This window comes from Chenopodium quinoa, unplaced genomic scaffold (genome assembly GCF_001683475.1).
Source record: "Chenopodium quinoa cultivar QQ74 unplaced genomic scaffold, ASM168347v1, whole genome shotgun sequence".
NCBI lineage: Eukaryota > Viridiplantae > Streptophyta > Magnoliopsida > Caryophyllales > Amaranthaceae > Chenopodium > Chenopodium quinoa.
In genome coordinates this window covers 2,589,517-2,661,605 of record NW_018744301.1, presented here as the reverse complement: position 1 = coordinate 2,661,605, position 72,089 = coordinate 2,589,517, and the positions used below count along the sequence as shown (strand labels likewise).

The following is a 72,089-nucleotide window of genomic DNA, read 5'->3' as shown; positions in this document are numbered from 1 at the left end:
GTCAAGGTCTATTTTTCCACCGCTCGACATAGTGGCCATAAAGTGGGCTTGACATCCGAGAGATAGCACTCTCGGGCCATCCTCTGATCTCCCCTTAGGGACCCGACTGTTCCATTATCCCTCTCAAACTTGAGCAACATAAGAGATGGGATTATAACATCCTTCGAATTATTCAGGGTTGGTCGTCCCAAAATCATGTTGTAGGCCGAGAGTTCTTCTACTACCAGGAACCGGACTACCATGTGTCGTCCTTCCCCTTTTTCACCCAGGCGGATGGGTAAATCCACTCGTCCCACTGGGTGGACGACTCCTCCTCCAAACCCTACTAAAGGGTGGGATGCGGGATGTATGCAATCAGTCTGATATTTTAGTTTCGACAGACATTTGCTACTGATGAGATCTGAGGAGCTTCCGGTATCTATGAGGATTCGGCCAACTCTCTGGTTGGCCACTTTACATTCAATAACGATAGGGTCGTCATGCGGCCCTCTTACCCCTCCTAGATCTTCTTCAGTGATGACAATCTCAGGAAATGAATATTTGGAGGGCCGTTCTTGGTGAACGGAATTTACATCTAGCCGTCTGATATTGTCTTTGTTGCCCCTAATACTGGGGCTGCCTCCTGAGAAGCCGCCTGCAATGGTGTAGATGACTGCATCATCTGTATCGGAGTTGTCGGCCTGTTGATTCTTTTTGGCCGACTGCTTTTTCGAGGAAGTGTTCCCCGTAGATTTCTTGACATAAGTGTCAAGATCACCTTGCTCAGCCAGGCGGTCCAGATACCGCATGAGACTGATGCATTCATTGGGGTGATGACCAACATCTTCATGATAATCACAAAATTTTTCTTGGTTCCGGTTGTTTGCAGAACCCTTCATGGGGACCGGCTTCTCAATTGAGATCCGTCCCTTGATTTCCTTTAGGATAAATTGGCTATCCTTGTTAAACACATACTTTGGGGAGTATGGTTTGAATTCTTTTTTCTTCTTCTGGGCCGGCTGTTTAGAGGAATCAGCCACCCAGACCCCTTTTCTCTTCTCATCTTTGTTTGACGACTGTTTCTGTCGTCCTTCTCTTTTGTCGGACCTTCTCCCGTTTGACTGTTTTACCATACTACAAAGATCAGTCGCCTGTATATAGGCTTCCGCTTCAATCAAGGCCTCTTGAAGAGTAGCCACCCTCTTTTGGACCAAATCAAATTTGAAGGCCGACCCGTCTTTGAGACCTCTGAAAAAGTCAGTATAGGCTACTTTATCCGGTAACCCTTGAATCTGTATTCTCATCAGGTTAAATCGCCTGATGTAAGTACGAAGCCCCTCCTTCTCGCCCTGCTGAATTGTTCCTAAATCAAGGGTCGTCTTCTTCGCAGGGATTTTCATGGCGAAGTTGGAGGTGAATAAGTAAGCAAGCGTCTTGAAGTTATTTACACAACCAGTCGGCAGGTTGCCGAACCATTGTTGTGCGATTCCTTTGAGAGTCACTGGGAAACACTTGCACCAAGTGGGATCATCCAACCCTTGAAGGTACATCAGGTTGGTGAATGCCATCAGATGGTCTTCTGGGTTAGTAGTGCCGTCATAGGCGCCTACTAATACATTTTTCACTTTGGCCGGCTGAGCGGCTTCAGTAATTTCCTTGGAGAAGGCCGACGGCTATTCACCAAGACTAAGCAACCGTAGCTGCCAGTCCATAGGTTGGACATTTTTTGCTGCATGTCCACCAAACGGATGTGGCTGTAAAAAATACTGTTGTTGTGGTACAAACGGTAAGTTTGGTACTGCCTGGTCGCTATGAAAGCCGGACTGACGGGAGGTGCCGCCTGACTGACCCTCATGATACGACTGAGTATGCCTCATCGAGGTATTTCGCAGACTGTCTTGGAAGTTTGAAGTAGAGGCTGAATCTGACAATCGGTCACTCTTCTTCTGCTCTAGCAGTAGCCGAGCGTCTGTGTATGTTTTCCTCGACCCGTCCGCCTGAATATGACGAACAGATTTCCTATTTCCTGGAGTAGGAAAACGGTATTTTGTGAAATCAAGGGCAGGTGGCTCCCACTTCCTAGATTTAGGATGAGGGGTCGCCTCTCGCCCTTGAAGTGGCTTCCTCTTCCGTGAAGTGGAGGGTTTCTTAGCCGACTGCTCCTTGTCCAGAGCAGGCGGCTTCTTGTTGATCAACTCTTGAATTTCTCCCTTGAAGTCCCTCATGAAGGTCATAAGTTCGTTCCTTGTGATGGGAGCAGACCCATCAGTCGGCTGCTGCCGAAAAGGCGGTGCGCCTGCTGGCTCGCTTCCAGTTTTAAGACGTTCCCGTTCCCTCCTTTTGGTATGACGGGTAAGTCGGGCCCTTAGGGTCCCGTCTGAAGCTGTGTGAGCTTCAACTTCAAATTCATTCTCAGTATCGTGGTCTGACTGAACTTGAGGGTCGTCTAGGGGACGCCTCTCTTCAGGAGTCGGTACAGACGTGGATGCCATCTCAGAAGTACTCTCCCACAGATGGCGCCAAAATGTTTCGGGGTTTTCTGATGTCCTGCGGGAGAGTTACAATTCTGAGACTGGATCCGGACGCCTGTACCTGCAAAACAACGGAGACTCCTTGTGGTGGGAGCTCCGCCTCCAACGGTCAAGTTAGTACTTGATTAAGAAGTAATTAATGCGGAAATTAAAGTGATTGAGTCTCTCTAGGTGAGAGTGTTTAATGTGTGTAATCTCCGTCCTCCCCCTTAATGAGGATTAAGGGAGGTATTTATAACCTCGGGAAACGTGCCAATCTAGGTTTAGGTTAACCTTGGGCTGATTGGGCTTCCCTCGGAAGTTGGGCCTAGGTGACCGGCTTCTCCATTAGGCATGGAGTATGCCACGTGTTATGACATAATAAGTCCAAGGTGGACGAATAAGCGTGTGCCACGTGGCAAGCCCTGAGAGGTCCAACTGGGGGACACTTGGCAGGACCTGATTGGCCCACGTGGCGCATTCCGATTGGTGGGAGCAAAATCCCCTAATCAATTATTACTACTACTACTACTACTACTACTACTACTACTACTACTACTACTACTACTACTACTACTACTACTACTACTACTACTAGTACTACTATGGATCATTAAAGATTATGTCATAAATACAAGTGTTAATTTTATAAAAGGGTTATAATAATAAGTTGTTCATGCACAACTAGTCAAAGTCGATAGTCTAAGTTCTTGTGTCTGTGGGTTGAAAAGTATTTGATTAGAACTATTGGTTTGTTATAGGAGGAATTTCGGGTTCAATATTAGTAGTTTTGTACTTGTGTGCAAGGATCAAGGTATGTACACGTGGCTAGATCTTTTAAAGTAATTTTATATGCAACGTGTTTTACATGTTAAGTTATTTCGAACCATGTTTAAATAATTGTGAAATATATTTCGGTGAAGCATGTTTTAATCGTTTAATCTCAAATATTAAAATATTTTATATGGTTGATTATAAACTTGTATTGATATTCAAAAAGGGAGTTTTATTGTTTTAATTTATCCCGAGTATGGGATATTGGAAATTTTATTTAATTTAACAGGATTTATTCCTTGGATTTTTGGATTTTCAACTCCCACTATGCGGAGTAAGTTGAAGACTATGGACTTTGTATGACCTAGTCTTTCCCATTAATAGCACTATGTAAAGGAGTTACTAGCTTGGGGGGTGTGCACACTTAGATGGGAAAATGATTTATGAAAATATGGATTGATCCATCCTATTCGGAATTTTCTTTGGAAAGTTGGTTATTTCATAAATTGGTTCTTTTGACAAGTTTCTATACATGAATTCCTATTCAGGAGTGGTTTGGATAAATTATGATTTATTAAATTTAAATCTCTTCGAAAGCATGTTTTAATTAATTAAATTGATTTGACCTGTCTAGCATTTGTATGTACTTAGCATTTTGGCTAATACGTATTTTTTTTGTTTTGGCTTGGCCCTACTTATCATTTTAATAAGTAGTTAGGTGATGGCAATCGGACGACATGAACTATATGCTGCATTGGGAATGATGGGCGGTGATCACCTAGTTTAATTTAGTAGACATAGTATTAGTGGTGTAGCTACTTTGAAAGTATATCAAACTATTATTATTACTATTATTATTAATAAAAGATAAGTACTGTTTTTCACTGCAAAACTCTGTTAAGACTTACGTAATCACGTGGCGGTAATACCCCATGTTACTCCCTAAAGTTGGATTAGCATTGTTAAATATTAGAGAGTAGCTTGGGGGTGTTACAAAGTGGTATCAGTTTTCAGGTCTTAAAAAGATAAAAATTGGAATATAAAACTGATGGGTAGACCTAAAAGGGGCATATAGGATAGAGTTTCGCATTTGTTTTCTGAAAGTATATATTAAGTATATATTTAAGTAAAAACTACTTTACACTTTAATATGAAGAAAGATTAATAGTAGGGATTATTGGATTGGCAATGAGCTCTGGCTAGGCAGGACTTAAGCTCCACAATCACCTTTACCACCTCGGGTAAACTCTTAAAACGACCTCACAAGTCACCAGAGCCGTACGGATGCATGCTAGGCTCACTCTAAAAAAAGAAGAGCACAAAAGAGAGTAAAAATATGGCTATAGCTTGTTTTCGAAGAAAAAGAAAAAAAACGAAGGTGCTAGGGACTCACAATGCCGCGCCAACCCCTGATCGAGACGTGATGGTTTGGGTCCCACTTATGGATCCTAGGGTCCTAGTTGGGAGGAGCCTCAAAAACCACATCTTCCTGGCGACGTAGATTAGCTCCGACGCGTCGCTCTCGAACCTCCTCACGAGGACGGGTCACTCTCTTTCGAGGGCGAACCGCCTCGTCAGGCATAAGATCTCCTATAACCTCTTCAGCATCGAAAAATGGAGGTGATTCCATGCTATGAATGGATAAAGTTTCTTTATAAATGTACATGTTTTGGACCCATTTTGACAGCGTAACGACTACCGAAAGGGCAAAACACAAAAATTGAATGCCACCCATACTAGAGGGCTACGATACTTGTAGTTAAACTCAGTAAATGGGGGCTTCTAACACCCATAAAAGCCATCCTATACCAATTTCAACTAAGCATTGAAGAGATTATGTTCCAAAATCTCAAAGAATCAACTATACCTAGGCGAATAATAGTATCAATAATGCAATTATCGTCTACCAAACAATCTTGAAGTTCGAACATGGAAAAAATAAGCTAAGTGTACACATCGCGCCAATTTTCGGATTCAAAATTTTCAAAACATTACTTATGAAGATATAATTAGTTCTAATACTATAATTACTTTATAATCAACAAGTATAGCCAAAATGAGAAAGCAAAATAACAAGAATCAAACCAAATTAGAATAAAAGTGCAAAAAATGTAATCAAACGAAGAAATGCTCATACAAGGTTCAATACTTCACCATTTTTCATTAAATTTGTTACAAAACACTCCTTAAACATAGCATAATAACATGGAACAAACAATTTCAAGAATAATGGTCTGAATAAAAAACTCCCAAATTCAAAAATTGGGGTTTAATGGTTCAAAAACACCCAAATTCAGCCAAGAACAAACGAATTTAAACAAAAAACTTACATTAGATAATGGCAAATGTGAATTAAGGGTGAGATCTACTTCCTTTAGCTTCGAAAATTGCAAAATCCGAGCTTCTTAGAGAGAGATAGGAACGAAAATGGAGAAGGAAGAAGAAGAAAAGTACGAAATGAAAATCGCGCTCAGCGATTTCTTTTTGCTGAATTAAATGTCATGCGCAATTGAAATACTTGCGCGTGACAGACCAGCACATCTCAGAAAAATGCGCACGCCTGGCAGCGCGACTCACTGAGTTGCGCGCGGATACTTGTCACTGAAATGACCGGTATCCAGATTTTGATCTGTTTGATTATTTTTCAACTGTTTTTGCTCATTATTAAACGTAATGGTGTGCACATTATCAAAATCTTTTTAAATTTCTTTGCATTTTGTAGTTTGTTTTCTTCTTTTGTAGTTTTTTTCATCATTGTGCATGCACACCGTGCTTTGTGCCTTCCCCTAAACATACATTTTGAACGTTTTTCGTAAAAGTGTCTTAAGACGATCCGTAGTGGTGCTTTACGTAAAAGCTCCCATAGACAGGTTTGTCATTTTACTGTACTAATGTTATAAATGTCCGGATTTTCTTCTTTTTTCACGTCCACAGCAAAAAGGAAGGCGTCGTCATGCAATTTAAAATTGCAAGGCGTTATCATACAGTGAAAAATTGTATGGCTTAGGTGTTGCATAAAATTTAACTTCTTCCCCAGCTTTGCGAAATCTACCTCTCGGAACTAAAAGGTAGAGCATCACTTTACTTTAGGCGTTAGCTCATGAGTCGACAGGCACGCCGAACTATTCAGGAACATACACTTCTTGATTGGAAGCAAATGCGGTAGTTAGTGCGCTTACTAGCTTACCGGAAAGTTAGGGTGTCGTCCACCCCCTATATAAAGAGCGACGAGATGATGTCGCACCTATGTAGTCACGTGCCCCCAACCTAAGACACGCTTACTCATATTATGGACAAAACTACTGAGAGAGTTGCCGATTTTCTTCTTCCTCATTGGATTTGGATATATGCCTCCAGTCCTGAGACATGTATTTCTATCTTGTGGACATCGAGTATTATGTTTTGACAAGAAAATTGTCAAGAACTCTATTTTGGCTGCGAAAGCCAAAATGTTTAGGCTGCAAAAGCCGGAAGGTTGCGAAAGCCGAAACATTCTTTTTATCTTCTTTTCAAATTGTTAAAATTAGGCTAAAGTTTCAATGACGTATCGAGGGACTTTAGACCAACGATGACATGATTGGGAGGACATCATCCCCTTTTATTCCTTTTTAAACCAATCTCTTCTCATGACATGATATCACCCACAACAGCTTTACTTGTAAAAGCGTTCTACAATTGCAATGGATCAATTTAGATTCTTTTTAAGACTAGAAAATACTTTTTCCAGCCATAATAGCTACTTGTTTCAAACACTTAGCGAATCAACATCGTTTCGACATCCTCAACATTTCTGAAAGATTCTCTACTCTTTGACAATTTCACAAAATAAGTCTCAGATTTATTTCCTTGACTACTTTGATCTTCGTCTATTCTAGACTCGATCAAAGTTGGGGCTAATTGTAGACATCTACTTTTGGCCTCCTGTCCCGAAAGGAAGTGCAATGATGATATATAAACCCATTTTTGTGTTGGATCAAAGTAAAGAATACTTATGTATGACTGGCTAAACCGCAAAGACACAAAAATACTAGCCTAACCCAAAAACAAATACAAACAAGGTCCAAGTAACTAAACCTGATCATAATTATGCTTAAGCCCGTACTTAAGACCAATAATGTTGGATTTAGAGGCGCCTAAATTAAATTTAATGCTGCTGCAGAAAAAGCCGCGCGCATCTCAGTGAGTCGCGCTGGTAAGGCGGGCACAACTAATTCAGTTGCGCGTAACACCCAGCGCAACTGCTAGAGATGCGCTCGCGGGAGATTCCGAATTTCATAAAAATTTAAAATTGAATCTTACCATAATGTCGCGCGCAAGATATTCAATTGCGGTACCTATAGCAACACAACTAAATCTCTTGCCCTAGGATGCCGCGCGTGACACCTGCTGTAGCAGAATGCTTAAACCCTAATTACACCCATTCCCTATAAGTAGGGGCTTAATATGAGGCTTAAGAACACAAAAATTAGCCTAAAATCCTGGCAAAAACTCTTGTGATCTTGTGCTACCAAACCCTCTTGCCCTAAACACTCACCCCTCTTAATCTTTGTTACTACGGTGGAGGTTCCATAAGTGTTCTAAACGGAGATCTAGCAAAGAGAAGTTGTAAATTCCCGAGCACTTAGATAAATCACATCTACTTTTCTTGTTTAAAAGAACTTTAATCAATAAAATAGTGTTGTTTGACCACTTGTAGACACCCATTTGTGTCTCCCCAAAACCAGACCCGGTGATGAATACCTTTCACGTCAAATCAGAATCGAATGAATTGAAATTATGGAAAGTCTAGTGTTGCGGTTAGTTTTTATTAAAATTCTCTCTTTGTTTTCGAAAACCTATTTTATGAAAATAGCTAATCTAGTTTAGTTTGGTCCATGACAAGGGTCCAATAATAGTGTAGTTGGATAGGGCTGAAAAAGAGCTTTCCAATAATATATTATAAGCCTAATTCCGATGAATAATGAGGAAGTTATGGCCAAATTACTAAACTGGGCTCGGTTTGATTTTTATATGCGGCCCAATGATCTAGAGGAGGGCCTATTATGAATTATCATTCCTAATACAATTAGGATTGATTATAGTCTTCTAGAATCTTCTAGAAGGTTCTTTTGAATCCTAATGTGATTAGCATTGATAATTGAATTTTATGAGTTTTATTTGGAATAAAAGAAATGTTTTAAAAGAAATTACGATTTTACCCCTCGTATAGACTTTTACGCTTAATTTTATCAACAAATAGAAAACGTGTGGGAAAATTGCCTGCAGCGCCGCACACCAGGCTGCATGTCACGCTGCGACAAGCCCTGTCGCACGGCGACAGAGGATGTTACGGAGCCAGCGTCGTGTTTTATTCCTCTTAAAACTCCGATTCTTTTTTATCATATTCCAGATTATTTTCATTATAAATAGCCTCCTTAAACCTCCATTTTGAAGGACCAACTCTCATCAAGAAACTCTTGATACTCTCTCTCTCTTTCTAAACCAACCCTTTTACAAACAAAATTCCGCATTCACAAGATCTAGACATACCTAGCCCAATTCGAAGTTGCCTTCGCCCTAGACGTGAAAGGTTTGGTATTTATGAGGTGTTGGTCCTAAATCTCAATTTCAATTCTTTAATTTAATTGTTTGATTTTATATTTTCCTTGAAGTTACTAACGTGTGTATTTTATTATTAGAAAGAGGTACGAGGCATCCAAGTAAGTGCTTTTAATTGCTTAATTAATACTTTGATTCCTAGTATCATGTTTAGGATGTTTTCCCTAGTATCATGTTAGGATGCTTTTCTTAGTATGATGTTTAGGGTAAATGATATAATGTCAATTATGATTTATTTGATGCCTTTTATTTTATTTCTTGATATTATGTGAGTATCGTGTTAGGGTTAAAGCTTTGATATTTAATGTTTAGTGACATGCTAGGGTTTGTTATTAATCTTGTTGGTATCTTGCCCAGGATCTTGCTATTCTGCTTTAACATGATTATGATTATGATTATTATTGATGATTTATTATGTTACTTGATTTATATTATTGTTATTGCTTGATCACACCTTTTATATATGTTTAAAGGGAATTTATACTTGTAATCACGCTTAATAAGATAATTAATAATCTTGTTTAGGGTTAATTTGATTATAAATTAAGTGATTGCCAATAATAGATTTATTTGTGCATTAATATTCAACCAACATAGATTAAACATGTTTAGGGTAAACCTATTAATTGCATGTTATTTTTAGGGCAGGTTCTTTCTCTTTTTGATTGGATTTGTACCTTCATCCTCAAACTTCCAGTTTTGGTTCCAGACCTATTGGAGTTAACGATCTCTTGGATCGTTAAGGGGTGTAACCTTCACCCTGTAAACGGTTTACAAGTTCCTAAAACTTGTTGGCGACTCTTTTGCTCTAGTTTCCTTCCCTTTGGACACCACCATGCTTAAGTGTATGATCACAGTGGGGTTCAAGTTTGGGGTAATGCTTGAAATATTCCCTACAGTTTCTGGCGACTCCACTAGGGATGATTTCTATTTTTATTCCTGAAATTTATTTCGGCAGTGATTTAAAATGAGTGGATGAGACTCGAAAAATTCTAAGTATTTCATGTGCGTTATTTTGATTAACATTATTGTCATATGCATAAAATAGGTTCTCATTGGAAAGACCATCCGTAATGAGTAAAAAACATAGGATTTTTACACGTAGGAAATTTGAGGAAAATCTTTCACAACTAGAATCGAAATAATGCTGCGAAAAACTGAAAAATTTAAGAATACAGAAAGTTGCTGAGTCATGTAGGAACTGACGTCTAGAAAACAGAGCTCGTCGCCAAAGATAAGGCTCTGTTGCCAGGCGACAAGGCTCTTATCGCGGCGACAGTCCCTGTGGTTGGCGCTGCGTTCTTCTAATATCGAGCCAGAAATATGCGTTCTTATTTCGACCAGTTCTAGCACTATTGGCTCGATTCTACTTCCTGATTGAGTTTTTCTCACTTTTCTGAAACCCGTATGTGTTCTACATATGGACATAACCCTTTGGGAATTCATGCTCCATCTACCTGATTGAACACTCTAAGAATGTTGAATTTACCAAACCATGGAAGCGAGTTTAACTCGCGGGGTCCCATCCACTCGCGCCAACCCTTAAAGGTAAGGCTTCTACGCGGTGCATTCGGACTCATAACCATGGACCCTCTTTGACTAGCCCATATCATGAACTTTAGAGAACTAGAGCCATGGTTAGGTTGCAAACTCATTGTATCATATTGTGCCTACTTGACTATTTATACATTATTTTTTGTGCATACTGTTGAAGCTTAAAGATTTTGATGATGAGGAACTTAAACTAAAGCAAACTCATCTAATAAAGGTTTTTAAGTGTTTTATTAGTTTAGGTGAAGTTGATCGTGGTGATGGAAGAAGTAACTGGAACTAAGAAGACATGAGGAGACCTTTATACAAAAAGTTAAACAGAAAAGAAGAAGAGTTCTCTAACAAGAACTAAGTTATCTAACAAGAATTGAGTTCCCTAACAGAAACTTGAAGTCAGCAAGCTAAGGTCCCCTAAGGAACTTAGTCTGCGTGGAGCCCAAGTAACCTACCAGTGCAGAAGTGCGGCGCTGCAATTTAATTTAGCTAAGGTTTTTATCTTCTATATTATTGTTAATATGTTAAGTAGGTTAATGCATTAGATTTATTAGAAGCGTGACAAGTTTGCTTGGTAAATAAATTAATAAGGAAAATATAAAAGATAGATTTTAGAAAAGATTTTCTAAAAGGTTTTATTTCTTAAAATTGTTTTGTTAAAAGATATGATTCTTTTTAACAATATCTTTCTATCTTATTTTTCCGGAAAAAGATTTTATTCAAATATGATTTTCATAAAACCGTGTTTTAAAGATAAGTTAAGTTAACTAGTTTATCTTTTACAAAACTTACTTGCTATACAAGTCCTACTTGTATAAATAGTAGAGATCGAAATGGTTTAAGGTTTTTGCGAGTTTATGCGTGGAGAAATCACTGAGCATTAATTGAGTAAGTTTACCAAGCTTCTAACTTGTCATATTAGTTTCGAATTTCATGCATAGCTTTCCTATTATATAATAGGTGTCTTTCATTTGTATTGGTTGGGTTATTTGGGTGAGTTTGTTATCTTTTTACATCGCATACAGGTTGTGTAAGCTTCTAGTGTGGAGCTGAGAGTTTTGTACTTTGGGAGTACGAGTGAATCTAAGTGTGTTACTTAGATTGGGTAGGATAGGGTCCTATCGAGTAGCAAGTGTGGAACTTCTGAATAAAGGTATGTGTTTAATAGGTTGTAACTTGGTGTTTGCCTTATTATAGTGAAGTGGTTTGTGTTTGAAATCCCTAAGGTAGGGTCGAGGTTTTACTTCCAGTTGGGCCTTGGAAGGTTTCCTCGTAAAATCTGTGTCCTTGCAAGTTCCTATATGCATTGTTTTATTATTCCGCAAAGTAGCTATTAGGAACTCAATACAATTCACCTTCCCTCTTGTATTAATCATCTCAACTAACAATTGGTATCAGAGCAAGGTTCTCACGTGTAAGTAGATAACTTTGCTGAGTAAGTTCCTGGAGAGATGAATTACAAGGAGAAAATTGAAGAAGGGTATTCCACCCAACGTCCACCCATGTTCAACGGTAAGTTTTACACCTACTAGAAGAACAGAATGGAGCTTCATCAAGGCTGAAAATTACCAGGTTTGGCGTGTTATTGAATCTAGTGATTTTGAAATAACCTCAACCAATGAAAAGAACGAGGTAGCTCCTAAACTTATATCTGATTATGATAAAGAAGATTATCATAAACTTGAATTAAATGCTTTAGCTATAAAGTATTTACATTGTGGACTTGGACCTCATGAACATAATCGTATCATGGGATGCAAGTCTGCTAAACAGATTTGGGATCTACTAGAGGTAACTCATGAAGGTACTAATGAGGTAAAACGTTCTAAGATTGACTTATTGATGTCTAGATATGAAAGGTTTGAAATGAAATCTAAGGAATCTATAGAGGAAATATTTCCTAGGTTCAATGATATTATTAATGAATTAAATTCCCTTGGCAGACACATTCCTATTGATGAACAGGCAAGGAAAATCTTAAGGAGCCTACCACAAGATGAACGCTGGAGGTCCAAGGTTACTTCCATGCAGGAAGCTAAAGAATTCACCAAGTTCAACATGGAACAGCTAGCTGGATCATTGATGACTCATGAACTTCACCTGAGTTCCAACAATGAGAGTTCCAAGAACAAGAGTCTTGATCTTAAGGCTCAAGACTCAAAGGAATCAGAAGTTGATGAGGAAGAAATGGCAATTCTAGTAAGAATATTTAAAAGGATGATGAACAACAAGAAGTTTGATAGGAACAAGAAGTACACAAGTTTCAGGAACACAACTTGTTTCAAGTGTGGGTGTAAAGATCATTTCATTAAGGACTGTCCAGTACCAGATGGTGATAAAGGAAAGACAAAAGGCAAGGAGCAATCCAAGGAGTCAAGGTTCTATAAACCTTACTTCACCAAATACAATGTGAAGAAAGCTATGCTAGCTGCCTGGGGAGATTCAGATTTAGAGGAAGAAGAGGACCAACCATTAGAGGAAACTGCCCATCTGTGTTTAATGGCAAAAATAGATGAAAAAGCAAAACTAAAGGAGCTAGAATCTAAGATATGGTTTTCTCAAAAAGACCTAAGACATTTTTCTAAAGAAAACTTGATAAATGCTGTTTTGGAAATACAAGAAGACTTGAAAGAATTACAAAAAGCAAAACAGCAAAGTGATGAAGCTTTGGTAAATTTTAAAGAAAATAGTGAGTGGGTTGATAATATGAAATTTGATATTCAATACAGGTTCTTTAGTCTGTTTGATGACAATTTGAAAGAATTTGTAGACAGGTTGAAACATGATAATATAAGGTTAATGATCCTAATTCTGAAGTTCCTCCACTTACTCAATATCCGAATTTTGAAGAACTAAAATCTGATTTGGAAGATCTAAGATCGAATAAGGCACGACTTGAGGGGAAACTTGAGAAATCTAGGCAAAAAACCTATAGAGTACAGAGTTCCAGATTGGATCACCAAAGCTCAAACCAAAAGAACTGGAGGTTTGGGTTTCAAAAAGAAGTTCCAAAAGGAAAAGAAGTATGTTGACCTGCCTAGTAGTATTGTTTGGTACAGGACATAAACAGGTTAAGTGTCCTAAGAAAGAAAAGAGTACACAGAAAAAATGAACAACATGTAGAATAGATCTGGATCAAGAAGAATGAACCTGCTGCTGTTACACATGAACCCAAGGAAACTGGGGTTCCTGACACTAACGTATGATTTCTCTTGCAGGTTCCAGTGATGGGGAACAACACTTGGTACCTCGACAGTGGTTGTTCTAAGCACTTGACTGGAGACAAATCTAGATTTCTCTCACTGGATGCCTACTATGGGGGAACTGTGACCTTTGGTGATAACATGAAAGGAGATATAGTTTCTATTGGCAAGGTAGGAATGTCAAGTTCCCATGCTATTGATAATGTATTTTTGGTCGAGGATCTCAAACACAACTTGTTAAGTATTTCACAATTTTGTGACAAAGGTAACTCTGTAAGCTTTACTTCTAATAAATGCAGAATCATTCACAATGACAGTGGGAACATTATTTTAGAAGGAACTTGTAAAGGGAACACATATCTTGTTGATCTTAACGAGGTTCCTAACAGCTGTTTAACAAGTCTCAGTATTATTGAGGATGATCCTCTATTATGGCACAAGAGATTTGGCCATGCAAGCTTTACTTTACTTGATAAACTTAGATCTAAGGAACTAGTGGAAGGACTTCCTTGCATTAAGTTCCTGTATGAAAAAGTGTGTGATGCTTGTGTTAGAGGGATAAACTCGAATTTCTTTCAAGTCCAAGAAAATTGTAAGTACCAAAAGACCTTTGGTACTTATTCATATGGATCTACGTGGTCCTATGAGGATCCAAAGTAAGTGGTAAAGGATATGCAATGGTTATTGTTGATGACTTTTTAAGGTTTACTTGGGTTTTCTTTCTTGTAGCAAAGATGTGATATTTGATGAATTTGTAGCCTTTGTAAAGAAAGAACAGAGAAGAACAGGTAATCCACTAATTCACCTTAGATCAGATCATGGAACTGAATTTGAAAACTCAAAATTTGATGAGTTTTGCACTGAGCATGGAATGTATCACAACTTCTCTTCCCCAAGAACTCCACAACAGAATGGAGTTGTTGAAAGCTAGAATAGAATCCTTGAAGACATGGCCAGAACAATGCTAATCTCAAGTAGACTGCCTAGGAACTTCTAGGCAGAAGCAGTGAATACAGCATGCTATATTCTTAATAGAGTATCTGTTAGAGCCATCACCAACAAAACTCCTTATGAGCTAATCAAAGGGAGAAAGCCTAATATTTCTTATTTTAGATCTTTTGGATGTAGATGCTTTGTTCATAACAATGGTAAAAGGAACTTGGGAAAGTTTGATGAACATAGTGATGAGGCAGTATTCTTAGGATATGCCTCAAATAGTAAAGCCTATAGAGTTTATAATAAGAGAACAATGTGTGTTGAGGAATCTGTACTGAACAGTTAAATGATGTACAGGATTATGATGATGATTTTGAAATTGGACTTGTGCGCAAGCCAGATCCAGATGAGGAATCAACATCATTGCAGAAGCAGCAAGTTGAAAATGTAGAAGAAATTAATCCAGAAGCAAATACAGAATCTGAAATGGAGAATGCACCAGGAAATCCAACTCAAGAACAAAATCTAGATCAGGTTGAGGAATATCATGTTGAAGTTCCAACTAAGACTCAAGACCAAGTTCTTACAGAAGAACCAGTCAACAATAATCAGGAAAGGTTGTATCCAGTCAAGGACTTCTACACCAAAACAATGGAAATATCAGAAATCACATCCTGTGGATACAATCATGACTGATATTACAAAAGGAACTCAGACTAGATATCAACTTAGAAACTTCTGTGCATTCTATGCATTCCTTTCTTTTATGGAACCTAAGAACTATGTTGAAGCTTAAACTGACGCAGACTGGATTAATGCTATGCAAGCTGAATTAAATGAGTTTGAAAGAAATAAAGTTTGGCATTTGGAACCTTGACCCAAGGATAAGAAGACTATAGGTCTAAAGTGGGTGTTTAGGAACAAGCTAGATGAGCATGGTATTATTGTCAGGAACAAAGCAAGACTTGTGGTTCAAGGTTTCATTCAACAAGAAGGAATAGGCTATGAAGAAACATTTTCACCAGTGGCCAAGTTAGAGGCTATTCGTTTACTTATTGCTTTTGCTGCTTATATGGGATTCACGTCGTTCCAAATGGATATTAATTGTGTATTTCTAAATGGATTATCAAATGAAGAAGTCTATGTGGAACAACCTCCTGGATTTGAAAATCTAGAGTTCCCAAACCATGTCTATAAGCTTCACAAAGCTCTTTATGGGTTGAAGCAAGCTCCTAGAGCATGGTATGAAAGATTATCTAAGTTCCTACTGCAAAATGGTTTTAAACGTGGTAAAATAGATAAAACTTTGTTTTTAAAATCAAATGGAACTGACATATTAGTTGTATAAATTTATGTTGATGATATTTTATTTGGTGCAACTAATGAATCTTTGTGCAAGTATTTTGCTGACCTTATGAGTGGAGAATTTGAAATGAGCATGATGGGAGAATAAAACTTCTTCCTCGGATTGCAAATCAAGCAAACTGAATAAGGAACCATCATGATCCATCAACAAAAATATCTCAAGGAACTGATCAAGAAGTACAAGCTAGATAATGCTAAGACTAATAACACTCCAATGGGTATAGCAACCAGATTGGATGAAGATCCAACTGGAACTTGTGTTTATCAATCTATGTATAGAGGTATGATAGGTTCTTTACTTTATCTAACAGCTAGAAGACCTGACATATCTTTAGTGTAGGTTTGTGTGCCAGGTTCCAAGCAAACCCAAAGGAGTCTCACTTGAAAGCAGTAAAGAGAATCCTTAGATACCTGAAAGGAACTGATGATTTGAGCCTCTTCTATCCTAGAAGTGACTTCTTTGATTTAAATGGCTTTACCGATGCTGACTATGTAGGTGATTTGGTCAATAGAAAAAGCACTTCAGTTATGGTACAATTTTTAGGACCTTGTTTAGTTTCTTGGGGTTCCAAGAAGCAAAACACAGTTGCAATTTCTATAGCTGAGGCTGAGTACGTGGCAGCAGCAGTATGTTGTTCACAAGTACTTTGGATAAAGCAACATGTTAGAGATTTTTGTATTATTTTTGAATGTGTGCCTATTTACTGTTATAATACTAGTGCTATATGTATTTCTAAGGATCCAGTTCAACACTCAAAGGTAAAACATATCCACATTAGGCATCAATTTTTAAAAGATAATGTAGAGCAATGTAATATTAAGTTAGAATTTTGTCATACTGAAAATCAAATTGCAGATATTCTAACCAAGCCCTTGAGCAGATAAATATTTGAGAAATTGAGATTGGAACTTGGGATGATCAAGCTGAATTTATTGCTTCTGAAGTTCCAAGATATGGAAAAGTCAAAAATAATGTAAATGTAGCAAAAAGAGCATATCATTTAGCACAATCTTGGTGTGCTAAACATAGCTGAAGTGTCATCGTTGTTAATTACTAGAGGTAAGTTCATTAAAACTCTTAACTGTGTAAGTTACTAATTATATACATTGCACATGTGTAGAAAGCGTGTTCCAATTGTGTGGTTTTATTTTCAGAAAGTTTTTTTGAAATTAAATGAATTTGGAAAGAAAAGGATTTTGGCAAATTCATCCTGTTAATTTAAAATTTGAAAAATTAATTGAATATGTTCAATTAATGACTGAAAAGTGAAATACCCTTAATTTCCTTCACACCGATTCATGTACTATAAAAGGAATCTTCACCCACCTTTACATCATCACTGTCAAATCAAAATTACCCACTATGAAAAACCTTCTACAAACTTCTACCCCTTCAAGACATAACCATGGTTATCATCACTTCAATTAGCTCCTCCGAAAGCTCTCACAACCTCCAAAACCAGGAACAAGAAGAAGTGTCAACTCTACCCTTAGTGTCCTACAAAGAACCACAAGCCAAACCCGATCTATCCTCTCCATCTCAAAACCCTAAACCTTCAGAAATAGAGGAATTCACTTCTGACTCAGTTCTTTAAAAGTTGAAAGAGTGGAAGGAGATGACAGAGAAGAGAAAGACGGTTGAGGAACATATTCAAGAAGTTGAGGATTTTGCTGAAAGTTTAAAGGACTCGGAGGGAGAAAATTCTGAGAAGGAAGAAGATGAAGAGATCATTGATCAAGCTGAGCTTGAATCGCTAGCAGGAAGGTATGTTGTAGGTAATCGCATTGATTTGACTTGGTGTAGAAAAGCTAGGTTCCTATAATTTCTTGATTTAATTAAGTTCCAAGGTTAGGAATATTTGTTGTATAAAGCCTCTGATAACTACATGTACCCAACTGCTATGACTGAGTTTTGTCAGAATTTTGAAGTAAAATTGGGAGTTATATCTAGTGAAATTGATGGGGTAAAAATTGAGTTCAATGTTGAAACCCTAGGCAAAATTCTGAAAAAACATATTGCTGGATATGAGACCTACATCAAAGGGAAGGCCTGTGTAAAAGCTGGAAAGTATTTGAGTGGTGACATAGTTAAAGCCATTGGAGGAAAAAGGGGGAAGAACATTATGAGTTACAATGACTTAAGCCCATTCAACAATCTGTTGTTCAATTTAGTAGAGAAAACCATTCTGCCTCGAACATCAAAGAAAGGGGAAGCATGTTTAATGGACATGGCTGTGATTTTTTGTCTATCGAAAAAAATATAGATAAATTTTCCCTCGCTCATGTTTCAGCACTTGGCACACTGTGTTCCAAGTAAAACTAAGGTCGGATATGGAGCCATTCTGTCCACAGTATTTGAAAGTTTTGGAATAGTTCTAAAGGGATAGTATGGAGGTTTGGAGGAGAAACCAGAAAATGTGATAAATGAGGAAACTTTGCTAGGAATTAGCTTGGAGGTGGTGAATGGGAAGATTCAGAAACTGGAGAAGGGTAAAGAGAAGAAAGAAACATGAAAAAGAAAAGAAAAGGAAGAGGCTGGGAAGCCTGTGAGGAAGAGCAGAAGACTGTCTACAAGCTCTGCTCCTCAAACCAGTATGGAGAAGCCAGTTAAGCTGGATACTAGTGACAGGGATCTGGATGGACAGGTTACCAAGGTAACTGTCAGGTTAGTGTTGGATGAAAAGGAAGTGAAAGAATCTGCTGAGAAGATTCAGAGGTTAGAAAAATTTGTGCAACAGCAAGACTAGCTTATGAAGGATCAAAAAATGGAGTTTCAGCAGCAGATTAAGAGTCTTGAGGAAATATTTGACTCTTTTGCTGCTAAACAAAAGGAAGATAGCAGACAAAATATGGAGTTCCCGAAGAATTAACTCTACGACCTTATTCACCAACATTATTATTAGCATAGCCTATTTCACTTTGAAGCTATGAACAATTTCAATTTTTGTTTTAGTTTTTGAACAATTAATTTTGGCTGTAATATTTTTAAATTGTTCAGCAGGATGTTAAATCTTTTGGTTTTTAAATGAATAGTTGGAACTTGGCCTATACTTATGTGTATTTGTACGTTTTGAACACTTATGCAGGAAAGTGGAACTTACTTAAGGGAAGTTAGCAGCCCTGCCTTCAGTTTCCCACACTCGCTGAATTGCTTGTGGGGCTATGGCTAGATGGTTAATAAACTTGAAAAAGCAGGACTTTTTGATAATGCCAAAAGGGGGAAAAGAAGGAGCAAACTTGGAAGCGAAAGTTGTTCTGGGTTACAGTTGATAATGTATCAGAAATTTCTTCTGATATGATGCTAAGTAGCTTAGTTTATTTCTTAGTTTTATTTATGTTTTGTTTTATTCATTTTTACTTTCTTGTTTTCGTATTTTTATTATTTGTGTGTTTATCTTTTTCTCAATAAATCAAAAATACAAAAATACGCCCTTCTATTTTGTTTAACATTTCTCAAGAGTTTGCTTAAGTTTGTCATCATCAAAAAGGGGGAAATTGTTGAAGCTTAAAGGTTTTGATGATGAGGAACTTAAACTAAAGCAAACTCATCTAATAAAGGTTTTCAAGTGTTTGATTAGTTTAGGTAAAGTTGATCGTGGTGATGGAAGAAGTAACTGGAACTAAGAAGACATGAGGAGATCTTTATACAAAAAGTTAAACAGAAAAGAAGAAGAGTTCTCTAACAAGAACTAATTTCTCTAACAAGAACTGAGTTCCCTAATAGGAACATTCCCTAACAGGAACTTGAAGTCAGCAAGCTAAGGTCCCTGAAGGAACTTAGTCTGCGTGGAGCCCAAGTAACCTACCTGTACAGAAGCGCGGCGTAGCAATTTAATTTAGCTAAGGTTTTTATCTTCTAGATTATTGTTAACATGTTAAGTAGGTTACTGCACGAGATTTATTAGAAGTGTGGCAAGTTTGCTTGGTAAATAAATTAATAAGGAAAATATAAAAGATAGATTTTAGAAAAAAATTTCTAAAAGGTTTTATTTCTTAAAATCGGTTTGTTAAAAGATACGATTCTTTTTAACAATATCTTTCTACCTTATTTTTCCGGAAAAGATTTTCTTCAAATATGGTTTTCATAAAACCGTGTTTTAAATATAAGTTAAGTTAACTTATTTATCTTTTAGAAAACCTACTTGCTATACAAGTCCTACTTGTATAAATAGTAGAGATCGAAATGGTTTAAGGTTTTTGCGAGTTAACGCGTGGAGAAATCAGTGAGCATTAATTGAGTAAGTTTACCAAGCTTCTAACTTGTCATATTAGTTTCGGATTTCGTGCATAGATTGCCTATCATATACTAGGTGTCTTTCATTTGTATTGGTTGAGTTATTTGGGTGAGTTTGTTATCTTTTCACATCGCATACAGGTTGTGTAAGCTTCTAGTGTGGAGATGAGAGTTTTGTACTTTGGCTGTACGAGTGAATCTAAGTGTGGTACTTAGATTGGGTAGGATAGGGTCCTATCGAGTAGCAAGTGGTTGTAACTTGGTGTTTGCCCTATTATAGTGAAGTGGTTTGTGTTTGAAATCCCTAAGGTAGGGTCGATGTTTTACTTCCAGTTGGGCCCTGGAAGGTTTCCTCGTAAAATCTGTGCGTCCTTGCAAGTTCCTATATGCATTGTTTCATTATTCCTTAAAAGTTGCTATTAGGAACTCGAAACAATTCACCCCCTCTTGTATTAATCGTCTCAACTAACACATACTCTATGTGTTTTTCCTAACCATTTGTTTGACTTTTGTTTAAGCCTAAATAAACTAATTAATGACTAAAATGACTTTTCCTTAATTAATTAATAAAGTTTAATAAATTAATTAAAACTGACTTAGTACAACTTTAGGCCTATCCCGTCGAGTTAAAATACTGAAAGTAGTCCCAGATTAATGTTCCAGTAATGGCGCAAAGCGCCAAGCTGTTGTACAACGCTGAGCGACAACTCTATCGTCTGGCGCTGCACTGCAGTGTGCGGCGACAATCCTGTTGCTTTGGCGACAGTTCAGAATTTTGCTCGAGTCGTCACGACAAGTCTAATCAAGCATTTTATTAATCAGTTAGTTATTTTGTTAATGGTAGTAACCTTGTTTAGTTCTTAATTGAGTCCAAGCACTTAGTCCCATGGTCTTACACAAGAGTCAAAGCATGTCACTTACACTCACAAATAAAATACACACTAACATGTATATACACTTTGACTATGTCTAGAGAGTCTTGTATGCGCATGTTTTCCGTCATTTTTTTAGGGGGTAAGTCGGATATTTAATCCTCCAATTAAATCACTTGTTTGAACCCATATTCCCAAAAAAATACACCCTATTTTCGCTTTTTTATAAACCCGTAAAGTCAAAGTCAATTTGAGTTAAGTCATAAAAATAAGTAAAATGGTTTAATTTGCAGCGCATAGTCAATAAACGAAGAGTGTTTAATTAGAGACAACCTTTTCGTTCAAGTACAACTTTTGACAAACCAATCGGTCGGAAAAGAAAAGCTAAGAAGATAATGGCAAGTCAAGAAGAAGTCAATGAGCTCAAGAAACAAATGGCTGGTGTTACCGAGTTGCTATAGACCTTAACCCTCCAAATTAATGACCCTGTGAAGCAACAACAAATGGAGCTCATGCAAGAGAGCTTGAGCAAGATATCTAATGACTACAGGTTTCAGGGCATTAGCTCACAAGTGGTCTCGGTGGAAAAGTAGCTTCTTCCGCAAAAGTTAAATGCCAACGACATCCCAAAGTTTAAGGCAACTGATAACCCTTATTTTCATTTAAGAGCCTTTGAAACTATAATGAATATTAAGGGGATTGATTAAAAAAGTATTTCATTCTTTATTTTCTCTATTTCTTGAAACCGTTTGCCAACAATGGTTCTTTTCCCTTGACAAAGAGAAAGCCTCTACTTGGGAATCAATTGTAAACACTTTCATTGATAGGTATAAATGCAATATTCAAGTGGAAACGTATCATAGAGAACTTGAAATACTTAAGAAAAAAAATAATGAAGGTTTCATTTATTTAATTTCTTCAACAAATGGAGATAAACCTTTGCTAGGATGAATGAAGTACCAAGTGAAAAAGAATCTGTGAGGATGTTCATTAAGAACCTCCAAGAAAAGGACTCCAAACATCTTAAATACCAAAACAACTTTCATACTTTCAAGGTCGTCTATGACATTGGGATTAACATTGAAGACGATCTTGCTAAACAAAAAGTTGCTAACAGTAACTCCAACAGTGGCAGGAAAGGCAAGAAGAACAACAATCCTTCTTCTTCCAAAACCACCCACTCAAATAATGTTAGTACCTTTTATTTGAGCAAAGTCCTTTCTATTAACAACCAAGGACAAAAGAAACCATTTAGGAGGAACTTTACTCCTATTGGTATGAGTTATGACACCGCATTTGATCGACTGAATGCAAAAGGTCTTATAACTCCTATTGGACCATTCGGGGATCCACCTGTTGAAAAGAGAACAGCTAACTAGAACCCCAACGCACATTTCTAGTATCACCAAAGTAGGGGCCATCTTACTTAGAATTGTTGGAAGCTTAAGGAAGCTATCCAAGACTTGATTGACAACAATAAGCTTCCATTTCCCCATACAAGAAAGAAGCCAAGTATTAACAATGCACCTTTCTCTGACTCTTTAGCTATCTCTGATGAGGAAAACCATGTTGATCCATCATCCCTCATCAAACCTGTTGAAGAAATTCATGCTATCGAAGAAGAGGAGGTAACCTTTTTTGATGCCATGGATGATTTTCCTTATGAACAAGAACCTGCAACTAATTGAATTAGCAAAGAAACAAGAAACAAGAAGAGTAGTAAGCCCTACACTCCAATTGGGACTTATGTTCAAAATGCTCTCCAAGAGTGGTAAAGTCTAACCTCTCAAACCGAGACCATTTGAGTCACTAAAGAGGACAGACAAGTTCTACTGCCCATACCATCAATTAGAGGAACATACTATTGAGAACTGTTTTAAATTCAAAGATTTAATTCAGAATATGATCGATAACAAGAAGCTAGTTCAAATCACACAAGAACAAGATATTAGCTTCAATGGGGTTTGGGACAGCGATGATGAAGACGTCTATCTTAAGGATATGGAAGAACCTCCACTTTTATTTATATATCCAATAAGTTATTTTTGGGATGAAGAAGGTTCACCCATAGACGTCCTCACAAGATCTAGGAGAATGCAACCTCCCATCTCTACACAACCTATTCCTACTGTGCAACAAGTTCCCATACCAATTATATTGGACAACAACGTTTTCAAACAATTCAAGAACACTAAGGTCGAAATGAACGTAGTGAAACTTCTAGCTATATCTCAAGAACATAGGCTAGCGGTAATGAACGCCTTGGATAAGATAGTGATAGATTCCGAAACCACTCCTGAGGGGTTGGCTAACTTCCTTACAAGTGATCTCCCTAGTCATATCAATCTAATCACCTTTTTCTGACAAAGATTTACCTCTAGAAGGTGACAAGCATTACAAAGCTTTAAATCTCACAGCAGTCTGCAAGAGGATGAATGTCCCAATGACTCTTGTAGATAATGGATCGGCAATCAATGTCTGTCCACTCAGAACTGCGAGAATGCTAGGCATAAGGATGAAGACTTAACCCCGTCAACGCAAGGAATAAGAGCCTAGGACAATACTCATCGCCAAACTCTTAGAAAAATCACTATGAATGTAACGGCGGGAGCAATAGAACATGCCACTACCTTCCAAATGGTAGATATTAAGGCTTCCTTCAACCTATTGTTAGGACGCCCTTGGCTTCATGACCTCAAGGCCGTCCCTTCATCTCTTCACCAACAAGTAAAGGCTATAGTTGCAGGGATCTCTATTATAATCGATGCTTCACCGATGAGGATCAAAGCCGTCGAAAATCCAATTATTAATGTGGATCATGACGAGAATGATGAAGACTTGTGGGGTTTTAATAAAGAGGTATTCTTAATCGAGGAGGATGAAAGGACCCCTCTTTGTCACGACCCCCACTCTAATATGACGGTAAATTCTATTCTCAAGAGACAGGGACACTTTCGGGAATGACTCTAGGAAAGAAAAAGGAGATAGAAAAACAAATAAAATTACCTGGCCTCCCTAAGTTAGATACTTTTGGACTTGGTTTCGAGCCGACCCGGGAATATCGTAAGCGAGCCCAGGAAAGGTCTATAGCGCGTAGGAACGCTCGCACCCAAAAGAAAGTAATCCCAATGGACCAATATCTTCTTACTCTCAATGGACAGTTCATAAGAGAAGAAGAAGACTATCCATGCTATGAATTTCCCGAACCTTTCGTTGTAAATGGCATAAGGAAGCCTGGGTTCGAAATCTTTCTGGATTGTCACTTTCTAGATGAGATCCTAACTCCTATTAACAAGGAGAAAGCACCCCCATGCTTTGACTTTAATGTCATGGGACTACTCTTCGGGCGTGAAAAGGATGAGCAAAAATATAAAGAGGATAATTCCTCGCTCATTCAAACGATCCTACAAAGCGAGAATTTTGACCCTTCGAAGCTCATCACTCCAGCGGAGGGTTTAGTGCAAGGATGGCGTAAGACAGTCAAGGTGACTACTCCGAGTGGTAGAAAAATATCAATAACAACAAGGCAAGGACTAATGTTTGAAGAGTCGTCAGAGTCAGAGTCTTTTCCTTTAGAGTCTCCTAAGTCCTTAGCTGTAGCACCTCTTTCTTCTTCTCCTTCCTCTATGTTAGCATCTACTCCTAGGATAGTTAAGAGTCAAGTTCCTGAGGACATTTCTCTATTCAATGTAATGGTTTCAGAATTTAATAATATGTCTTATTCCTCTTACTCCTCGTGTTTTTCATTAACCCAAGATGACGAGCATTGCTTAACTAACTATGAAAATGACAAAGAAATTATTAAAGTAATGGAAACACTTGAAAAGAAAACACCGGTTATTGAGGATACTGAAACGGTTGATATCTCAAATGATTCAACCATTAAAAGAGAAGTTAAAATCGGATTAACGCTTAATGAAGAAGAGAGAACCGGTTTAATTAATCTACTCAAAGAATTTATCAATGTATTTGCTTGGTCATATGAAGATATGTCAGGCATTAATAGAGAAATAGCTCAACACACTATACCACTAATTTAGGAATGAAACCTGTAAAACAAAAGCTGCGTCGAATGAAACCCGACGTAGCTCTTAAAATAAAAGAAGAAGTTCAAAAGCAAATAACTACAAGTTTTATCAGGGTATCCAAATACCCGAATGGGTAGCAAATGTGGTCCTAGTTCCGAAGACGTATGGAAGGGTAAGAATGTGTGTCGACTATTGAGATTTAAATAAGGCAAGTCCAAAGGACGACTTCCCTTCACCACACATCGATATCTTAGTAGATAATACAGCAAATCATGCGCTTCTCTCATTTATGGATGGATACGCGGGGTAGAACCAGATTCTCATGGCAGAAGAAGACATGGAGAAAATGACGTTCATAACACCTTGGGGTACTTACTGTTACACGATAATGTCATTCGGGTTGAAATACGCGGGTGCTACTTACCAAAGAGCAACAATTGCCCTACTCCATGATATGATGCACAAAGAGGTTGAAGTATATGTGGATGATATATTGTGAAGTCAAAAGATCGCCCAGGACATCAAGTAGCCTTAAGAAAATTCTTCGAAAGGCTAAGAAAATATAACATGAGGTTGAATCCATCCAAGTGTGCTTTTGGAGTCAACTCTGGCAAGATCTTGGGGTACGTCATAAGGTCTAGAGGAATAGAGATAGACCCAACCAAGATTAAGGCGATCATGTCAATGCCACCGCCCAAAACCAAGAAAAAAATTTGAGGATTTATTGGCCGGTTGCAATACATAAGTAGGTTCATATCGAAGCTAACAACGATATGCAAACCAATATTCAAGAAGCTCAAAAAGAACGTGCCAGTAATATGGGATGACGAATGTCAAAAAGCCTTTGAAAAGATCAAAGCCTATCTCACAAATCCTCTCGTATTAGCACCCGCGCTTCTAGGGATCCCACATAGGTTGTACTTAACAGTCACCAAGGAGACAATGGGGGCTATTCTTACACAAGAAGTAGAAGGTAAAGAAAATGCAATCTACTATCTAAGCAAGAAAATGCTCGAGTATGAAGTACGCTACACAACGCTTGAGAAATTGTGCCTCGCATTGGTGTGGGCCACAACCAAGCTAAGACATTATATGCTCGTGCATACAGTCTTTGTAGTTCTCAAATGGATCTACTTAAGTATCTATTCGAAAAGTCTACACTCAATGGGCTTATATCAAGATGAATAGTCAATTTAGCCCAATTCGATGTAAGATTCATGCCTTAAAAGGCTATCAAAGGATTTGTGGTCTCGGACTTCCTAGTGGATTTCCCAATAGATGATTTGACGCCAGTTCTTGACAACGAATTTCTAGATGAAGACTTGATGGTTACAGATGATACTTTGACTTTATACTTTGATGGAGCCTCAAACCAAAAAGGATGTGGCGTTGGAGTACTATTAGTATCACCTAAAGAAGAGCACGTTCCAATCTCCATAAAGTTATATTTTGACGTTACTTACAACGCTGTTGAATACGAAGCATGTGTGGTAGGCCTCGAAACAGCTTTGGCATTGGGAGTGAAGAAATTACGAATATTCGGAGAGTCTTCCCTGATCATCAACAAAATATCTAAAATATGGAAAATGAGGAGTGAAAGTCTAGCCCCTTACCAAACCTATCTGGAAACTCTCACCAACTAGTTGGAAAAGGTAGAATACACCTATCTACCTAGAGAGGAAAACCAATTTACAGATGCCTTGGCAAGACTAGCCTCAATTGTTAGGATTCTTATGGAAATTGAGCAAATGCCTCTAACCATAGAAAAAAGGCATAAACCAGCTTACATTCAAGCTATAGAAGATGATGAAGTGATCAAAGATGAAGAAGAAGAAGAAGAAGAAGAAGAAGAAGAAGAAGAAGAAGAAGAAGAAGAAGAAGAAGAAGAAGAAGAAGAAGAGGAACCATGGTATACAGATATACTCAATTACGTCACCAAAGGAGAATATCCTCCTCATGTTGACAAAAGAGAAAAACTAACATTAAGACTCTTGGCTTCCCAATATGTACTCATAGACAACGAGTTACACAAAAGTGTACCTAAGGGTCGAGCTCTCTTATGTGTAGGGAAAAAGGATGCCCAAAGAGCTATGAGGATATTCCACGAAGGCATTTGTGGAACCCATGTTAATGGCAAAATGCTAGTCCAAAAGATAATGCGAGAAGGATATTATTGGACCACCATGAATAGGGATTGTTATCAATATGTAAAAAGATACCCTTAGTGCCAAATTTAAGCTAACTTACAACATGTTCCTCTATCTCTACTCTACACCTATACTTCACCATGGCCATTCTCTACAAGGGGAATTGATATTATTGGTAAAATCATTCCTCACGGGACAGGAGGTCACGAATACATCCTAGTAGCAATTGATTACTTCACAAAGTGGGTTGAAGCACAATCATATGCTAAACTCACTGTAAAACATGTAGCACTCTTTATCGAAAGAAATATTATTTGTCGATATGGAGTCCCACATGAGATGATAATTGATAATGGAACTCACTTTCAAGAAGAGTGTGAAGAATCGTTACAAAAATATGGTATTCAACATCATCACTCTTCCCCTTATAGACCTCAAGCAAATGGAGCAGTTGAGGCGGCTAATAAAAATCTAAAGACTATTATTGAGAAAATGAAAGAAAACTACAAGGATTGGCTTGACAAACTCCATTTCGCACTTTGGGGTTATCGCACGTTAATTCGCACATCAATAGGAAATACGTCTTTCTCCTTGGTTTATGGAATGGATGTCGTACAACCTGCAGAGCTAAAGATACCATCTCTACACATCACACTAGAAAGAAAACTCGATGAATTCAAATGGACTAGAGCCAGATATGAATAATTAATTATACTCGATGAAAAACGACTAGAAGCTCAACATCATACCCAATGCTATCAAACCCGTACGGCTAGACACTTTAATAAGAAGGTCAAGACAAGAAACATCAAAGTAGGAGACTTGGTGTTAAAAGCATTAAGGAAAAATATTTTGGGTCCGAGGGGCAAATTTAGGCCTAATTGGTCTGGACCATATATTGTGTCAAAACCATTCCATCCGAAGGTGCAGCAAAACTAACTGATATGGATGGCAATGAATTCTCAAATATGATGAACCTTGACCAACTTAAAAAGTACTACCCATAAATACTTGAGTAGGAACCTTAAGAGAGCTACGTTTGACCTGATTCCTTAGGAAAGGATACGTAGACAACCCTTTACAAGGTGCGGCCACTTTAATTTTCGCAAACCTCGCATCTCAATGTCAATAAAAACTCAATGCAATAGCAGCGCCACAGAAAGGAGTCTGTTGCCGGACAATAGACTACAGTGCAAAGCGGCAAAGCTTATCGCCCGACGACAGGCAGCAAAGTCTGGCGACAGGCGCAAAACAGCGGCGCTGATTTTTTGCGAATATCTGAGAAAATTTCGGTGTATTTCGAAAAAGTTTTGACTTCCGTACTCGAGAAAATTTCTAGAAAATAAAATAAGTTGTTTTCATTGCTTTAATAAATTAAATTTAAGAGTTAATTAAAAAAGCTGAAATTGCATTAATAAAATAAAGTAAAAAATTACATTATTGATGGAATTTAAATAAATTCTTAATAAAATAAATTGACATAAATTTAAAGTAGTCTAATAAATTGGAAATTAAACAATGCTTCAATCTTTCTTCTCTTTCTTTGCCCTCTTCCAATTTTTATCTGCATTCTCTTCATCATCCATGACTTTAGCTAATCGGCATCCTTTAGAGGACGTACATTCAATTTTAGAGTAAATGATTTCTCTCTTAGCTAGGACCCTATGATTCTTTTCTACCCAAACCTTCTTTTATGAAGTGTCAGCTTTTCTTTTCTCTTTATCCTTTGTAGTGTCTTCCTTTTTAGGTATCACAGGTGTTTTAAATTCAACTTTTTCACCCATGCGTTTCTTAACAGGAATCACTTTGTCAACTAGATGGTTCTTCACATTGGTTCTACTCTGATTTTTCTTCATGCCCTTTGTAGGCTTATTAAGAAGCCATCTCTTCATATCATTGAGCAATAAAGGAGGAAACTTTTGGGTAATCACTTCCCATAAAGGCCTAGCACTCCAATATGTGTCAAATTTCTATACTTCTTGTGAAACAGGGAATTCATAGGGACAATGGAGATCCCCAGAAGAAATTGTTTGAAGTAGACCGTACTGCCTTTTTACCCTACAGGGATAATAAAAAGTCATCTTGGTTAAACTTGGAAGACGACAGAAGGGTTGCTTGTTGACACCAACCATCTTCTCAATTTTCCAATATGGGACGACCCACTTGATAGCAAAGCTGCAAGAGGCAAAAAATTTATCCCACTCATGGAGACCCATCTTAGAGAAACGCTTCTTTCGCCTCACAAAACAATTTGGAGTGTATTTTTCAATGTTGTCAGGAGGACTAATTAATTCTAGTCTCTCTATTAGCCATATCTGCAAAAAATTCAATGCAAATAATTAGTATTACTATACAAAAATATGTTTTTGATTTCTGTAATTAAAAATATTAATTTTCTACTTGTAATAAAATAGGAGAGCCCCGAAAAGGTGTTGTTGAAGCATAAAGGTTTTGATGATGAGGAACTTAAACTAAAGCAAACTCAACTAATAAAGGTTTTCAAGTGTTTGATTAGTTTAGGTGAAGTTGATCATGGTGATGAAAGAAGTAGCTGGAACTAAGAAGACATGAAAAGATCTTTATTGAAGGAGTTAAACAAATCAGAAGAAGAGTTCTCTAACAAGAACTGAGTTCCCTAACAGGAACATTACCTAACAGGAACTTGAAGACAACAAGCTTAAGTTCTTTGGTGGAACTTAATAAGCTTGGAGCCCAAGTAACCTACCTGAACAAAAGCGCGACACATCAATTATATTTAGTTAAGGTTTTTATCTTCTAGATTATTGTTAATATGATAAGTAGGTTATTGCACGAAATTTATTAGAAGCGTGACAAGTTGGCTTGGTAAATAAAATGGAAAATATAAAAGATAGATTTTAAGAAAAGATTTTCTAAAAAGATTATTTTCTTTAAATCAGTTTGTTAAAAAGATAAATCTTTTTAACAAATATCTTTTTAATTTTATTTTCCGAAAAAGATTTTATTCCACTTGATTTGCATAAAACCGTGTTGAAGGATAAGTTAAATTAACTTATTTATCTTTTAGAAAACTTACTTTCTATACGAGTGATATTTGTATAAATAGTAGAGAACACTACTAGAAAAAAATTACTTTGCTGCTATTAATTTGCTGCATTTTATGCATTTCGCTGTAAATTAAAGTGGGTTTTACACATAGGTACTATGAATATTATTAATAAGTAGGGGTTTTCTAGTAAAACGGTGCAAATCAATTATCCTACATTTACCCTATCCCCTCTATTCCTTAGCCACCCAATTCATTCATTACACTCTTCATCTTCTCTCACTTACCTCACCGGTGGATTGCTCACCAATCTCACCAGAGATTCTACTTTGTCACTCACTCTCATCGACACTTCTAGTTTCTCCCTCAATCACCCTAGTACCCACTCATCACCTACTCACCCTTGTCGGCGTTCGGGTCTAGGTTCAACCAAAAGTCTCACCGTTCCACCGATCTAACGGCTAACCTATGTGCTCACCACCGCCTTCACTCGCCGACTATCACTGTCAAAGCTAAGGTAATTAATTGTATATTTTATTTCCTTAATTATGAATGAAATAGAGAGTCGTAATTTTTTGAGGAATTCCCTTCCGAGATGTGATTTGGGTATTACTGCTTGTGATGATTGAGGAGGTGAAAGTTGATTTGAATTTGTGAAGAATTTGATTTCAGCATGTTTGAAATTCTAGTGGGTTAACTTAGCTTGATGAATACGACTGCTTTAGTGTGCTCAAGTTTCGAAATGATAATCGATTTTTCCAATTTTTAAATAGATTTTTGAATTTTATGCCATTCATATGTAATCGTATTATGTTTCAATTTAACATTTAGCAATTTTCCTGGTTTGTCAATTCTTTGTCATGCACCCATTTAATTGTGTCCTGCTTGGCATTTTTGGAGGTTGATTGTTCACTTGTAGAAATAATAATATGATACTTTGTTGTGCTGATTATCTCATTTTTTTCTGGTAACTAAATCGAAAGGTCATAGAGTACTTATTACCTCTGTTATTATGGTTCCTAGTTCAAGTAAGATGAATTGACGAAGCTAATTGTTACTGGAATTATGTTGTGCCTGGATTGATGAAGATATGCGATATTATAGTTGTCACCCATTTTTTTCATGTTATAAAATTATAACATTATTTTATGCTTCTTTGTAGTGAATTGATTTTCTTTAATTTGAAAGTTATTTGGGGTGTGTGTTATCTAATTGTGAATTTTTTGCTGTAGCGATTAAATAGGCTTATTTTGGTGGTGAATTAGTATTTGTTTTGCCGAGATTTTTATGCTTTAATTTTAATTTGGGTTGGGTTTGTTGCAGATAAGATAAAATGGGTTTATGTTAGTGGGAGGAGAGATGGAGGACAAAGAATGTGTTTGAGAGAGTGAAATAAGGAGTATTTGAGAGCATTAGACTTGTGGGATGGGAGGGTAAAGGAAAGCTCATTGATGTAATAATATAATGTGCTGCTCAAACTTGTTGCATATGATAACTTTAAGTTTTTGTTTTAATTTAGAATATTTGCTAATTATATGTAGGATAAAAGATATAAATTTTGAAGTGATAGTGTAAAACAATGATCTCATAGAAGTTTTCCTTTAGTAGCATGCGGAATCCTCCACTTAAGGGCTACTGGACATCAATGAAAGGAGTTGCTTCAGTCTTCTATCTCAAAGCTGCTGCTGCTGTTGCTTTTGCTGTTTTAGTTGCTGCTGCTCGTGTTGTTGCTGCTGCTACTCCTGTTGTTGTTGTTGCTGCTGCTACTACTTGTGCTGTTTCTGCTGCTGCTACTGCTACTCGTGCTATTGCTGCCTACTTAACGCTATTTATGTTGATGCCTTAGCCGTTGCTGCCCAATCGACACCATTATTGTTGTTGCCTTCTATACTTCTTTGGTTATTAAATCTCAGAGTTCATAATATTGTCTGTTGTGGCTGTGCTCCTGCTGTATTATGTTAAGCTTCTGTAATTTCTAATGCTGTCCAATTGTAATTTTTATTTTTATGATGAAAGTGTACTTTTACAGGCTATTATTAATGGAAATATAATTTTTTTTATACAATTGCAAATAAGATTTCAGTTTTTTTTTCTTTTCTAGTAGTTGAATATCAGATTGACAGAATGACAGCAGGTTTGATAAATAAAAACCCAGCTATTTTAATTGTAAAAAAATATTCATTAGCAGGGGTTAATGGAATTAACCGCTGCAAAATCAATGAATTGATTTGCTGCAGTTGTTAACCGCAACAAATTATTCAATTGATTTGCTGCCCTGGCGTTTGCTGCCACTCTAAAAACGCAGAAAATAAATCATTTTCACCTGTCGCAAATAAATTTTTGCTGAGTCTAGTGAGGATCTTGTGAAAATAAAGGTCCGTGTCTAATAGGTTGTAACTTGGTGTTTGCCCTATTATAGTGAAGTTTGTGTGTTTGAAATCCCTAAGGCAGGGTCGAGGTTTTACTTCCAGTTGGGCCCTGAAAGGTTTCCTCGTAATATCAATGTGTTCTAGCAAGTTCCTATATGCTATGTTTATTAATCCGCAAAAAGTAGTCATTAGGAACTTAATACAATTCACCCCCCCCTCTTGTATTAATCTTCTCAACTAACAATTGGTATCAGAGCAAGGTTCTCACGTATAAGCAGATAATTTTCCGAGTAAGTTCCTGGAGAAATGAATTACAAGGAGAAACTTGAAGAAGGGTATTCCACCCAACGTCCACCCATGTTCAATGGTAAGTTTTACACCTACTGGAAGAACAGGATGGAGATCTTTATCAAGGCTGAAAATTACTAGGTTTGGCGTGTTATTGAAACTGGTGATTTTGAAATAACTGCAACCAATGATAAGAACGAGGTAGATACTAAACTTATTTCTGATTATGATAAGGAAGATTATCAGAAACTTGAATTTAATGCTTTAGCTATAAAGTATTTGCACTGTGGACTTGGACCTCATGAACATAATCGTATCATGGAATGCAAGTCTGCTAAACAGATTTAGGATCTACTAGAGGTAACTCATGAAGGTACTAATGAGGTAAAACGTTCTAAGATTGATTTGTTAATGTCTAGATATGAAAGGTTTGAAATGCAATCAAAGGAATCTATAGAGGAAATGTTTACTAGGTTCAATGATATTATTAATGAATTGAATTCCCTTGGCAGACACATTCCTATTGATGAACAGGCAAGGAAAATCTTAAGGAGCCTACCACAAGATGAGCGATGGAGATCCAAGGTTACTGCCATGCAAGAAGCCAAGGACTTCACGAAGTTTAACATGGAACAACTAGCTGGATCATTGATGACTCATGAACTTCACCTGAGTTCCAATACTGAAAGTTCCAAGAACAAGAGTCTTGCTCTTAAGGCTCAAGACTTAGAGGAATCGGAAGCTGATGAGGATGAAATGGCAATGCTAGTTAGAAAGTTCAAAAGGATGATGAACTACAAGAAGTCTGATAGGAACAAGAAGTATGAAAGTTCCAGAAACACAACTTGTTTCAAATGTGGGTCTAAAGATCACTTCATCAAATATTGTCCACTACCAGATGGTGAGAAAGGAAAGACAAAGGTCAAGGGGCAATCCAAAGATTCAAGAGTCTATAAGCCTTACTTCACCAAGGACAATGTGAAGAAAGCCATGCTAGCTGCTTGGGGAGTTTCGGATTCAGAAGAAGAGGAAGATCAACCGTTAGAGGAAACTGCGCATCTATGCTTGATGGCAAAAACTGATGAAAAAGAAAAAATGAAGGAACTAGAATCTGACGTATGGTTTTCTAAAAAAGAACTTAGACATTTCTCTAAAGAAAACTTAATATTTGTTGTTTTAGAAATTCCAGAAGAATTGAAAGAATTGCATAGAGCTAAACAGCAAAGTGATGAAGCTTTGGTAACTTTGAAAGAAAACAATGAGTGGGTTCATAATATGTAATTTGATATTCAATATAGATTCTTTAGTCTGTTTGATGATAATAATTATTTGAAAGAAACTATAGACAGGTTGAAACATGATAACATAATGTTAAATGTGGAACTATCCTTGATGAAACTATGTCTTGATACTCCTGATTCTTAAGTTCCTCCACTTGTTCAATATCCGAATTTTGAAAAACTAAAATCTAATTTGGAAGATATAAAAGCGGATAAGGCAAGACTTGAGGGGGAACTTGAGAAAGCCAGGAAAGGTAAACAACCTGTAGGATACATATTTCCAGATTGGATCACCAAAGCTCAAACTAAAAGAACAAAAGGTTTGGGTTTCAAAAAGAAGTTCCAAAAGGAAAAGAAGTATGTTGACCTACCTAGTAGTATTGTTTGTTATTTTTGTGGCAATACTGGACACAAACAGGTTAAGTGTCCTAAGAAAGAAAAGAATACACAGAAAAATGAAAAACATGTAAAACAGATTTGGATCAAGAAGAATTATGAACCTGCTGCTATTACACAGGAACCCAAGGAAACCTGGGTTCCTGAAACTAACATTTGATTTCTCATGCAGTTTCCAGTGAGGGGGAACAACACTTGGTACCTCTATAGTGGTTTTTCTAAGCACATGACTGGAGATAAATCTAGATTTTTCTCAGTGGATGCCTACTATGGGGGAACTGTGACCTTTGGTGATAACATGACAGGAGATATAGTTGCTATTGGCAAAGTAGGAAGGTCAAGTTCCCATGCAATTGATAATGTATTTTTGTTCGAGGGCCTCAAGAACAACTTGTTAAGTATTTCACAATTTTGTGACAAAGGTAACTCTATAAGCTTTACTTCCAATAAGTGCAGAATCATTCACAATGACACCGGGAACATTATTTTAGAAGGAACTCGTAAAGGGAACACATATGTTGTGGATCTTAACAAGGTTCCTAATAGAAGTTTAACTTGTCTTAGTGTCATTGAGGATGATCCTCTATTATGGCACAAGAGATTTGGCCATGCAAGCTTTACATTACTTGATAAATTGAGATCTAAGGAACTAGTGGAAGGACTTCCTTGCATTAAGTTCTTGTATGACAAAGTGTGTGATGCTTGTGTTAGAGGAAAACAGACTCGAGTTTCTTTTAAGTCCAAGAAAATGGTAAGTACCAAAAGACCTTTGGAACTTATTCATATGGATCTATGTGGTCCTATGAGAATCCAAAGCAGAAGTGGTAAGAGATATGTTATGGTCATTGTTGATGACTTTTCAAGGTTTACTTTGGTTTTCTTTCTTGTTAGTAAAGATGAAATATTTGATGTATTTGTAGCCTTTGTAAAGAAAGAACAGAGAAGAACAGGTAATCCATAGATTCACCTCAGATCGGACCATGAAACTGAATTTGAAAACTCAAAGTTCAATGAATTTTGCACTGAGCATGGAATAGATCATAAATTCTCTGCCCCAAGAACTCCACAACAAAATGGTGGTGGAACGCAAGAACATAAGCCTTGAAGACATGGCTAGAACAATGCTGATCTCAAGTGGTCTGCCTAGGAACTTCTGGGCAGAAGCAGTGAATACAACATGCTATATTCTTAATAGAGTATCAGTTAGAGCCACCACCAACAAAACTCCTTATGAGCTAATTAAAGGGAGAAAGCCTAATATTTCTTACTTTAGATCTTTTGGTTGTAAATTCTTTGTTCATAACAATGGTAAAAGGAACTTAGGAAAGTTTGATGAACGTAATGATGAGGCAATATTCTTAAGATATGCCTCTAATAGTAAAGCATATAGATTTTATAATAAAAGGACAATGTGTGTTGAGAAATCTGTACATATCATATTTGATGAAACTGAACAATTGAATGATGTAAAGGATTGTCATGATGATTTTGAAATTGGACTTGTACGCAAGACAGACCAAAAAGAAGAGTCAACATCATTGCAGAAGCAGCAAGTTGAAATTGTTGAGCAAACGAATCCTGAAGCAAATGAAGATCAAGAAATTGAGAATGCACCAGGAACTCCTCCTCAAGAACAAAATCAAAATCAGAATGAGGAAGACCCTGTTGAAGTTCCAACTGAGACTCAAGAACGAGTTCCTACAGAAGAACCAGTCAACAACGATTAGGAAAGATTATATCCAGTAAAGGACTTTACACCTAAGCGATGGAAATATCATAAGTCACATCCTATAGATACAATTATGAGTGATATCTCAAATGGAACCTAAGAACTATGTTGAAGCTTTAACTGACGCAGACTGGATTAATGCTATGCAAGCTGAACTAAATGAGTTTGAAAGAAATAAAGTCTGACATCTGGAACCTAGACCCAAGAATAAGAAGACTATAGGTTTAAAGTGGGTGTTCAGAAATAAGCTAGATGAGCATGAGATTATTGTCAGAAACAAAGCAAGACTTGTTGTACAAGGTTTCAATCAACAAGAAGGAATAGACCATGAAGAAACATTTGCTCTAGTAGCCAGGTTAGAGGCTATTCGTTTACTTATTGCTTTTGCTACTTATATGGGATTCACGTTGGTCTAGATGGATGTTAAATGTGCATTTTAAAATGGATTTCTAAATGAAGAGGTCTATGTGGAACAACCTCCTGGATTTGAAATTCAGAAGTTCCCAAACCATGTCTATAAGCTTGACAAAGCTCTTTATGGGTTGAAGCAAGCTCCTACAGCATGGTATGAAAGGTTATCAAAGTTCCTTTTGAAAAATGATTTTAAACGAGGCAAAATTGATAAAACCTTGTTTTTGAAATCAAATGGAACTGATATCCTAGGAGTACAAATTCATGTTGATGATATTTTATTTGGTGCAACTAATGTATCTTTACGCAAGTATTTTGCTGACCTTATGAGTGGAGAGTTTGAAATGAGCATGATGGGAGAATTAAATTTCTTCCTCTGGATTGCAAATCAAGAAATCTGAAAAAGAAATCATGATCCATTAACAAAAGTATATCAAGGAATTGTTCAAGAAATACAATCTTGAAAATGCTAAGACCAATAATACTCCAATGGGTAATACAACCAGATTGGATCCTTACTTTACCTAACAGCTAGTAGACCTGACATATCTTTTAGTGTAGGTTTCTGTGCCAGGTTCCAACCAAACCCAAAGGAGTCTCACCTGAAAGCAGTAAAGAGAATCCTTAGATACTTTAAAGGAATTGATGACTTGTGTCTCTTCTATCCTAGAAGTGACTCATTTGATTTAAATGGCTTTACTGATGCTGACTATGCAGGTGATTTGGTTAATAGGAAAAGCACTTCAGGTATGGTACGGTTTTAAGGAACTTATTTAGTTTCTTGGGGTTCCAAGAAGCAAAACACAGTTGCATTATCTACAGCTGAAGCTGAGTAAGTGGCAGCCGCAACATGTTGTTCACAGGTACTCTGGATAAAGCAATAGGTTAGAGATTTTGGTTTTATTTTTAAATGTGTGCCTATTTACTATGATAACACAAGTGCTATATGTATTTCTAAAGATCCAGTTCAGCACTCTAAGGTAAAACACATCCACATTAGGCATCACTTTCTAAAAGATAATGTGGAGCAAGGGAATATTAAATTGGAATTTTGTAATGCAGAAAATCAACTTGCAGATATTTTGACCAAACCCTTGAACAGAGAAAGATTTGAGAAATTGAGACTGGAACTTGGAATGATCAAGTTGAATTGATTGCTTCTGAAGTTCCAAGATATGGCAAAGTCAAAAATATTGGAAATAGAGCAAAAAGAGCATTTAGCACAATTATGGTGTGCTAAACATAGCTGAAGTGTCACCGTTGTTAATTACCTTACCGTTGTTAATTACTAAAGGTAAGTTCATTAAATTGCTCAACTATGTAAGTTTTTAAATATGTACATTACTGTACGGAATAATTTCAAGCCTTAAAAATCCCACTAGCTCGAACCCCACTGTGATCATACACTAAAGTACGGTGGCGTCCAAAAGGGAAGAAGATAGAGCAAAAGAGTCGCCAACAAGTTTTTAAGGAACTTGTAAACCGTTCACGAGGTAAAGGTTACACCCCTTAACGATCCAAGAGATCGCCAAATCCATAAGGTCATGAACCAAATAAGGGTTCGGGGATGAAGGTACAAATCCAACCTAAAAGAGATTGAACCTGCCCTAATAATAGGCCTCTACTTTATTCTGCTCGTATTCATGTGCGCTTTCTGACTAACATACAATCAATAGGATTAACCCTAAACCTGTTTAATCTATGTTGGTTGAATTTAATGCACAAATAAACTATTATTGACGATCACTTGAATTATAATCATATTAACCCTAATAAGATTATTAATTATCTTATTAAGCGTGATTGCAAATACCAATTCCCTTTAACCTGCAATAAAAGGTGATCGAGCAATAACAATATATAATATGTGTCAAGCAACATAATAAATAATCATGATAATTAATAATAATAATCATAAATATTAGGGAGAATATAGGAAGCATCATACTTTTAATCATACTTGATATTAAAGATACCCTAGACATGATACTAGGAATATCATAATAACAATATAAACATGATGTCTACATCATAAAATCAATAAATCAATAAAGTAATTACTTAGATGCCTCATACCTCTTTCTAATTACAAAATACACACGTTAGTAACTTCAAGGAAAATAATAATCAAAACAATTAAATTAAAATAATTGAAAGAGAGATTTGGGACCAAACCCTCAGAAATTAAAACCTTTCACGTCTAGGGCGAAGGAAACTTCGAATATGGCTAGGTGTATCAAGATCTTGTGAATGCGGAATTTTGTATTAAAAAGCAAAGTAGAAAAGAATACTAAAGAATCAATGTTATTAAAAATTGATGAACGAAAGATGATGAATGAAGAGAATTGATGAGAATTGATTAATAAATGTAGATAGTTGGTGTATTCGTGTTGACAATCCGTCCATGAAAACGGAGTTTTGATACGATATTTATAGAGAATATCAGCCAAAAAAAAAATAATTTATCAATACAGAGTCTGTAGACCACAAAACCACCTTGGCGCCAGCCCTGGCTCATTGGCGCCAGGACCAGTGGCTAGCGCCAGGCGCCAATGGCTGGCGTCTGGCGCCAATCCTGGTTCTAGGCGCCAAGGCCTGGGGTTGGACGCCAAACCGGCTTTTAACGCGTTTTCGAAATTCTGATAAAATTCCCGTACTGGAAGATAAAATAATATAATTTCAGTCGAAAATGCTATTTGATCTAATTAAAACTCTAAAGAATCCTAATTGAATTAAGAATGATAAGAACCTTCTAGAATGTTCTAGAAGACCAAAACCATTCCTAATTACATTAGGAATGATAAATCATATTAGGCCCTCCCCTAGATCATTGGGCCGTACTTAAAACTCAAACCGGGCCCAGTTTAGTAAATTGGCCATAACTTCCTCAATATTCAACGGAATTGGGCTTATAATATATCGTTAGAAAGGTCTTTGCAAGCCCCATCCAACTAAACCACTATTGGAACCATATCATGGACCAACCAAACTGGATTGGCTGTTTTCATAAAATAAAGTTTTCAAAAACAGAGAGAAGAGAAAAGAAAATAAAAGAAAATAAAACTTTCCGCAACGCTAAACCTTTCCACACTTTCGTTTCTTTCGATTATGATTCGACGTGAAAGGTACTCATCACTGGGTTTGGTTTTGGGGAGACACAAATGGGTGTCTACAGAAGCCCCCACTTTGACCGAGTTTGGAGAAACGCAAGTTTCGAAAAATGAAAGTCAAAGTAACGATAGGGACGGAGAATGATTCAGAACGTTCTGCGATCCTAAATCAATCTTGTAACGCCGATACCTGCAAAAATAGCATTAGTTAAACAGATAAAAGAGTTAAGAAACGCGTATCTTGCACCGTCGAGCAAACGTCTCTGAAAGTAACCGATCTGTTTTGATGACCTCCTGCAAGCTAGAGAATGTCATCCCGCTTGAAAACCGCTACGCCTTGTAAATGCTACAAATTAGAAGATTGCTTCGCCTGAAACTACCTTCTCCGTAATGATAATATTCCACGTCCAAGGGAATATCATCGAAAATTATTTCTCTTGAAATAATTCTCATCCGCATTATGATCACGTTCCATGCCTCAGGATCTATGATCGAAGATAATTTCGCCCGAAATTACCTTCAGTTGTTTGTGACAACTTTCCGCAAGCTAGGGAATGATGCCGAAGACATCTTCTCTTGAAGTCATCCTCATTTGATGCGATAATCTCCCAAAGGAAAATACCGAAGATCCACGCCCGTCGATCTTTAAAAGTTCGCCTGAACTTTGCTTATTTTGCTATGCCTGTACGTCGGCGCTCTTTGCTCTTGAACTTGTATGTCGGTGCCTTTTGCTAATGAACCTGTATGTCGGTGCCTTTTGCTAATGAACCTGTATGTCGGTGCCTTTTGCTAATGAGCTAATGCTTAGGCGCTTTAAGCTTAGTGAGACGATCTTTTCATTAGGTCGATCACTTTATGTAATCAAGCCGATTACGTAATCATGTCAAGTTGCTTAGAGGGGCTAACTGGCGTACCAAGGAACCCGAAATATATTGCAGAAGACTAGCACAACCCCAACAGGTGGCTGGCTGCTTTGGCGTCGCTGAAAATCAATCAGCGCCAGTTTTATGGCATTAGCGCCATGCGCTGAAATTGGCGTCTGGCGCCAAGCAAAAAATGTGACGTCAATGCCTAGGGACTGGCGCCAGCACGGGAATCACTTTAAATTCCCGTTTTCAGTTCATTTCGTGCTCTGGTTTGTTGCGAACACTGCTCGAAAGAAGTCGGAACATCAATTGATCGTTGCTCATTCGTTTCTCAACCGAATTCGCTCAAATTTGTTGCAAATCAAAGCTCTTTTCATCCATATTCCCGATCTATGTAAGTTTCCTTCCAACTCACACCGGTTTTTATGAATTTTTGGCATATTCATTCACGAATTTCATGAGAATTCGAAACTTATAATGCTCAATTTGCTTTGTTTATCAAGTTTTATGCCATGAAATTGCTTGTTTATGTTTGTATATTGCTTTGGGAGTAATTTGAGACTTGTTTGACTCAATTTGTCGAAGAAATGAGCAATCCGCCATTGTTGGACCTCCTAAGGTCGTGAAAAACAATGTGGCTCGTTCTTGATGTTTTTGCTAGCAATTCTTGTTCAATTTGTCACAATAAACACTATAGTGTTGCAAGAAATTGTTTGATTGCTTGAAAAAATGCTGTCATGCTCAATTTGAAGTTGTGCTCTGTTTTAGTACTATGTACTCTGTTTTTGCGAACATAGTATCATGCGGCTGTTCCGAAACACTACACCTTCCACTTTGCTTGGTTAGTTCCCAGAGTGGGATGAGCAGACCTTGTTCTTTGCCTCTGTCCACCACATTTCTGAGAGGGTGAGACGGGGAACCGAGCCTGGAAGGACACGACATCACGGCTCTGGCTGCGATGGCCTAGGCGATTTGTATAGGATGCATATCACCAGAGATCGAGAGACGAGACTCCTATGGGAGTCTTGCGGATTGGTTGCCCTGTTTTAGACCTCCGAGGCTATGGTTGCCTCAAGTGGGGGTCACCACGTAGTACGCGCTCTGGTGGAGTTCTTTTGGGACACCACCAACACCTTTCATTTTCTATGGGGTGAGATGATGGTCACTCCTACAGACTTTAGTCTCATCACAGGACTGGAGTTCTCTTCTGTGCCGCTGCCATTTGACGGCGATATCGACGTCTTTTCTCCAGAGGTCGAGGAACTACTTGGGCCGATTACTGTCCGGGCTCGAGTTGAGGTCGAGACGACTCAGTTTAGTGCTAGAGGGATTCGCCGCTCGACGCTGGCAGCAGCTCTTGATGACGATGCGACCACCCGAGAGCAGCGGGTGCGCATCTTTGTGCTGATGTTGTTGTCAGGGACATTCTCCCCTAATAGGGGTAGTAGGGCGTTGCTTTACTATCTCCCTGCTGTTCGCGATCTCCGGCGGATCGAGACTTATGACTGGGCCAGCTTGGCCTATACTGACTTCGTTCGCGCACTGAGGGACTCGTGTCGCCACCGGTCTCTTAGGACAAATGTCGCTTTGTCTGCTTTCTGGAAAGTTGTAGAGGTAAACATTATTCCCTATAAAGTTTAGCCCTATATGTTTAGGCAGCATTTACTCACGCTTTAGGTTTTTTGTAGATCTGGTTCTATGAGTACTTTCCTTCCATTGCGCCGGCGAGACCATCGCCGAGGGGGTATCCAGTGAGCGCCTCTTGGGGCGGCCACCATGTGGACCTGTCTACTGCACGTGTCCGGAGTCGGATCATCTCGGTACGATTTTTGGTGCTTATCTTGCTCTCCTGTGACGTTTTATACATGTTCTTACCCGAGTGGTATTTTTATAGGGACCTGAGGTAGTATACCGGCCATGGGGTGGTTGGACAGTCCCTGGATTAGCTGCACAGTACTCTGCTGAGCGCCGTTACTTTCTGGGGACCTACGGAGCGGTTGCGTACTTAGGAGAGAGAGTTGCTAGACAACACTCTTTCGATGCCTTTGTCGTTCCTGCTCCTCCACCACGCCACATGTTCGACGAGAGAGAGTTGTCGAGCATGGCTGAGGAGCCTGGTTCTCTTTGGCGGTCCCATGTGATCCTTGGGCGGGGTTATGCCGAGGAGCTGCTTCCTTTGTTAGCTCCAGCCCCCGTGTCGGCCGAGGATGTGAGGGTAAGATTCTTAACTTTTTGTTTTTCACTGAGTAGCCCCCAAGTAACACCTTACTGATTTCTTTTCTGTTTTATCATGATGGTCCCACTGAGTTTGTGCCACCTCGTATGTCCATCCACTACCAGGGGATGTACGGGCCGATCGAGGAGATGATTTCTCCGGCTCCTGAGGGCGAGCGCTTCGTGGAGCGGTCGATTCCTCGTCACCAGACCAGGGTAAGTCTAGCTCTAATTCAGAATCTTGTATTCAGTTATCGTGCATTTTTACTGACTTAACTTTCCTTGACAGTTCTCACGCGAGGTGGTTTCGGCTATGGCACGATGCATTGATGCCTTCCGGAGCCAACTCGCCCGGATGAGGAACGCGGCTACCTGTCGTCGAGACGACGTTGTCCGAGAGGTACCTTTTCTTTACTTATTGTTTCTGCACTATGCTTCAGTTTTCACCTTGTTTCTGATTTATTTCTTTTGCAGGGTCAGCCGATTGCTTCTCACACCCGTACGAGGCCTGAGGGGCGAAGAGAGCCGGCGAGGTCTAGCTCGAGACGTCGTTTCACTTCGTCAGGAGGTAGAGGTGGTCGTTCCGAGGCTGCTCGAACCGACGTTGCTGAGGGCGTAGGGTCTTCTTCTGAGGAAGTTCCTGTTGCACCGTTAGGAGAGGCTACCTCGGCTTTCAGAGGTGGTGGGATGTACGAGGTTGGCTCGTCATCGCAGCAGCCTCCGCGGTCTCAGCCTCAGGTTGGCCTTGGCTGTAGCGGTCCTGTTTTGAGTTTCCCTCCTCCTACGGAGACTGGAACTGGTGCTGAAGCTGGTGGAGAGGTGACTCCTCAGATGGCGCAGTTTTATGGCATGATGGGCCTACATCCTCCGGCGCCGTAGTTTATTTCTGTATATGTATTTTATTTTGACTTTTTGTAGAACTTTGCCTTTGACTTGTTATTTAGACACTCTATTCTGTAAATCTATTATTATGTATTATTATTATGTTAGTGTATGTTAGTGTGTGCAAAGGTGATAGCAATTTTGCGCAAAAATTCCGTCATTTTTATTATTGATGGAGGGTATTATCCGACTCTCTCCCCCAAAAGGAAAAAATAAAAAGGGAAAATAAAACGGAGAGAAAGGCTGATTTTTGAATTTTAATATAAAATAAAAAAAGAATAAAAAATTAACTAAACATAATTGCTATATTTAAAAGGATAGAAAGATATTTAGAAGAAATTAAAACGGGGCCATAAAGTCATTAACCGACTCCGAGTTAATATCAAAACGCAAACTGAGCACGCGCGGCTGTCCTGCTGACTTGGCGTCAGCTGGCGCCAGGCGCTATTGTTAGCGTGTGACGCCAAGAGCCGTTGTGTGGCGCCAATTTCGGGTGTGTGACGCCAATTGACGCTGACTACGTATTCCTCGCAATTTGTGCATAAATAGCCCCTGCTCAGCCGATTATTCACATTATTCCAGCGAATAAATTATTCTTCTCTTTAGAAAAAAAAATAATCATGTCTCTAGCCACTAAAACCTTCACCCAATATTCTCATGAATGGTGTCGATCTCTCAATGATAGAGAAAGAAAAGAATTGGATTTTTTTCACTTGGGGGGAATATATGGCATTAAAGGGGTAGATCTAGACATAGACTTCATTCATATCGCTTTAGAATATTGGAACATTGACACACATTGTTTTAGAATAGGGTATGATGAAATTAGCCCTTTGCCAGAGGAATTTGGTGCTATTTTAGGCTTCCCTGCAATAGACCTTGTAGTGATCCCTAGAGTAGATGCATATTAATATAAGGATTTTGAGCGCTTCTTTAACTTGAAAGAAAGGGATTTATCAAGGATAGTGAATGGCAACGTGGTGAACTTAAAAGAATTCGCACGCTATTATTTTGATAAACCGCTTTCTGAATCTTTTCACATATATAGAAGAAGGGCGTTCTTATTCTGCATGCTTAATAAATATTGTCTTAGTAGTGGTAAAATTAATGAGGGTCAATCAATTATAACCACTGTGCTAGAACAAATTGAATCAGGGAGAAATCCGATGCCTTTAATAGTTGGAGAGACTATGATTAGTCTAGATGAGTTGAAAAGGGACCCAAAAGCACCCCTTCGCGGTTCTCCAATTTTATTACAGGTAGAAAAAATAATATTTTTTAATTGCAGAAATTAAAAAATATAATTTTGTATTGTAATATTGATTTATTTGCATTGAATTTTTATTTTTTTTTTCAGATGTGGCTAATGGAAAGGCTAGGATTAATTAGCCCTCCGGACGACATTGAAAGTTATACGCCCACTTGCTTTGTAAGAAGAAAGAAGCGCATCCCTAAAATTGGGCGCCATGGGTGGAAGAAAGTCATTGAATCACGTGACTTTTCTATCAAGTGGGTCATCCCATGGTGGAAAATAAAAAGGATGGTTGGTGTTAACAAGCAACCTTTCTGCCGTCTTCCAAGCTTGTCTCTCATGACATATTATTATCCCTGCAGAGTAAAGAGACAATATGGCTTGCTTCAAAATATTCCTTTCGGGGATCTTCGTCCTCCCTATGAGTATCCCATATCTCAAGAAGTAGATAAATTTGACATGTACTGGAGTGCTAGACCTTTATGGGAAGTGATTACCCAAAAGGTCCCCCCTTCTTTGCCCAATGATGTAAAGAAGTGGTTGCTGAAGAAGTCTTCAATTGATCAGGGTAGAACTGATGTGAAGAATCGTCTAGGTGACAGGGTGACACCGACCAAGGAACGCTTAGGTGCAAGAATTGAGTTCAAGACACCTATAATGCCTACGAAGAAGAATACTACTAAAGATAAAGGGAAAAGGAAAGTTATAGACAAGAAGGCTTGGGTGGAAAAGAAGCATGGGGTGCTAGCTGAAGGAGAAACAATCTATTCTAAGATTGAATGTAGGTCCTCTAAAGGATGCCTACTGGCTAAAGTAATGGATGAAGAGGAGGAGGCGGAAAAGAATTGGAAAAGAGCAAAGAAGGAGAAGAAAGACTAGAACATTGCTTAGCTTTAGATTTATTAGATTCTTAGTTTTTATTTAAAGTTAATTAATTTCAGCCTTATTTAAATTCCATTAACAATGTAATTTTATTTCATTAATGAAATTTCAGCTTTCAATTAAATTGTTACTTTAAATTTATTTTATTAAAGCAATGAAAAAACCGAAAAAGTTGATTTTCCAGAAATTCTTCGAGTACGGAAGTCGAAAATTTTCCGAAAAAACACCGAAATTCGCCCAGATTTTATAACTGAATTGGCGTCAATAATTGCGAATTGGCACCAGTATTGAAGTCTGGCGCCAGGTGCTAATACCGTCGTCTGGCGCTAATGGCTTTTTGCTGGCGCCAGGCTCTGTTCTGTGACGCCAGTTGCTTTTCCGACTGTTGTTGTCTTTTTGTTAATTCTGGAACGCGGAGATGTCGAAAAGTAAAGTGGCCGCACCCATAATGGGTTGCCTACGTATCCTTTCTTAAGGAATCAGGCCGAACGTAGCTCTCTTGAGTGTCCTATTCAAGTAATTATGGGTAGTATTTTTTAAGTTGGTCAAGATTGGTCATGTTTGAGAATTCATTGCCATCCATATCAGTTAATTTTGCTGCACCACCTGACAGGATTGTTTTGACAATGTAGGGGCCAGACCAATTAGGTCTAAACTTTCCCCTTGGATCTAAAACATTTTTCCTTAGTGCCTTTAATACCAAATCTCCTACTTTGATATTTCTTGTCTTGACCTTCTTATTAAAATGTCTAGCCATACGAGTTTGGTAACACTGAGTGTGATGTAGAGCTTCTAGTTGTTTTTTGTCGAGTAGGATCAATTCTTCATATCGTTCCCTAGCCCATTCGACTTCATCGAGTTTACTCTCTAGTGCAATACGTAGAGATGGTATTTCTAGTTCGACAGGTTGTACGACATCCATTCCATATACCAAAGAAAATGGTGTATTTCCTGTTGACGTACGGATTGACGTGCGATAACCCCACAATGCAAAGTGAAGCTTGTCAGGCCAATCCTTGTAATTTTCTGTCATTTTCTCGATGATAGTCTTTAAATTTTTATTAGCTGCCTCGACTGCTCCGTTTGCTTGAGGTCTATAAGGGGACGAATGATGATGTTGGATACCATATTTATGTAGCAATTCTTCACATTCGGCTTGAAAGTGAGTTCCATTGTCACTTATCATTTCATGTGGGACTCCATATCGACAAATGATATTTCTCTCGATAAAAAGTGCTACATGTTTTGCGGTGAGTTTAGCATATGATTGTGCTTCAACCCACTTCGTAAAGTAATCTATCGCTACTAGAATAAATTCATGGCCTCCTGTCCCTGGAGGAGCGATCTTGTCAATTATGTCAATTCCCCATGTAGAGAATGGCCATGGTGAGGTGTAGGTGTAGAGCAAAGATGGAGGAACGTGCTGTAAGTTGGCATAAATTTGACACTTAGGGCATCTTTTCACATATTGATGGCAGTCCCTATTCATGGTAGTCCAATAATACCCTTCTCGCATTATTTTCTAGACTAACATTTTGCCATTTATATGAGTTCCACAAATTCCTTCGTGGACCATTCTCATTATTCTTTGTGCATCCACTTTCCCTACACATAGGAGAGCTCGACCTTTTGGTACTTTTTATGTAGTTCGTTGTGTATGAGTACATATTGAGAAGCCAAAAGTCTCAAGGCTCGCTTAGCTCTTTTGTCAGCATGAGGAGGGTATTCTCCATTGGTGACATAGTTGAGAATGTCTGTGTACCATGGATCTTCTTTTCGTTCTTCGTCTTCGTCTTGGACTGGGTCGTCATCTTCTATAGCCTGTATATATGCAGGTTTGTGCCTTTTTTCGATAGTTAGAGGCATTTGCTCGATATCCGTGGGAATCCTAACCATTGAGGCTAATCTTGCCAAGGCATCAGCAAATTGATTTTCTTCTCTGGGTAGATATGTGTATTCTACCTTCTCTAACTGATCGGTAAGAGTTTCCAGATAAGTTTGGTAAGGAGCTAGGCTTTCGCTCCTAACTTTCAAACTTTTAGATATTTGATTGATGATTAGAGAGGAATCTCTGAATATCCTTAACTTCTTTACTCCCAATGCCAGGGCTGTTTCAAGGCCTACCACACATGCTTCATATTCAGCAGCATTGTTGGTAACGTCGAAATCAAGCTTTATTGAGATTGGGACGTGTTCTTCTTTAGGTGATACTAGTAGCACTCCGACACCACATCCCTTTTAGTTTGAGGCTCCTTCAAAATACAAGGTCCAAGTATCATCTTCGGTGACCATCAAATTTTCATCTGGAAATTCACTGTCCTGTATTGGTGTCGAGTCTTCTATTGGAAAGTCTGCCAGAAAGTCTGACACCACGGATCCTTTAATAGCTTTTTGTGGCATAAACCGTACATCGAACTGGGCTTAGTTGACTATCCATCTTGAAATACGTCCATTGAACGTTGATTTCTCGAACAAGTATTTGAGTGGATCCAATCGAGATACCACGAAAACGGTATGCACCAACATGTAATGTCTCAACTTAGTTGTGGCCCACACTAGAGCGAGGCACAATTTCTCGAGTGGTGTATAGCGTGTTTCGTATTCGAGCATCTTCTTACTTAAGTAATAGATTGCATTCTCTTTGTTTTCTACCTCTTGTGCTAGCATGGCTCCCATTGTCTCTTTGGTAACCGTCAAATATAACCTAAGAGGTATTCCGGGAAGTGCTGGCGCTAATACGGGAGGATTTGCGAGATAGGCTTTGATCCGGTCAAAGGATTTTTAACACTCGTCATCCCATGTTACTGGTACATTCTTCTTGAGCTTTTTGAAGATTGGTTCACATATAGTTGTTAGTTTTGATATGAACCTACTTATGTATTGTAACCGGCCAATGAATCCTCGAATCTGTTTCTCGGTCTTGGGCGGTGGCATTGACATGATTGCTTTAATCTTGGTTGGATCTATCTCTATTCCTCTAGAGCTTATGACGTACCCCAAGAGCTTACCTGAGGTGACTCCAAAAGCACATTTTGAGGGATTTAACCTCATATTGTATTTTCTTAGCCTTTCGAAATATTTCCTTAAGGCTACTTGAAGGCCTGGACGGTCTTTTGATTTCACAATCATGTCTTCTACATATACCCCGACTTCTTTGTGCATCATGTCATGGAGCAAGGCAGTTGCTGCACGTTGGTAAGTAGCACCTACGTTTTTCAACCCAAATGGCATTACCGTGTAACAGTAAGTGCCCCATGGTGTGATAAAAGTTGTCTTCCCCATGTCTTCTTCCGCCATGAGAATCTGATTGTACCCTGCGTATCCGTCCATGAATGAGAGGAGCGCGTGATTTGCTGTGTTGTCTACCAGAATATCGATGTGTGGCAAAGGGAAGTCGTCCTTTGGACTTGCCTTATTTAGATCTCGATAGTCGACACACATCCTTACCCTTCCATCTTTCTTTAGAACTAGGACGACGTTAGCGACCCATTCGGGGTATTTGGATACCTTGATGAAACCTGCAGTTATTTGTTTTTGAACTTCTTCTTTTATTTTAAGTGCTACGTCGGGTTTCATTCGACGTAGCTTTTGTTTTACAGGTTTCATTCATGGAATTAACGGTATAGTGTGTTGAGCTATTTCTCTGTTAATGCCTGGCATATCTTCATATGACCAAGCAAATACATCGATAAATTCTTTAAGCAAGTTAATTAAATCGGTTCTTTCTTGTTTATTCAATGTTAGTCCGATTTTAACTTCTCTTTTATGAGTTGAATCATTTGAGATGTCAACTGTTTCAGTCTCTTCAATTACTGGTGTTTTCTTTTCAAGTGTTTCCATTGCTTTAATAAATTCTTTATCTTTTTCATCGTTAGCTAAGCAATGTACGTCATCTTGGGTTAGGGAGGAACACGAGAAGTAAGGAGAATGAGCGATATTATTATACTCTGAGATCATTACATCAAAGAGTGATATGTCCTCAGGGACTGGATCACTAACTATCCTAGGAGAAGAAATAGGAAGGGAAGGCGTTATAACTAAAGACTTAGAAGATTCTAAAGGGAAAGACTTTGACTTAGACTCTGACTCTGACCCTGACGATTCTTCAAACATTGGCCCTTGTCCTGTCGTGATTGATATCTTCCTCCCACTCGGAGTAATCACCTTGATAGTCTTGCACCCCCCTTGCAGTAATCCTTCAGCTAGAGTAATTAGCTTCGAGGGGTCGAAGTTTTCGCTTTGTAGGACCGTTTGAATGAGTGAGGAGTTGTCTTCCTCATAAATTGGCTCATTCTTTTCTCGCCCAAACAGTATTCCCATGACGTTAAAGTCAAAGCATGGAGGTGCTTTCTCCTTATGGACGGGAGTTGGGATTTCATTAGTGAAATATCAATCCAAGAAAATCTCGAATCCTGGTTGTCGTATGCCATTTACAACAAATGGTTCGGGAAATTCATAGCATGGATAGTCCTCTCCTTCTTTTATAAAATGACCATTAAGCGTAAGAGGGTACTGATCCATTGGAATTGCTTTCTTTTGAATGCGAGCGTCCCTACGTGCTTTCAATTTGTCCTGGGCTCGCTTGAGATCTTTTCGAGTCGGTTCAAAACCAAGTTCGAAAGTATCCTGTTTAGGGAGGCCAGGTGTCTCTATCAATTTTGCTATCCCCTTCTTCTTTCCTAAGGTCATCCCAGGGAAGTGTCCTTGTTTTTTCAGCATAGTGTTGATAATCATGTTGGAATGGGGGTCGTGGCAAAGAGGTGTCTTTTCATCCTCTTGGATTAAGGAGACTTCTTTGTTAAAGCCCCATAGGTCTTCATCATCTTCGTCATGCTCCACGTTGATGATTGGATTCTCTATTGATTTGATCCTCATTGGCGAAGCATCAATGGTGGTGGGGATTCCTCCAACTATAGCTTTCACTTGTTGGTGGAGAGATGAAGGGACAACCTTTAGGTCATGGATCCAAGGGCGTCCTAACAACAAATTGAATGAGGCTTTGATGTCTACCACTTGAAAAGTAGTAGCATGTTCTATTTCTCCTGCCGTCACATTTAGGGTTATTTTGCCAAGAGCTTGACGTCGAGTATTATCGTAAGCTCTTATTCCTTGTGTGGACGGAGTTAAATCCTCATTCTTTATGCCGAGCATCCTCGCAGTCCTAAGTGGACAGACGTTAATAGCCGATCCATTGTCTACAAGCGTCATGGGAACATTCATTCTTTTGCAGACTACTGTGTGGTTTAACGCTTTGTAGTGCTTGTCACCCTCCGGGGGTAAATCTTTATCAAAGAAGGTGATTAGATTAATTGGACTAGGGAGATCACTTGTGAGGAAGTTAGCTAGTCCCTCAGGAGTGGTGTTAGAATCTATCCCGATTTTATCCAAGGCATTCATCACAGCCAACCTATGTTCTCGAGATGTTGCTAGAAGCTTCCATACATTCATCTCAACTTTTGTATTCTTGAATTGTTTAACAATGTCATTGTCTTCGATGATAGGTATGGGAGCTTGTTGTACGGTAGGCATGGGTTGTGTTGAAACAGGATGTTATATTCTCCCGGATCTTGTGAGGACGTCTATTGATGAATCTTCTTCAGCCCAAATGTCGTCCATGATGTATGATATGGAAGGTGAAGGTCCTAATATGTCTTTTAGATAGACATCTTCTTCATCACTGTCCCATACTCCATTAACATTTATATCCTCTTCTTGTTGAATTCGGACTAATTCCTTTCTATTAATCATTTTCTGCACCAAATCCTTGAATTTGAAGCAGTTTTCTATGGTGTGTCTTCCTGACTGATGCTATTGACAGTAATATCTATCTGTTCTTTTTAATGATTCAAATGGTCTCGGTGCGAGAGGTTTGACTTTGCCACTCTCGGAGAGCATTTTAAACATTTGTGCATACGGGATCCCAATTGGAGTATAAATTTTATTGCTCTTCTTGGGTCTTTCGGTGACTTGTAAGGGAAAGTGTTTTGCCTCATAAGTCGTTTTTACTGGTGTGAATTCTCTCTTAGGTTCTTGATCATATTCCATGCGAAGTTCATTCAGAATTTTAAGAGTTTCATGTAACAGTTGTGATGTCTCCCTCAGATATAGTGTGAGTATTCGTATCTCTACCTCATTTGCTAGTTCTGGAGGATTATCCTCGACATCGAAAAAGATCTCTTCTTCTTCTTCTTCTTTGGTCACTTTGACAGGCTTAATGAGAGATGAGGGGTCAACTTCGCTTTCTTCATCGGAGATAACCAATGTGTGAGCTAGAGGTGCATTGTCAATACTCGGTTTCTTACTGGCAGGAGGCAACGACAGCTTATTACTGTCAATCAGGTCTTGGATAGCTTCCTTAAGTTTCCAACATCTTTCAGTAGAATGGCCCCTACCTTGATGATACTTGCAATGTGCATTGGGGTTCCAATTAGGCGACCTCTTCTCGATTGGTGGATCTCCAAATGGTCCAATGGGAGTTATAAGACCTTTTGCATTTAGCCGACCAAATCGAGAATCATTTTAGCTGAAGTTTCTCTCCACTTGTTAAAGAAAGATGTGAAGCTTTCATTCTCCTTCTGCTTGAGAATTTCAAGTTCTCTATGGTCAGTTTCGACTTGAACGTCGCACTTGTACCTATTGACGAAAGCGTTTGCTATGGATTCCCAGGTAGAGGTCTTTTCTTTTTCAAGAGAAAAGAACCATTGTTGGCAAACGGTCTTGAGAGATAGCGAAAACAAAGAAGGGAAAATTTTCTTATCGATACCCTTGATACTTATTATTGTTTCAAATGCTCTTAGATGGAAGTAGGGGTTGTCGATTGCCCTAAACTTTGGGATGTCGTTGGCACTGAACTTCTGCGGAAGAAGGTCCTTATCCACCGAGACCCCTTGGGATGTGAGTTCTTGAAACTTGTAGTCGCTGGACAACTTGCTTAGGCTTTCTTGCATAAGGTCCATCTGTTGTTGCTTCGCAGGATCTTCGATCTTAAGTGCGAGAAGCTTTAGTGTCTCAGTTACAATAGCCAGTTGGTTCTTGAGATCGTTAACTTCTTCCTGAGTTGCCATTATAACTCTTGCTTTCCTCTTGCGAGCTATAGGTTTGTCAAAAAGTTGGACTTGTACGAAGAGGTTATCTTTGATTAATCGCCCTTCCTTTCTTGACCACGCGCTGTAGATTAAGCCAGTTTGCGTTTTAATTACTTGACTCGAATCATTTTGACTTTATGGCTTTTGTTTAAAAAAAAAAGTATGCATATTTTTAGGGAGCGATAATGTACATGTGTTTAGGGAACTTAAGTACTATTTATTGGAGGATTAATATCCGACTTACCCCCCTAAAAAAAATGACGAAAAATAACGCGCGCACACAAGACTCCCTTAATCATGGTCAAGACATGTGTAATGGTGTGTGTGTTGAGTGTAAGTGACATGCTTGGACTCTTGTGTAAGACCATGGGACTTAGTGCCTAAACTCGAATATTGATTCAATTAAGCATAATTAACCGAATTAAACAGGAAACTGAATAATTAGACATTAGGTGATGACTCGACAAATAATCCGAACTGTCGGCCAAGCGACAGGACTGACGCCACAATATGGTGGTTGGCGCCAAAACCTGGGCTGTAGCGCCACAATAGGGTCCATGGTTAATTGTTCAGATGCACCGCGTAGAAGCCTAACCGTGAAGGGTTAACGCGTGTGGATAGAACACCGCAAGTTTTTAGAAAAAACTCACTTCCATGGTTTGGTGAATTCAACATCTCAGATGTACCCTTTGTTGCCAGGAGCGTTCAATCGGGTAGATAGAGCATGAATTCCCAGAGGGTTATGTCCATATGTAGAACACATATGTACATTACTGTAGGGAATAATTTCAAGCCTTAAAAATCCCACTAGCTCGAACCCCACTGTGATCATACACTAAAGTACGGTGGCGTCCAAAAGGGAAGAAGATAGAGCAAAAGAGTCGCCAACAAGTTTTTAAGGAACTTGTAAACCGTTCACGAGGTGAAGGTTACACCCCTTAACGATCCAAGAGATCGTTAACTCCATAAGGTCATGAACCAAATAAGGGTTCGGGGATGAAGGTACAAATCCAATCTAAAAGAGATTGAACCTGCCCTAATAATAGGCCTCTACTTTATTCTGCTCGTATTCATGTGCGCTTTCTGACTAACATACAATCAATAGGATTAACCCTAAACCTGTTTAATCTATGTTGGTTGAATTTAATGCACAAATAAACTATTATTGGCGATCACTTGAATTATAATCATATTAACCCTAATAAGATTATTAATTATCTTATTAAGCGTGATTGCAAATACCAATTCCCTTTAACCCGCAATAAAAGGTGATCAAGCAATAACAATATATAATATGTGTCAAGCAACATAATAAATAATCATGATAATTAATAATAATAATCATAAATGTTAGGGAGAATATAGGAAGCATCATACTTTTAATCATACTTGATATTAAAGATACCCTAGACATGATACTTGGAATATCATAATAACAATATAAACATGATGTCTACATCATAAAATCAATAAATCAATAAAGTACTTACTTGGATGCCTCATACCTCTTTCTAATTACAAAATACACACGTTAGTAACTTCAAGGAAAATAATAATCAAAACAATTAAATTAAAATAATTGAAAGAGAGATTTGGGACCAAACCCTCAGAAATTAAAACCTTTCACGTCTAGGGCGAAGGAAACTTCGAATATGGCTAGGTGTATCAAGATCTTGTGAATGCGGAATTTTGTATTAAAAAGCAAAGTAGAAAAGAATACTAAAGAATCAATGTTATTAAAAATTGATGAACGAAAGATGATGAATGAAGAGAATTGATGAGAATTGATTAATAAATGTAGATAGTTGGTGTATTCGTGTTGACAATCCGTCCATGAAAACAGAGTTTTGATACGATATTTATAGAGAATATCAGCCAAAAAAAAAATAATTTATCAATACAGAGTCTGTAGACCACAAAACCACCTTGGCGCCAGCCCTGGCTCATTGGCGCCAGGACCAGTGGCTAGCGCCAGGCGCCAATGGCTGGCGTCTGGCGCCAATCCTGGTTCTAGGCGCCAAGGCCTGGGGTTGGACGCCAAACCGGCTTTTAACGCGTTTTCGAAATTCTGATAAAATTCCCGTACTGGAAGATAAAATAATATAATTTCAGTCGAAAATGCTATTTGATCTAATTAAAACTCTAAAGAATCCTAATTGAATTAAGAATGATAAGAACCTTCTAGAATGTTCTAGAAGACCAAAACCATTCCTAATTACATTAGGAATGATAAATCATATTAGGCCCTCCCCTAGATCATTGGGCCGTACTTAAAACTCAAACCGGGCCCAGTTTAGTAAATTGGCCATAACTTCCTCAATATTCAACGGAATTGGGTTTATAATATATCGTTAGAAAGGTCTTTGCAAGCCCCATCCAACTAAACCACTATTGGAACCATATCATGGACCAACCAAACTGGATTGGCTGTTTTCTTAAAATAAAGTTTTCAAAAACAGAGAGAAGAGAAAAGAAAATAAAAGAAAATAAAACTTTCCGCAACGCTAAACCTTTCCACACTTTCGTTTCTTTCGATTATGATTCGACGTGAAAGGTACTCATCACTGGGTTTGGTTTTGGGGAGACACAAATGGGTGTCTACAATTACACATATGTAAAAAGCGTGTTCCAATTGTGTATTTATAGAAAGTTTCTTTTAAAGTAAATGAAATTGGAAAGATAAGTATTTTGGCAAATTCATCCTATGAATTTAAAATTGGAAATATTAATTGAATCTATTCAATTAATGACTGAATAGTGAAATCTTTTAAAATCCCTCACACCTCTTTATTAATTATAAAAGCTAATTTTGCCTACCTGTTTCACCTGACTGTCAAATCAATTAACCCCTTTCCAGTAAAAATCCTCTTGAATTTTAAAACCATCTCTAGAACAACAATGGTCATCATTGCTGAAATCGTCTCATCAGAAAACGCTCAAAGCTTCGAAAACACCATTCAAGAGGAAACATCTCCTTTAGCCATGGGGAACTACAAACCTTCTTCAACTTCAACCAAAACCCCTGAGAATCCTAAAACCTCATCTCCAAAACCTAAAGAAGTGGAAAGTAAGAGTGGTCAAGAAGAGTCATATGTTTCAAGTGTCATTCAAAGGCTGAAGGAGTGGAAAGAAAAGAAACAAAGAGAGAAGTCTCTTGAGGATCAAATTGAAGAAGTTGACGAGTTTGCTCAAGAGAAACATTCAGAAGAGACCAAAGAAGATGACGAAGAAAGAGGAGAGATGAATGAGGGAGAGGAAGACAAAGAAGATCCCAACATTTCAGAGAAGGAAGAATCAGAAAAGGAAGATGAAGAAGAGGAGGTAACTTGAGTCACAGGCAGGAAGGTATGTTGTAGGACATCGAATTGATCTAGATTGGTGTAGGAAAGCAAGATTCCTAGAGTTTCTTGATTTGATTAAGTTCTAAGACTGGGAATACTTGTTGTCAAAAGTTTCAGCAAACTATTTGTATCCAATTTCTATGACCGAGTTCTGTCAAAATTTTCAAGCAAAATTAGGGGTAATTTCTAGTGTAGTCGTTGGTGTAAAAATTGAATTAAATGTTGAAACCCTAGGTAAAATTCTGAAAACTCCGAATGAGGGGTATGAAACATACATTAAGGGAAAAGCTAGAGTCAAAGTAGGAAATTACTTAACTGGTGACATTGTTGAAGCCCTAGGTGGTCAAAGGGGGAAGAAGATCATGAGTGACAATGATTTGAACTCGTTGAACAAGTTGTTGTTCAACTTAGTTAAGAAAACCATCTTTGCAAGAACTGCAAAGAAGGGAGAGGCATGCTTGATGGATATGGCTGTAATTTTCCGTCTGTCTAAGAAAATTAAAGTTAATTTCCCTGCGTTGATGCATCAACACTTAGCACATTTTGTTCTAAGTAGGACAAAAGTGGGCTATGGAACCATTTTGTCAACTGTGTTTGAAAATGCTGGAGTGGTTCTGAAGGGTAGGTATGGTGCTCTTGATGAGAAGCTAGAGAATATGCTAAATGAGGAAACACTAGATGGACTGAGTTTGGAGGTAGTAAAAGGAAAAATTCAAAGAATAGAGAAGGGAGAGAAAAAGAGAGAAAAGGTGACAGGGAAGAGAAAAGAGAAAGAGGTGTCTGAACAGCCTGTAAGGAAGAGCAGGAGGATATCTGCCAGCTCTGTTCCTTAGACAAGCATGGAACAACCTTTAGAGTTGGATGTTGAGGAGGGTATCCTCGATGGGCAAGTTGCAGAATTGGTGGATAGGATGGAAAGGGTTGTTAACTCTGGAAAAGTTAGTGCAGGAGCAGGGAAAGGAGTTAAAAGAGCTCAAGAAGCTGGTGCTGAAACAGGACAAGGAACTTCAAGAGCAAAAGAAGTTTCAGCAAGAACAGGACAAGGCTCTATAGGAAAAAAAGGAGGAGTTCCTTATGAAACTCAAGAGTCTTGAAGATAATCTGAAGCTTCTTCACAACAAACAAAGGAGGACTACAAGAAAATTCTGGAGTTCCTTGAAACCTAGCCTATCATACCCCTTCCAGCCTATATCCAAGCCTAGCCTATTTTCTATTTCTCTATCTCAGTCATGAACAATTTTAATTTATGTTTTAGTGTTTGAACAATTAATTTTGGATGTAAATTTTTAAAATTGTTCAACATGATGATAAATATTTTGGGTTTAATGAATAGTTGGAACTTTGCCTATACTTGTGTGTATATGTATATGTTGAAGACTTATGCAGGAAAGTGGAACTTGCTTAAGGTACCTTAGCAGCGCTGCCTTCAGTTTCCCACACTCGATGAATTGCTTGTGGGGCTGTGGCTAGATGCTTAATAACTTGAAAAACGGGACTTTTTGATAATGCCAAAAGGGGGAAAAGAAGTAGCAAACTTGGAGGCTGAAGTTGTTCTGGGTTCCAATTGAGAAAGTATCAAAAATTTCTCTGATATGATGCTATAGTAGTTTAGTTTATTTCTGTTTTGTTTGTTTTGTTTATTTTTGTTTTGTTATTTCTGTTCTGTTTTTATTTCAGTGTGTGTTTACTTTCAGTCAATAAACAAAAAACACAAAAATACGACCTTCTATTTTGTTTAACTTGTTTCTAGAGTTTGCTTAAGTTTGTCATCATCAAAAAGGGGGAAATTGTTGAAGCATAAAGGTTTTGATGATGAGGAACTTAAACTAAAGCAAACTCAACTAATAAAGGTTTTCAAGTGTTTGATTAGTATGGGTGAAGTTGATCGTGGTGATGGAAGAAGTAGCTGGAACTAAGAAGACATGAAAAGATCATTATTGAAGGAGTTAAACAAATCAGAAGAAAAGTTCTCTAACAAGAACTGAGTTCCCTAACAGGAACGTTCCCTAACAGGAACTTAAAGACAGCAAGCTTAAGTTCTTTGGTGGAACTTAACAAGCTGGGAACCCAAGTAACCTACCTGAACAAAAGCTCGGTGTAGAAATTATATTTAGTTAAGGTTTTTATCTTCTAGATTATTGTTAATATGATAAGTAGGTTATTGCACGAAATTTATTAGAAGCGTGACAAGTTGTCTTGGTAAATAAAATAATATGGAAAATATAAAAGATAGATTTTAAGAAAAGATTTTCTAAAAAGATTATTTTCTTCAAATCAGTTTGTTAAAAATATAAATCTTTTTAACAAATATCTTTTTAATTTTATTTTCCGAAATAGATTTTATTCCACTTGATTTACATAAAACCGTGTTGAAGGATAAGTTAACTTATTTATCTTTTAGAAAACCTACTTTCTATACGAGTGATATTTGTATAAATAGTAGAGAACAAAATGATTTTAGGTTTTTGTGAGTTTATGCGTGGAGAAATCACTGTGCTATAATTGTGTAAGTTTTCCAAGCTTCTAACTTGTCATATTAGTTTCGGATTTCGTGCATTGCTTACCTATCATACTAGGTGCCGTACACTTGTATTGGGTTGGGTTATTTGGGTGAGTTTATTGTTTGCTTTACATACAGTTTTGTAAGCTTCTAGGTGAGGCTGAGAGTTCTGTACTTAGGTGGTGCAAGCAGTTTGTACTTTGGAAGTTTGTGTAGTACTTTGGTGGTACGAGTGAATCTAAGTGTGGTACTTAGGTTGGGTAGGATAGGGTCCTATCAAGTAGCAAGTCCAGTGAGGATCTTGTGAAAATAAAGGTCCGTGTCTAATAGGTTGTAACTTGGTGTTTGCCCTATTATAGTGAAGTTTGTGTGTTTGAAATCCCTAAGGCAGGGTCGAGGTTTTACTTCCAGTTGGGCCCTGGAAGGTTTCCTCATAAAATCTGTGTGTTCTAGCAAGTTCCTATATGCATTGTTTATGAATCCGCAAAAAGTAGTCATTAGGAACTTAATACAATTCACCCCCCTCTTGTATTAATCGTCTCAACTAACAGGTGCTTTTGGATTTTCATTAATTCATCAAGACTAAGCATAGTCTCTCCAACAATTAATGGCATTGGATCTCTTCCAGATTCAATTTGATCGAAAACAGTTAATATAATTTCTTGACCCTCATTAGTTCTGTTTTGGGTGTTTTTATCCCTCGGTAGAGTTACGTCACAAAGTCTGGTCGAACGTGAGTTGTACCTGCAAAACAACGGAGACTCCGGGTGGTTGGAGCTCCGCCTCCGATGATCAAGTTAGTAACTTGAACAGGAGTAAAAAGGTACGGAAATTTAGGTGGGTATCTGCTCAGATTCCAAGCTCGAGATGTGTCTTTCAAAGAGTAAATGTGTAATAAATGGTAAAAACGTGCCTCCAAATGGAGGAAATCTCCCTATTTATAGGTTCCTTGGGAATTGTGACAGGGTAAAGTCGTATCCCCTAATCAAAAATAATTACCTAAGTCCTCTAACTAAAGTAGATAGGGAAATAGGGTCGAACTCCACAGGGAAACATGTATTTCTACTCCTAATTAATTATTATAATCTAAATTATCTAACCAATATTTATAATAGAATAATAAACTACACTACGGAGATCAAAAATAAGGAGAAAATAATATATAAAAGGATACAGGTCATAGGTTCACCAATAAATAATAATCCAGGGTAGAATATAATAATCATTCATCAATGCATACATTAATCAGATTATAAAGGGCTTTCGCTACGTATTATAATCACACAATTAATTTATCGGTATTAAATCTCATCTTTCGAAAATCGACCTAACCATTTATAAATTAACCTGCCTATTGAAACTAGACCTAAACATCAATTCTCATCTGTCGAATCTCGAATCAATATTGTCAAACTCATCCATAAAAGATCAGGCCTAATCTAGTCACAGGGGATTAAATCAATCAATAGGAAATTAATCTAGCATTGATAATTAACAACAATAAAACACCCCTTCATATTATTTATGGATTCCTATAAACCCTAGAAAAAAAACTACTCACACATAATAGAAATTAAACTAATCAAAGCAATAAAGTAAGACATGATTAAAGGAATAAAATAAACAACTAAGATTAAGAGAAGAGAAATCGCTACCAAAATAAATCTGGAATTAAGAGTAGATTAAGAACAAAGGTTTAAGAGAAAGCAAATCTAAGAGAACAATTAAGAGAGTAATGAAAGAGTAAAAAAAGAGAGAGAGAGATAGAGCTTAAAATCGTATTACGGAGGAGTATTTATACTCTGTACAAATCCTATACTAAAACAAACTTAAACGACGAAATTAACCCCTAATATTTACACGCGCCCGATCGGGTGAGGCACCCTGGATCGGGCGCGCCTTTTTTCTCTTCAGGTAGACTCTCGCGCCCGGCCGGGCGCGTCACCGGGCGCCGACCTTAGCTTCTCCCGCCCGGCCGGGCGCGCCTCCGGGCACCAGCCTTTTTGGCCGGGCGGCTCTCTTGGGCCATTAATTGGACTACGATTGGGCTCCAATTCTTTGGGCCAATCTGGGTTTCCTCCTCGGGTCTTGATTACTTGGTCCAAATGTCCCGATATCACCTATACCGAGCCCTTAATCACCGGTTCGATGGCTCTAACCCATCCTGTGCTATAAAATCTGGTCGGGCTTTTCTAGCGCTCGTGATTGCTCTAAAATATCTCGAGAAAATACTCCAAAAGTGTAAATCCCTGCAAGAGTCTACCAAATCTACGAAAACACTATAAAACACCAATTAGTAATAAAAGTGGCTCTAAAGAGCCAAAAACACAACTAATTATGACCAAGGGACGGGGGTAAAATACTATATAAAATAGACACATCAAACGCTCCCAAGACAAACCTTTGGTTGTCCCTAAGCAAAGATCTCATCAATGAATCAATAAACATGCTTCACCCCAAAAAGTAAAAATCAAGCACAAACGATCCAGGGTAAATCAAATAAACATGCTTCAAAATCAACCAATCAAATCCATCTAACTACCAATCTCCCCTAACAATTGTCAAATAGAGCAAACCACAAGAGCATATAGAATTCAAGACTAGTGCTCACACACTCAACTCTCATTTTTGTGGCGAGTGAAAGGTGTACTCGATCGCTCTCCAACCAACCCTGTATGTGAACAATGCCCTCCCAACTCACACTCTCGTGTGTATAAAACAATGAACGCTCAACCTACTAGTCGACTCGAAATATGTCAAATCATAACTTGCATTAATAAGCAACACTTTCACATTCCTGCAATTCTATGCACAAAGGTCGGAAGGTCTTTAAAGCTTGTAATGTAAGGCTAAGGTAAAGGGTAGGATAAATTGGGGAATATGTAAGAGAAAAGCTATGCTTAAGGGAGAAAATTCTAATAAAACCCATGATCAAAATAAATAATGATCAACATCTCCAACATACTCAACTCTAACAAAAATCCACCAAACATACTCCAATCATAATAAACAATCCCAACACTTACATATCACTCATAAAAATATAATAATGAAGAAGTGGAGTGAATAAACAAACTTTATTTCCAAACTTGAATTTTTCATTGAAGTTCTATTTTTTTTCTTTTGAATCAACCTCCAACTACAACATTTGAACACTCTTTTTTCTTTTTTTTTTTCTATTGAAGTTCACTTATTTTTTTCACATTTTTTCTTGAACTTCTCTTTTTTTTTTCATAACTTCATGCTTTATTTTTTCAAGAAAATATAACTCTCAAACTCATCAAAAATAAACATGATAAAAACCAAGACAACTTATCAAAACCCACCCAAATTGTGCAAATAATAAGCACACTACAAACTCCCTCACCTCACTCACTAATAGATCCCCCAAGCCAAGCTTGGGACTAGTAACCAATGGGGAAAAATAGGCTTGTAATGTGGCTAATAAACAAGAAAAAGTCAAGGCAACAACATGGGTAGCAAGAAGGGAACAAATGTATCTACAATCATCTGAAGGCTACCTAAAAGAACAAATGCCTTCGTCCTCGTCAATGTGCATAATAATGAGTCATGAAACACTACTCATAGTTGCAAATCAATACTCAAATTCATTGACATACCAGGAACTAACACACATTCCTAATCAAATCAACTAGTTAAGCACTATATTCACAAGTAGTTGGGAAAAATTGACGCATGTTAAGGTTTCAAGGCAATCAAACATCAAATCATGATCAACTAATCCACAATGCTTATCATCATATACCAAGAATCAAAACAATTTTCTCAAGTAAGGGGCACAGGGAAGCATGATTTACAATTCATTGGAACGTATTTTTGGATTTTTTTTTTTATTTTTCAATTTTTTGTATTTTTCATACATAAGAAAGATATAAAACTAACCTAGAAAGCAATAAATCTAACCTAAGAAAACACAAAACACACCAAAAATAAAAGAAAAGAGAAAAAGAAAGATACCAAATCCGAAATCTCCCCCAAGCCAGAATCAGACGATTTCCTCATTTACTCGGGAACTAGCCCAGCATAGCTAGTCTTGATCATCCTCATCCATCGAGCCGAAACATGCACCTCCACTGCCACTTACACCACCTGCACCAGAAGAGCTACAACCAAAATAATCAGCATGAAAAATCCCCCGCTGGTCCCCCAAAAGGAATGTCCTGGCCATACCCATGGAAGGCAGAATAGTCAGTGTAAATACCATGGGCATTGGGATCCCTATCGTATCCCTAGGGTGGAGGCTGAAACCAGTCAGGGTGAATAGCGTCGTCGGGAATGTTGCCCCGACGGGCATAATCATCGTACATAGGGTAGAGAGCTCTACCCTAGTTCCTCTCTAGGTACCCTAACCTCTGGTCTATGGAGCCTACCATCCTCCGAAGGTCGGTATGGGAATGCTCGATACATCCTTAGGCCTGACCTATACTCTAAAGGTCCCAAAATGGGTCAGAGTCAGCATGAGGGATGGAGTGAGACATGCGAGGTGGAGAGAATGCCACCTCGGGGTGAGGCTGAGGCTAGGGTGGTTGAACCGGTGGTGGTGGTGCTTTCCCCCTAGCGTTGGAAACTAAAACATCATATGTTTAAGATGGTTTCCCTGGGGGAAAGGCGGTCAAGTCAGGACTGGGTAGGGGAAAGATGGGCAAAGGTTGCTCGCTCCCAGTCCTAATACACCAAAAGGGTGTCTGCTCGCTATCCGGTCGTACCCACACCAACTCCTTAAAAAATCTAGCAGTCATATAGGTATCTAGTCCACAGTTGGTCAGTTGGTGGGGTCCATCAACTACAAAACCGGCCTTTTTCACTGTTATTCGAGTGATAAGGCCTCCTAAACGGATGGGGGTGCGAGATGTGGTGTTGGCCGTGGCATGCCTGCTCAGATGGTGAATAATATACCTACCTATGTTTAATTTCCCGAACCCATACACATAGTGTCCTATAATAGCTAGTTCGTTAGTTTGGGCATTATGGGGCTTGTTCCTACCTAAAAAACACAAACCCACAAATCTTTGCCAGATTATTGGGACAGGGTGATGAATAGGTTTGGTACTAGCATGTTGGGGGTCAAGAGTAGGCAAACCAGTCAAAGCATGATATATGTCACTCATTTTATAGTCCGCATGCCATTGGTGAGGTAATTCAGAATTTAATTCAAATAATTTACAAACTTCTACATAAGTTAAACTAATATTCCTATTGTTCAACCTAAAAATTAAATTCGGCCCATTTCTACTATTTACAACTTGTAAAGAAGACAAAAATTCACAAGTTAGTTCTCGGAATGTAGGATAGTGCATATTAACAAATTTTCTCATGCCAATGTCATTTATAAACCGTTTTACAAAATCATACAAACCAAATGATTCCAAAGTAGGGTGGTGTAACCACCGAGAAGGAATTACCTCGCGCCCGATTAAGTGTTCTAGCCGCTCCTTATGCTCTCGGCTAGCAATACGGATCGTTTGCCAGTACGGGAGTTGCAAATCCGGGTTGTATTCCTCCCTCAAACTAGAGCTCCTACCGAAAATAGACCGAGCCCTCTTTGAAGCCATGGTAGAATTGGGTATGAAAATTTATTTGAATAAAATCTGAAAATTTTTATATGGAAATGTAAAGGATGAAGAGGGGATTACAAATATGTAAAAAGTTTTGAATTTGGTTGAGGAATGGAGGAGAAATCTTAGAGAGAAGGTAGAGATAATTTGAGTTTTAGAGAGGGAAAGTTATGGAGGAAGGAAGAAAGAATGAGAAAAACGACGAAGAAAGAAGCAAAGAATAGGTCGGGTGCGTCCCGCCCGATCGGGCAGAGGCTCGCCCAGTCGGGCGATCTAATTTGCAAATTTCGCTGTGCTCTCGCTCCCGGTCGGGCGGAATTCGCCCGATTGGGCGATCTAAGTGCCCAATTTGCGTCAGTTCTCGCGCCCGGTCGGGCGCCCTTCACCCGATCGGGCGATCTAACGCTCGAAATTTCGCCCCTTCTCGCGCCTGGTCGGGCGAGAGTCACCCGATCGGGCGGACAAATATGTCCGTATACGACGGGTTTCGCGCCCGGTCAGGCGCCCATTGCCCGGTCGGGCGAAAACACTTAATTTTTGGACCTAGCTCTCGCACCCGGTCGGGCCCGATGCTAATTGACGAATTTTGTATTTTCTTCTTTTCTTCAAATTTTGGCTAACTCTTTTCCTTCAAAACTGTACAAAAACTCATAAACTCGTTAAATTCCCTCATCTCTCCTCGCATAAAAAAAGAAAAAGTATTCTAAAAAGCATTAAAAATACGGGTTGCCTCCCGCAAAGCGCTAGTTTATCTAGGTCTCGCACGACCTTCTTACCAAGTACAAAAACTAGGACCCTTGGCCTAACGCTTGATTGAGCGGTTTCTCACCCGGTCTAGCGGTGTTTAGGCTGCGACGCGGCTTCCTGACATGCCCTCTGGGACGCCAATTCACCTTATCTGGTGGATCCTCCTTGACTTTGACTGGGAGGTTTTCAATGCTATGCACTAAAGATCCTTCTTTGATAGAGGGTTGCTTCAAATTTTCATTGCATTCAACACTTGCAACTCGATCTGGCGGAACACTTACCGTAGGCTCAAATCGCACAACTTGCTTGATTGATTCCACCTTTTTGTCCTCAAAACCAAGACCAACAGTGTAGAGGGCTCTTTCTATTACATCGACTTCCTTCTGCCATTTGTCTATCTCATTTGAAAAGGATGCAACACAAGATACCGCCTCCAAGGGATGTTTTTCAAGAGCTTGGGGCTTGTTAGAATAATTCTCAACCACATTGACACTAAAACATTTCTCCTCAGTCATGGAGCTTTTAGGGGTATTATTAAGATTAAAAATAACTTTATCATCCCTTACTGATAGTGTTAACTTACCACTTCTCTCATCTATGATTGCTCCAGCAGTGTTAAGGAATGGTCTACCTAAAATAATCGGGGTTTGCATGTCCTCAGCCATATCAAGAACAACAAAATCAACAGGTGTATAAAATTTACCTACTCTAACGGGAACATCCTCTAAAACACCTAAGGGTATTTGAAAGAACGGTCGGCCATTTGTAGAGTAATATTAGTAGCTTTTAATTTACCCATATTCAACTTGGAACACACAGATAATGGAATGACACTAACGCTAGCACCCAAATCACACAATGCATTATAAATCATTAGATTTCCTATATGACAAGGGATAGAAAAACTACCCGAATCTTTTAATTTAAGTGGCGACTTATTTTGAAGTACGACACTACACTCTGCAGTGAAAGCTATTGTCTCTACCTCACTAATAGACCTTTTCTTTGTCAATATTTCTTTCATAAATTTTGCATATGAAGGAATTTGTGTGATTAATTCAGTGAAGGAAAATGTTACCTTCAAATCTTTTACCATCTCCAGGAACTTACCAAACTGCTTATCCAAATTTGTCTTCAAGTGACGATTGGGGAATGGAAGTTTGATAATTGGCTTTGGAGCATTGTTGCTCTTATTTGGAGTATCCACCTTCTCTGGAGTCGTACCCTACAATGTAGAAATAGATATGTTAGTATTGTGCTTTAGCCCTGCAGGGCTATTAACTACATTGTTTGGTTTAATGGAATCAAGATTAGCATTATTTAATAAAACAGGTTCATCAACTTTGGCATAGGGGGCCCTTCATAGTTTGAACCACTCCTTAGGGTAATTTCATAGGCTTGGTCCGTAGGCCTGGTCGGTTGTGCCGACAGAGCTCCCTGCTGGCGGGCTTGTAGAGTAGCGGAAAGTTGCGCAATCTGATTATCTACAATTTTGTTATGCGCTAGAATTGAATCAATCGCCGCATCTCTACTCTCCATGTGCTTCTGCATATTAACCAACATTGCTTTAATTTCCACCAAAGAAGGGTCGGAAGATGAGGAGGTTTGTTGTGGTTGGTTCTTCTAGCCAGCATTGGGATGATAATATTTCTCCTGCTGTTGTTGTGGCGCCTGTGGTTCTTGTGGTGGTGGATTTTGAACATTAGTACTCTGGTAGGAAAGGTACGAATGATTCCGGTACCTAGGATTGTAGGTGTTGGAGTATGGGTTATTCTGCCTATCAGCTTGAAAGGCATTAACTTGCTCCACGGAACTTCTGCAATCTTGTTCCCAATGACCTATAATACCACAATTTTCACAAAAAGCCTCATAAGAATGATTATTAATTGCAGAAACATTAGCTACATTGGCAGTGTTAAGATTATCTAATTTTTGGCAGATAGAGGTCAGCTGAGCTTGCAAAAAGGATACAGAGTCAACATTATGTTACCCCTTGTTAGCAAATCCTCTAGGATTCCCATATTGGGAATTGTGTATCGCCATATCTTCAATAACCTGACCTACATCATCAACATTAAGATTCATAAATCTCCCACTAGCTGGAGAATCTAAAATTATTCTAGAAGAATTTCCAATGCCATTGTAAAAGGCTTGGATTAACTGCCATTATGCTAAATTATGGTGAGGGCATTCTCTTTGTAGGTCCTTGAACCTCTCCCAAGCCTCATATAAAGATTCATCGGCTTCATGGGCAAAGTGCTGAATCGCACTCCGTAGTACGGCTGTTTTCTCTGTAGGATAATACTTATTATAAAAATTCAAAACTAGAGTCCTAGTCAGTTATACCAAGTGCATTTCTATTTAAGTCATTAAATCACAATTTAGCTTTTCCAGTTAAAGAGAAGGGAAAGAGAATCTCCCTGATTTGGTCTTGAGTGAACCCGGCTTGCCTGATGGTATTGCAATATTGACAATAGTCGGCAATGTGAAGATTTGGGTCTTCACCCTTAGCTCCACTGAATTGCTTCCTCTCTATCATCGTTATAAATTGAGGTTTAATTTCGAATTTTACCCCATCAAGAGTCGTAGTGGGGGTGAGATGTGGAAAATCTTTAAGCTTTAGTTGTGAGTAATCACTAAGCTTCTTTGGAACCTCCATCTCTGATTCTGCGTCTGATGATACCTCTGAATCGCTAGAACCAGTTGGAGGATCGCGGTGATTATTATTATTATCACCAGAATCTGCCAGGATTTGCTTGTAGAGATTTTTCTGTCTATGAAAAGATCGTTCGATCTCAGGATCGAATGGGATGTACCCTGATCTGGAACACCTGGGCATAAACAAAAAAAAACTAAAAGCAAATATGAGATTTGTCTCAAAGAACTAACGTTCTCTGAGACCAAAAAAAAAGAAAATAACCTAGACTACAAAAATAATTAGAAATAAAAATAAAACCGTTTCCCCGGCAACGGTGCCAAATTTTGACAGGGTAAAGTCGTATCCCCTAAAAAAAAATAATTACCTAAGTCCTCTAACTAAAGTAGATACGGAAGTAGGGTCGAACTCCACAGGGAAACATGTATTTCTACTCCTAATTAATTATTATAATCTAAATTATCTAACCAATATTTATAATAGAATAATAAACTACACTACGGAGATCAAGAATAAGGAGAAAATAATATATTAAAGGATCTAGGGCATAGGTTCACCAATAAATAATAATCCAGGGTAGAACATAATAATCATTCATCAATGCATGCATTAATCAGATTATAAAGCGCTTTCTCTACGTATTATAATCACACAATTAATTTACCGGTATTAAATCTCATCTTTTGAATCTCAACGTAACCATTTATAAATTAACCTGCCTATTGAAACTAGACCTAAACATCAATTCTCATCTGTGGAATCTTGAATCAATATTGTCAAACTCATGCATAAAAGATCAAGCCTAATCTAGTCACAGGGTATTAAATCAATCAATAGGAAATTAATCTAGCATTGATAATTAACAACAATAAATCACCTCTTCATATTATTTATGGATTCCCATAAACCCTAGAAAGAAAACTACTCACACATAATAGAAACTAAACTAATCAAAGCAATAAAGTAAGACATGATTAAAGGAATAAAATAAACAACTAATATTAAGAGAAGAGAAATCGTTACCAAAATAAATCTGGAACTAAGAGTAGATTAAGAACAAAGGTTTAAGAGAAAGCAATCTAAGAGAACAATTAAGAGAGTAAAGAAAGAGTAAAGAGAGAGAGAGAGAGAGATAGAGCTTAAAATCGTATTACGGAGGAGTATTTATACTCCGTACAAATCCTAAACTAAAAAAACTGAAACGACAAAATTAACCCCTAATATTTACACGCGCCCGATCAGGTGAGGCACCGCCCGATCGGGCGCGCCTTTTTGCTCTTCAAATAGAATCTCGCGCCCGGCCGGGCGCGTCACCGGGCGCCAACCTTAGCTTCTACCACCCGGCCGGGTGCGCCTCCGGGCGCCAGCCTTTTTGGCCGGGCGGCTCTCTTGGGCCATCAATTGGACTACGATTGGGCTCTATTTCTTCACGCCAATCTGGGTTTCCTCCTCGCGTCTTGATTACTCGGTCCAAATGCCCCGATATCACCTATACCGAGCCCTTAATCACCTGTTCGATGGCTCTAACCGATCATGGGCTATAAAATCTGGTCGGGCTTTCTCCAGTGTTCGTGATTGCTCTAAAATATCTCGGGAAAATAATCCAAGAGTGTAAATCCCTACAAGAGTCAACCAAATCTACGAAAACACTAGAAAACACCAATTATTAATAAAAGTTGCTCTAAAGAGCCAAAAACACTACTAACTATGACCAAGGGACGAGGGTAAAATACTATATAAAATAGACACATCAAATTGTGCCCCTGATTAGGTCATCAATTCCTAATCATTGGTGGGCTGCGCCGCATTGCGGCTTTCTCGGGATTTGGGCCCTGAAGGCCGCCTTTTTCCCATTTTTTGGAATGACACGTGTCAAAGAGGGGTTGGTCCATTTTAGACTAACCCTAGGGTGACACGTGTCACTTTCTGGCTAGACCACGTGGCAGGGTAAAATTACCCTAAACATTTGCCCCCCCACAGATGTGACGTGGCATTCCACGTGGCATCTGTGACAAGTGTCACTCTTCCATTGGGGGGGTGATTTTACCGCCAGTTTTTTATTGTTCACCTTCTGCAGAAATTACGAAGATGCCCCAGATTTACCCCCTATATATAGCCGTTTACCCTCATTATTTTGTACGTTTACAAAAACTTTAAGAGAGATAAACTTAGAGAGAGAGAGAGAGTATGCTTTTACGTATGTGTCAAGTGCAAGCAATCAAGCCCGTACCTGTCTGCCACAGCCGGTATCGTCTTACCATCAGATATCAAATCTAAAAGTACTGTCTCTGTCTCTCTCAGCTGTTTTCATTTTTTCCGCTTGTATATATTTCTTGCAATAAATGGATGCATCACCAACACACACGACATAGCCTAGGTTAGATTCCACCCGGTCTCCTGGTACGGTTGAGTCTAGGACTGAGAGTGCCGCCTCAGGGTGTTGGGACCACCCTTATGCTTGGAATCCGACCGTCTATGTGTCTGTGCAGGACACAATGGCTCGGACAATGCAGACAACCAGAGATCCTAATTATAGCAGCGAGGGCAACCGCCGGAGGGGGAGACGTCAGGTAGGGAAAACCCGATGACTGCTGAGAGGTCTCCTCCGCGTGCCCCTTCAACCCCTACAGATTCCTTCCTCGATGAATGCGATCAGGGAGACGGTGAGGAAGCCGTCTCTATGCCCTGCTCGCAGGATGAGGAGTCATCCGGAGAAAGCTCCGCCTCCAGCTCCGAGAGCAGTGACGAACCTATGTCATCCTTGAGAATAGTGAGGTGGAGGAGAGGAAAAAATTGAGTGAGAAGGACGACCCCTTCAAGATCCACGTCTCTGCCAAAGATAGGGCAAACATGGAGAAGGACTTGGACAATTTCAAGCTTTTGCGCCCCTAGCCGGTAATTTCAGCATCCGGGTGCCGCCTTAAGAAGGCATCACCTCCTGGAAGGATGACGAGAGGAACACAAATGCCTAATTTGGCTTCTATGAGGCCACGTTCCTAGCCGGGCTGAGATTTCCACTTCACGAGGTGGTGAAGTCAATTTTAAGAGGCTATGGCCTTGGAGTGTGGCAACTAACCCCCAATTTATGGGCTAACATCTTGGGGTATGTTGCCGCCTGTGAATTTCAAGGACTGCATCCCAGCTGGGAGGCCATTTCCCGTATGCATTACCTGAGTCGCAACCCAGGCGGATGGAGGGCGTGGTATACGTTGATCACGCATCCTCAGCACATGATGACTTTGGACAAAGTGTCCAAATTTGACGGCTGGAAGCACCGCTTCTATTTGCTGTCTGCACCTAGCCGGCGAGAGAATTTTGAATTGCGCCGGTATAATAAGAAGCCCGACCTTCTAGGTCGGAAGTGTTGTCTTCTCCGGATTTCTGTTGAGGACTACGACAAAATAATCGAGACCAACTTTTTTGGTCTTGAGACTGTTACCCTGTCAACCGGGAAATCAATAAAAGTTCCAAAGAACTAGATCCCAAAAGGCTCCTGGTTCAGGGACGAGGCCTTTTTTTCCGCCTGCAGACTCAGTACAATGTTTACCAAACGTATGCGCCTGACATTTTTATTGTCTGGTCTATTTCCATGTCAGTGGTTGTGCAAGTGCTAATATCTTTGTTCTTTTTGTAGAAGAAGCTTAACCATGCTCCCAGACAAAAAAACACCCAAACGGTCCTTTGCCACCATCCGCAGAGAGCTGGCGGAGAAAAAGGCGGCTTAGATCAGGGCTAAGGTAAGACGCTTGACCCCTTTTTCCTTAACTTCACAAGTTTCATTTCTGGATGCATACTTGACTTGCATCTGCTTTGTAGGGAGGCAAAATCCCAAAAACGTTTGAGAAGACCCTCAAACAGGCAAGGGATGACTCCGTCTCCACTCCCTCCAAGCCAGAGCCGGGAAGACTCAAATGCGCATTGGGGGGGAAGACTCAGGAGATATCCGGCAGCCTGGGTCTTGACCTTGCCAATCCTTTTTCCACAGGCGGAGGTTTTACAGTGCCTATGGGTAGCTCCCGCCAAGCCTCCTCGGAAGGTAAGGCAAACCCATTTGAGTCCCCTCCTGAGTTAGGGTAGCCTTTGCGAGTGAAATCCCACTCCCAACATACTTCTTCCTCAGACTGTCGACAACAGATTGGTGCCGCCTATATATCGCACTCATTAAATGTTGATTATGGTGCAGATCACTCTTCCCGCTGGCCAGACGTCCAGAAGCAAGTCAAGGCCAAGCTGGATGCCGTCCGGAAGAGGAACAAAGACAATATTCCTGAAATGGAGACGTTTAATCT

The 72,089-nt window shown here is 38.7% G+C and overlaps 2 protein-coding genes and 1 long non-coding RNA gene across 3 annotated transcripts; all 3 read left to right on the top strand.

Moving 5' to 3' along the window:
* Positions 1-30,406: 30,406 nt before the first annotated feature.
* Positions 30,407-32,291, top strand: LOC110695515. The gene is made up of 2 exons (XR_002506087.1): positions 30,407-30,733; positions 31,758-32,291. It is a non-coding gene; the product is annotated as an uncharacterized LOC110695515 (long non-coding RNA).
* Positions 32,292-33,284: 993 nt separating this feature from the next.
* On the top strand, positions 33,285-35,510 carry LOC110695452. The gene is made up of 4 exons (XM_021872681.1): positions 33,285-34,112; positions 34,572-34,619; positions 34,722-34,885; positions 35,006-35,510. The coding sequence occupies exons 1-4, from the start codon at positions 33,285-33,287 to the stop codon at positions 35,508-35,510; spliced, it is 1,545 nt and encodes a 514-aa protein (XP_021728373.1).
* Positions 35,511-55,878: 20,368 nt separating this feature from the next.
* On the top strand, positions 55,879-56,310 carry LOC110695451 (nucleoplasmin-like protein ANO39). Its single transcript, XM_021872680.1, has one exon. It carries the CDS (start codon positions 55,879-55,881, stop codon positions 56,308-56,310), a length of 432 nt encoding a protein of 143 aa, XP_021728372.1.
* Positions 56,311-72,089: the final 15,779 nt, after the last annotated feature.

What these genes read in the sequence shown, in the direction of transcription:
- LOC110695452 (XM_021872681.1), top strand. Translation starts at nt 33,285, where the DNA reads ATGTCTAGATATGAAAGGTTTGAAATGCAATCAAAGGAATCTATAGAG. An exon ending in AGCAAAGTGATGAAGCTTTG is followed by an intron (nt 34,113 to 34,571) that starts GTAACTTTGAAA and finishes GGACACAAACAG; the next exon opens with GTTAAGTGTCCTAAGAAAGA. An exon ending in GCTATTGGCAAAGTAGGAAG is followed by an intron (nt 34,886 to 35,005) that starts GTCAAGTTCCCA and finishes CAATAAGTGCAG; the next exon opens with AATCATTCACAATGACACCG.
- LOC110695451 (XM_021872680.1), top strand. Translation starts at nt 55,879, where the DNA reads ATGGTCATCATTGCTGAAATCGTCTCATCAGAAAACGCTCAAAGCTTC.